General features: G+C 46.5%; 1 protein-coding gene and 1 long non-coding RNA gene across 2 annotated transcripts; one reads left to right on the plus strand and one right to left on the minus strand.

The window, feature by feature from the left end:
- Positions 1 to 11,752: 11,752 nt before the first annotated feature.
- Positions 11,753 to 43,078, minus strand: Slc2a1 (solute carrier family 2 member 1). The gene is made up of 10 exons (XM_042678345.1): positions 42,834 to 43,078; positions 30,036 to 30,131; positions 17,106 to 17,266; positions 16,687 to 16,927; positions 15,957 to 16,119; positions 15,678 to 15,865; positions 15,306 to 15,410; positions 14,780 to 14,881; positions 13,225 to 13,428; positions 11,753 to 12,840 (listed from the first exon to the last, which is right to left on the minus strand). The coding sequence occupies exons 1-10, from the start codon at positions 42,849 to 42,851 to the stop codon at positions 12,640 to 12,642; spliced, it is 1,479 nt and encodes a 492-aa protein (XP_042534279.1). The 5' UTR covers positions 42,852 to 43,078; the 3' UTR covers positions 11,753 to 12,639.
- LOC122106819 lies at positions 31,181 to 43,663 on the plus strand. Its single transcript, XR_006147242.1, has 5 exons — positions 31,181 to 31,577; positions 40,355 to 40,465; positions 41,297 to 41,397; positions 41,497 to 41,639; positions 43,250 to 43,663. It is a non-coding gene; the product is annotated as an uncharacterized LOC122106819 (long non-coding RNA).
- Positions 43,664 to 71,425: the final 27,762 nt, after the last annotated feature.

Genomic DNA, 71,425 nt, shown 5'->3' on the forward strand with positions numbered 1-71,425 from the left:
AAGTGGCACTGTGGCTCAAATGATAGAGTGTTAGCCTTGAGCAAAAGAAGCTCAGGGACAGTGCCCTGGCCTTGAGTTCAGGCCCCAGGACTGGCCAAAAAAAAAAAAAAGATAGTTTGCTGTATAACACTGTGCTTCTAGTTATCAATTGTGTGATTATATCCTTAAAAATTAAGAGGAAAGAATTATGTATTTTTAACCACAGTGTTATAGTTTGAATATGACATATCCCCACCAGCTCATGTGTTGAATACTTTATTCCTAGCTGATGGTGTTATTTTGGAAGGTTCTAGAAACTTTAGGAGGTTGAGCCTAACTGGAGAAAGTAGGTCACTGGAAGTATGCCTTTGAAACTTATACTTGGTCCCTCCCTCCCTCGCTCTCTTTCTCTCTCTCTCCAAACAAAATTTTGGTGAAAATTAATACTTCGCAAAAACTTCAGAAAAGTGTCCTTTAAACTTCTTAATAATTTAAAGGGAAATAAGTCTATGATGAAGATTAGAGCAAGGATGTTCCTTTCCAGTCAGGTCTGTAGTCCCAGTTGTGCACCACATAGTGGCTACTAAACTCAAGGAAAGAGGGAAAGGATGAAAGTTATGTAGAAAGGAGAAATGTATATAAACACCACTTTTAAAAGATAGATCCAAAGTAGGTCTGGTGGGGCACAACTATAATCTTTATGTTTAGAAGTTGGAGTCAACTTGGGTTATATAATAAGACTATCAGTTTATTGACTATAACTGATAAGCAAGGAAATGTATTTAAGCATGTAGTTTGATAGATTATGTCTGAATCTTAGAAAACAGATGGAAAAGTTTTTAAGAACTACATAAAGTATCTTAGGAGACTGGAGAATCCACTCAAATTCTAAAGAAATATACTTTTTTTCCATAAGATTCTTTTTTTTGGGGGGGGGGGGTGGTCCAGTCGTGGGGCCTAAACTCTGGGCCTGGGCGCTGTCCCTCAGCTGTTCAGCTCAAGGCTAGCGCTCTACCACTTGAGCCACAGCGCCACTTCCGGCTTTTTTCTTTTTGCTTATGTGGTGCTGAGGAATCAAACCCAGGGCCTCAGGCATGCAAGGCAAGCGCTCTACCACTGAGCCACCTTCCCAGCCCCAGAAATATACTTTTTTTACAACCTAGAAGAGGTTGAAAACTTTGATCAGATGAATTACAGAAGGGTGTAATTGGAATCCAGGAGGATGAGATGGACTATTATGTTGTCATGGTAACTACAAAAAGGGCTCACTGAACACACACACGTGCGCTCGCGCGCGCGCACACACACACACACACACACGGCTCAGGTGAATCGTCTTGGAAGCCTGCAAAGCTCAGCTTCTGCTCCCCAGTATTAAATTTCTGACTGATAATGACCTTATTGTGTTAATAAATTATCATCCCAATAGCTTCAACTTGTTTAAGGTGTCAACCTCAGCTTTCCTGAGAAAGAAACTCTATCACAGCCAGTAATTGTTGACCTGGTCATTTTGACGTGCCCTTCCCCGCCCAGATGGTAATTCTGTCATGGTTGTGAATTGTTGACCCAGTAATCTAAATTCCTTGCAATTGCTGGACCTTCTACCCCAGTGACTTTGAGGTGGGTTTGTTGTTGTTGTTTTGTTTTGTTCATTGCTTTTATTCTTTATTTAAATTGTTATTATAAAGGTGATGTACAGGCTGGCTGCGGGTGGCTTATGCCTGTAATCTTAGCTACTCAGGAGGCTGAGATTTGAGGACTGTGGTTTAAAGCCAGCCTGAGCAGGAAAGACCATGAGACTCTTATCTCCAAATAGCCATCTGAAAACTGCAAGTGGCACTGTGGCTCAAGTGGTAGAGTGCTAGCCTTGAGCTGAATTGCTGAGGGACAGTGCCCAGGCCCAGACTTCAAGCCCTACAGAAGGGTTTACAGTTATATGTTAGTTAAAAAGTACTTTTTTTCTTATTGTTGTTGATTGTGGGGCTTGCACTCAGCCTGGGTGCTGTCCCTGAGTTGTGCTCAAGGCTAGCTCTCTACCACTTTGAATCACAGCGCCGCTTCTGGCTTTCTGATGGTTAATTGGAGATAGAGTCTCATGGCCTTTCCTGCCCTGGCTGGCTTCAAACTGCAATCCTTAGATCTCAGCCTCCTGAGTAGCTAAGATTATAGGCATAAGCCACTGAAATCTGTCAAGAGTACATTTCTTTTTTTAAAAATTTTTTTTTATTGTGAAAATACTGTACAGAGGGGTTACAATTACATGGGCAAGATAATGAGTACATTTCTTATCAAGCATTGTAACCTCCTCCTTTGTTTCCCCTTCCCATACCTTCCCTGCCTCCCCCCGCCCCCCCTCAAGAGTACATTTCTTTTTTGACAGTGTTACCTCTTCCCTTGCTCTCTCTCAGTTTTTCCATTCTGTGCCCATACACAAGTGACTTTGAGGTTTTTAAATCCCAAAAAGCTTAGGAAGGGTTCGGGGCAGAAAATTAAAAATTGATGATGTGGCTAGATGAGCTAGTTCTCATCTCCTGCATTCCAGGCTGTCCTGGAGTTGGTGGAAAATTACTTCTGACATCTGGCGACTAGGTAGGGGAGAGCAGCAAGTAACAAAGGCAAGTATGTAAGTTCCTGTCCAGTTAGAAGGTAGACAGGTATGGGCATTAGATGGGCAGGCTTCTTACTTCTATTGACCTCCTGGCTCTGGCTAATTTTGAAAGGGCAGGCAGAAAGTGGCTGATGTGACATCATCTTCTTTTACTCCTCTCCATGGTCCTTTGTTTCCCAGACTGGCTGGGTCCCAGGGGTTCCTGGCTATTTCTTTATGAGACTTTTACAGAAGAGCAAGCCTGTCCCCTCCCTGGTTTCTCTCTAGCCTTTGGTCTCATCATGACATTTTCCCTTGTGCATGTGTTTCCACCATGATGCCATCTACTATGATAAGATGCCAAAGGGCCCTTACCAGCACCTCCAGAGACACCAACTTAATCATATGTAGCCCCAAAATATTTTATGAGAACTCTAGGAACTAGTTAAGTCACAGTATCTCAGGCAAACTCAAAGTCAGTAGCAGCTACATTGAACTAGGTAAGAAAATTCATTTTATAGGCCAGGCATGGTAGATACACCTGTAATCTTAGCACACAGGATACATAGGAGGACTACAAGTTTAAAGCCTGTTATACCATGAAACCCTATCTCAAACAAAAACAAAATCAACGTCATTTCATTTCACCTACCATAGCCCTATCCACCAGCCAGCACAACTTGGTGGTATCAGTATAAATGTTCACTTTAAGGCTCTTCCCTTGAGAAGGAAACAATGCAGCCACCTGGCTTTTCAGGAAGTTGCCCCAGGGAATGGCATGTCTTGTCTGTCTCTTGTTCTAAGTTGTGATGACACTGGCATACTTTGAATTCTTGGGTACGTCTGAAAATAACAGACATGAGAAGTTGGCTCCAGTGCCCAGAAACCATGGAGTGCTTTTAACAGACACAAGACTAAGCCAGAAATTAAAATCTTGTGAAAAGAAATTAGTACCTCTTGAATTTGGACACTATATGTACAAATCCCAACAAAAAAGGTTTAAGAAATACCCAAAATTGTTAGCCAGGCTGATTGGTTGTTTTGTTTGTTTTTGAAACATAGTCTTACAATGTTGCTTTGGCCAGCCTTGAACTCAGTTTATTCAAATTGGCTTCAAAATGCCAATTTTCCTGCCTCTGCTACTTGAGTGCTGGGATTAAAAGTGTGACCATTGAAGATATCCCTTGTATAAAGACAGTCCACAAAACAGAAAGATATTGCTGAATTGTGTGTGTGTGATGGGGGTGAGGGATACACTGACACACTATTGCTGGGTTTTGAACTCAGGACCCGAGTAATACTCTTAGCTTTTTTACTCAAGGCTGGCATACTGCCACTTGACCATACCTCTACTTCAAGCTTTTGGGTGATTATCTGGAGATAAGTCTCCCGAGACTCTTTGCCAAGGCGGACTTCTAACTATAATACTAAACATCTTAAATAGCTAGCTTACAGATGTGAACCATCAGTTCCTGGCTGGCTGATTTTTTAAATGCACAACTCCTAGCAAATATAACAAGCCCACGAGGAAAGAGATAAACATGACCCAATGTAAGCTCCAAATAAATTCCAGGAAATGAACCTTAAACAAAATAGAGACAAGATACAAAATAATGATTTTCAAGTAGTTCAGTGGGCTACAAGAAAATCCAGATAGATAATTAATTGAGATCAGGAAGTGATATATGACACAATGAGAATGTTATTTAAAAAAAGAACCATTCTGGTGCTGAAAGAACCCAATAACTGAATGAGGAATTTGCTAGAGGTTCACACCAGATATGATAAAGAGAGGGAGGATCAACACACTTGAGACAGGTCATTTGAAATTATTAAGTCAGAGGGAGAAAAAAAAGATGAAAAATGAAGAAAGCCTAAGAAACTTGCTATTAAGTGAAATAATATATGCATCTTATAAGTTCTAGAAGAAGAGAGAAAAAAGTTAACCTAAAGAAATAATGGTAAAAGAAAATCCCCAATATAAGAAAAGAAATGAGCATCCAAAGTCAAAAAGTTCAAGGTACCTCTACTATGATTATATGTATTTCAGACATAGAACCAAACTCCCAAAAGTAAAAACAAAACCAACAAGGAATAGTGGTACATGGCTGTAATCCAAACACTTTGTAGGTGGAGGCAGGAGGAGGCTGTGAGTTTTAAGGCTAGGCTGCAAAGTGTAGTGAGACCATGTCTCAAAAATCAGAGAAAATCAAGATGAGCGCCAGTGGCTCACACCTGTAATCCTAGCTACTCAGGAGGCTGAAATATGAGGATTGCACTAAAAAGCCAGCCTGGGCAGGAAAGTCCATAAGACTCATCTCTAATAAAGTACTAAGAAAAAGCCGAAAGTGGAGCTGAGGCTCAAGTGGTAGTGTGCTAGCCTTGAGCACAAAGAGGTTCGGGGACAGTTAGAAGAAAGAAAGAAAGAGAGAGAGAGAAAAGGAAAGGAAAGAAAAAAGAAAATCAAAGACAAGCCAAAGTGAAGACATACCTATAATCACAGTACTTGGGAAGCTGAGGCAAACTGGGCTACCCAGTAAGACTCTGTTTCCAGAATCCTTTTTTTTTTTTAATTGGCAATTTCAATTCAAACTTTCATTCTCACCTCGTGCTTAGTAGGTAGGTACTCCTAACAACTGAGCCATGTTTCCATTTCTGTTGTCTGCTGGTAATTTTTGAGGTAGTCTCACTTCCTGCCCTGGCAATGTTCCGGGACATGATTCACCTATGTTAGACTTTCCAGTAGCTAGGATATAACAGGTATGGACTACCCTACCAACTCTTCATTGAGAAGGAATCTTGTGCACTTTTTGTCCAGTCTGGTGTCAAAGTGCAATCATAATAATCTCAGACTCCCAAGTAGCTAGGATTGTAGGTGTAAGTAAGTCATTGGTGCCTGGCTCAGAAAATGTTCTTCTTTTCTTTTTTCCTTTTCCTTTTTTCTTTTTCTTTTTCTTTTTTCCTTTTCCTTTTTCTTTTTCTCTTTCTCTCTTTCTCTTTCTTTTCTTTCTTTCTTTCTTTCTTTCTTTCATTCTTTCTTTCTTTCTTTCTTTCTTTCTTTCTTTCTTTCTTTCTTTCTTTCTTTCTTTCTTTCTTTCTTTCTTTCTTTCTTTCTTTTTAGTATTTTGATACTATGGCTTGAATTCAAGGGCTCATGATTTCCTTTAGCTTATTTGCTCAAGGCTGGTGTTCTGCCACTGGAGCATTATCTGTACTTCTGGATTTTTGTTGGTTAATTGGAGAGAAGAGTCAGATTTGTCTTTCTGGGTTGGCTGTAAACAAAAATCCTCAGATCTCAGCCTTCTGAGTAGTTAGGATTACAGATGTGAGCCACCAGTGCCCAGCTTTGGAACAGTATTTTTTAAAAGCCAAATATAGAATCTTGAAGTCAAGCTTGGCTTGTTAAAACTCTTCACACAAAAAGAAATAGATTATCTAAATAGATCAGTTAAGGAAAATAACAATTTTAATAAACTCCCCAGACAGACACAGTACCATAGATGGGTTCACAGTGAATTCTCCCAGACATTTAAAGGATAAATCATGCCAAACTGCTGCAGTCTTTTCCAAGAAATAGGAGACAAAACACTTCCTAAGTCATTCTTTATCATAATACCAGAATCATGGACATTACAAGAAGAAAATAAATTACAAGGGAATAGAAACTTTTTTTTTTGGGTCCGGCTGTGGGACTTGAACTCTGAGCCTGGGTGCTGTCCCTCAGCTCTTCAGTTCAAGGCTAGCGCTCTACCACTTGAGCCACAGTGCCACTTCCGGCTTTTTTCTCTTTGCTTATGTGGTGCTGAGGAATCAAACTCAGGGCCTCAGGCATGCAAGGCAAGTGCTCTACCACTGAGCCACTTTCCCAGCCCCCGGAATAGAAACTTTATTAAGGAGAAATGTGGTTCTCTTGCTCATTGCTAGAAATTATACCAAAGAGAGCTCCAAGATTCAAATAGGTGAGGTCCTTACCTAACCAGCTGTTATTTCAAACGTAACTAGGTGAGGAGTAAGGTAAACTGGTTGGAGTTCATGCTTTGCCTGCTGCTGTTTTAGGCAGTCCAAGCTAGGCCTAGAGCCCTAAAGGCAAAAGACGTATGTATCAATATCAATGTTAGGGTATATTGTTGTGTTAAATCCCTTCTTCAAACTTTCCTTCCTTCCTTTCTTTCTTCCTTCCTTCCTTCCTTCCTTTTCTTTCAATGCTGAGGTCTGGACTCAGACCATGAGCACACTTCTTGACTTGTTTGCTTGGTTGATACTCCACCCATTGAGCCATGGCCTCTAACTCAGCATTTTGTTGACTTTTTTGGACTTGGAATCTTATGGAGTTTTCTGCCTGGATTAGCTTTGAACAGTGATCCTCCAGACCTAAGCCTCCTTAATACCTAGAATTATGAGTGTGAGCACCAGCAGCAGGCTTCCTTCTTCCTCAAACTATACATAAGACTGTACATGAACGTCAGACTATTATCCAACTGCCTTTATCCAATGTCTTTACTTGAATGTCTAGTAGACATCTATCTCAACACACCCCAAGCCAACAACTGATGCCATCTTCCTGAATGTTTCCATTCTCAGTTATTACTAATTTTCACTCCTCCAGTCAATCTGTCTGTCTTTTATTTTTTGTTTTTCTCAAACCTCACAGCCAATCTCATCAGTAAACTCATCCCCACTCTGATTATATCTTCTTGTAGCTACTATCACCTCTAACTTGAACAATAACTGTCTTGCGACTGGATTCATACCCGTTTACAACAGTCAGATGAGTCTTTAAAAATGTAAGTTACAGGGGCTGGGAAGGTAGCTCAGTGGTAGAGTGCTTGCCTTGCATGCATGAGGCCCTGGGTTCAATTCCTCAGCACCACATAAACAGAAAAGGACAGAAGTGGCACTGTGGCTCAAGTGGTAGAGTGCTAGCCTTGAGCTGAAGAGTGCCCATGCACAGAGTTCGCTCCCCCCCCCAATGTAAATTACATTGTGTCACTCCTCTGGTCAATATTCTCTAGTTGCTTTCTAAAGTTCCTATGTGATCTATGAAGTTCTCCATATACATAGCATACATTCTACATAGCCTCAAGCCACTTTTCTGAACTATCCACATTCTACCCAGGTTCAATAGCCCAGCTTCCTCCTTGTTCCTCTAATACACTAAACATGATTTTTGCCATAGGACACTTGAACTGGTCTTGTCATAGGTCATTTGAACAGGTCTTTGTTTAAATGTCATTTCCTCATAGTGGTATTCAAATAATCTCATTTAAAACTGACTTCTGCTGAGCATGGTGGGACACACCTATAATTACAGCACTCAGGAGGCTGAGGCAGGAGGATCTTGAGACCACCTTGAGTTGTATAGTAAAACCTTATCTCAAAAGTAAGTAAATAGCTCTTCAACTCTATGATGGCCATCATAATCTATCATTCCCTCTACCCTTAGGTTGTTTCTTTTTAATAACACAAATCACTTTCTGATACTTTGTACTGGTGCTAAGGCTAGAATTTGGGGCCTGGGTGCTGTCCCTGAGCTCTTTTGCCTTAGGGTACTGCTCTACCACTTGAGCCACAGCTCCACTTCTGGCTTTTTGTGGTTAATTGGACATTAGAGTCTCCTGGACTTCTGCCTCAGCTGGCTTCAAACTGTGATCCTCAGATCTCAGCCTCCTGAGTAGGTAGGATTATAGGCATGAGCCACTGGTGCCTGGAACTTTATAGCTTTTAATTGCTTATTGTAGTCAATAGAATGTAATTTCCATGACTATAAATCATGTTTTTCTTACTGCTACATCCTTGAAACCTGGAGAGGTGCTCAGTAAATGAATGAAGTGAAAGAATAGCTCTGAAACTGTAGATAAGGCCAGCAATGGCCAGAAACTAAACATAAGATGAAAGTCAGAGTCAGACAGGACCTTAAGAGTGAAAGAGACGCCTGGTAATTTATATAGTCTTTCCTAGTGAATATTAGCTTTCTAAAATGTGTAATGGGAAAGATGGTACAACTCCAGCTAACATTTTAATATCACAACAGATGAAGTAACTGAAGATCAGAACGGTGAAGTGACTTGTCTGAAGTTATTCAAAATAACAGCAGGAATCTGAAACCATCTGTTTCATCATTTCTAGAACACAGCATAGCATAGGAGGATTCTTGGCCAAGAGTATGTGCTCAGTTAAATGACTGTTATTACAAGAATGAACAATTGCTTCATAACTTCATAGTTAACTTGGTCTCTTGAGAACAGATCATTATGGGAAGACCAAAGGCACACAAGGATATAAAGCCTTGGACAGGTAAGACAGGAAGGAGGTGCCTAGTGAATACTGAGCATTCAAGTTAGCTGGACCTTAGGATATTGAAGAAACATTGTGACAGGCAGTCTGTGATGATCAGAATGTAGTTACAGATGTAGGTTTATCATGGAACAGGGTGGAGCATTATAAGCTGTAGAGTAACTGTGGTCAGAATATTGCTTTAGTAAAATCATTTGAAATACTAGGATCAGAGTTACCAAATTTATTTGTTGTAGAAGTCCCAGTCAAGGGTCTCCTCCAAAGCAATCTGTTCTCTGAATCTCTGGGAGGTTGACAATAAAACATACCAGATCTAAATGTTCACCTAACGGCCACAAGTTGGCAGCAGTGCGCCAACAAATTGATGAAGCAGGCCCCAATTAGGAGTAGTTTCCCTAGGGGTAGGAGAATGTGGAGGTCAGAGGACCAAGTGGCCCAATGGCTGAAGGATATGGATGCAATGGAGTAGGTATAGTGTTAAGAGACTAATCATGAATGACCTTGTATTGTAAGGCTAGAAAAAAATGGACATTATCCTAAGGGAAATAGGGATCCAGGGAAGGTTTATAAATAGGAGAGATGAGTAACTTTACATTTTATAAAGATCACTAAGACTTCCGCGTAGAAAGCACCCAGGGAAAGACCACAAGCAGGATAGCATAAGAAGGCTGTTGCAGTAATTTTGAGAGAGATTAAGTGGTCTGCACCACCCCCAGAATCTGCAATTGGATTAACAGTAAGACTCGGAAGGAACTCAAAAGCAGACTCATAGGATGAGCGAAAGGAATCACTAAAAATGTAGGGTTAATGTAAAAAGACGATGAATATATTGGCCCTGAATTGTGTTTTCTGCCTAAAACTGCACTGGAGGAACTCAGAAGTACTTTGAGTCTAATTCTAGTTCAGCCAACGGTCTTGCCCAGATTCGAGTGGAATGCCACTTTATCCTGCGCTTGTGGAGACCGCTTTCATGGAGAACGAACAGGCTGCCATAGAATTCAACAGCTTCCCGGGAGATAAGCACTGGTGGGAGAAGCTCTCCTTTCTGTCAGGAGCTGTAGAAGTCTCAAGAAGTGCGAACAACGAACGACCTGAGTTAACTCCATCAACCAGCGCTAAAGCAGTCACGTCCCTCACTTCCGGAGTAAACTGCGCCTCCCGGAAGACAGACGATTGGATTGGATCGTCTCCAGAGGCCAACGCCAGCGAGCCCGCCTCTCACTGACTCACTGCGGCTCCGATTGGTGGGGACCAGATGTAGCCCCGCCTCTCAATGAGTAACGGTCGGCTGGGCAATGTCTCCGTCCCCGTGTTTCGGCCGAGCTCCGAGGAAGGGCCAGGGGAAGGATGGACGGTAGTCTGTCTGCGGGCCGTCGAACCTGACCCCAGAGCTACGATGGGGCGCACTGCGGTGCGTATAGAAAGGGCGCCGGGCACCGGAAGCGGTTCCTTCCGGAGCCTTGTGGGCCGCGGCCAGGGCGGGGCCGGGCCGGGCTTCCCGGCGCCCGTGCGTCACCCCGCTGCGGGGAATGGCGGCGCGCGGGCCGTGCGTGGCGGATCCTCGGGCCTCTCCAGACCCGAGTTTGGCCCTGTGGGTCCCAGGGGGCGCACGGGTTTTCTGGCTTTCGGGCCTTAGGCGCCCGCTGGCGCCATCTGCCTTGCCACACATCCGCGTCACCCCTTTACCTTCCTGGCAAGGGCGGTTAAAAGCACCCTGGGGCAGTCCTGAGCGCACCCGTCCTCAGGCCCGCCTCCGTCAGCTAGCTAACCGCCCGGGCCGTCTCCGAAGGCACTCCTCAACCTCACCCCTCCTCGGTGAGGCGGGGAGGGCTGGTTCCTGCACGCCCTCGTACCCGTGATACAGGTACGCAGATTTACTGAGCCATCCTCCGTAGGCCAGTGGAATTTTGCCTGTGCGCAGTTATGAAGGCAAATTCCCCCCAGGTTTTGTCTGTTCAACCTCTAGAGACATAGCCCTGGTGCTTTAACTGTTATTTTTGAGTGTCTGCTTTATGTATGCCAAAAAGCCAGAGAAAGGAAATGTCTGGTTGGATGGCATTCAGTTGGGTGGAGAAATTCACCATTTGTGTAAAGGATGGAAAGGTAGTGACATGCTACCATTCTTGGAAGAAGTTCAAGTCTTTGGAGGCAGTTCCAAAAACAAAAGCCCTAGCTTTGTCTTTCTGGAGGTGCTGCTCTGATGTCCTGGGGTAGCTCTTGGGGATACCTCTCATCGGGTAAGGGATGGAGGGATGTTCACTGGGCCCAAAGAACGTGGTTCATTTTGTTTGGGGGAAGCAGGACCCCGGGAAAGGAATTGTGCAGTCTTAATTGTCAAAAGCAGAGGATTTAGTGTTTGTTGTGGGACTTCAGGCACATAGCCTCTTTGAGCCTGTCAAGTGAAGATCAACTTACTATGTATTCCAGACAGTGCTCTAGCCTGGCACGATCCTTTGGCAACTTACTGGGTTTTTTATTTTATTAATGCCAGTACTAGAAATTGAGCCACAGCTCCACTTCCTGCTTTTTGCCGGTTAATTGGCGATAAAAGTCTTACAGAAACCACCCCACCTCGACTTCAAGATTGATCTTCAGATCTCAGCCTCTTGAGTAGCTGGGAGTAACCAGCGCAAGCCACCAGCTCTGGGCTAGTTTTTTCAACACCAACTCTATATGCTGTTGGCCTTGGATGCCAAGTTGAAGACTTTGGGTTTTTCTCCAGGTAATAAGATGTCATGAGTTCTAAAGGAGTAGGTATAAACCAGAGGTGCTTGAAAGAACAGGATCCTGAACCAAAATCTCTAAAGCCATTACATTGGTTATAACTTGTTTTCCCCTCATTTCTTCCATCCAAACCTTCCTACCTTAATCCACAATCATTTCAAAACCATATTTCTAAAAACCAGCCATTTATATCTGTTTAAGTAAGTTACAGGAGTGTGTTGGTGTATTTACAAGTTGGTTTGTCCAGATAAGACTATAACTTAGTGTCTGTATTTAATATTGACAACCAAAAATATATATAAATATCTTCCATCTATACATAGCAGGGCAGGAGTGTCCATGTCTTCTTCAGCAGTGAGTTGTCAGCCTCCTACGGCCCTTCTCTCATGGTGATCCTCTGGCCCTCAGTGCACAGGAGACTAGAACCTGGTAGCCCAGTCTAGCCCTTCCCCTCTCCTCCCTGCACTCCAGTGCTTCCAACTGGTCTTAGGCGAGGAAAGATTAATTTGAGTGGTGGGGTAGGAAGAGATAGGAATGGGCAAATCCTAAAATGGAGCCTGACTCCTAGGGCAAGGAAATCCAGGCCTGCAGAAAGAGGTGACTGTTCCACCTCCAAGGGTAGAAGCTTTGTAGTTCATAGTTCTATTAGTGTGTCCTTGGTCATTGGTCCAGCCCTACAGATTATCTTGGCGAAGAAGGCATTGTGTCTGGATAGGGCTTGGTCCCCACCCTGAGGCACTGGGCTATTCAGGGTGAAGCCTGGGTTGTGGGAACAGGAGATTGGCTGATAAAAAAATAATAACAAAATCAGTAATAAAAAAATTATAAAACCTGTTGCTTCTCTGAATAGATCTGAGCAACAGTCTTGCTTTAGTTAAAATCCTGGAGCCATTAAAGTCCTGAATATTTTCTGGATATCATTGCTGGCTGATGAAATAAGCCCCAAGCCCGGCTCAGTTGACATCTGTAAGTTTGGAAGTCTCATCCAGCTGCCTGTGCTCCAGAAATATCCTTGGGGCCGCTGGGAATAGGCCGGGCAGGTGATATGGGGCACCTCACACTTGGGAATCAGCCCCCAGAGGGTGGAACAGCTCCTCAGGTGTCTTGTCACTTTGGCTGGCTCCCCCCTGCCGGAAGCCAGAAGCAATCTCATCAAAGGTGCGGCCTTTAGTCTCAGGAACTTTGAAGTAGGTGAAGATGAAGAACAGAATCAGGAGCACAGTGAAGATGATAAAGACGTAGGGACCACACAGTTGCTATAAACAAAACAAAACAGACATGATTGGAATCATGACCCTACACATATATCTTAGCTAAAGCACTTTGGATAAGTCACTTTATATATGGGCATTTGTTATGAAGCAGAATATCCAAGAGCCACTCAGGATGCTGTGATGATTAAGTGAAACTGGTTTACACCTGGCCTATGTCAGGCAGATTCCAGGAATGTCATACAAAGCTAAGGGAAGAACCTAGAGTTGAGGTCAGTGTTTTGAGCCAGGTAATCTGGCTTCTTTCTGAGCCTCAGTTTTCTTCTCAGCATGACTCCTAGTGAGAATGCTGAGAACACATTGCACAGCACAATGGAGTCCTGTATGCAGGTGAGAGACAGTGAGGATAGAGACAATGGGGATTCTCACCTCCACATATTGGAAGCACATGCCCACAATGAAATTTGAGGTCCAGTTGGAGAAGCCAGCGACCGCAAAAGCAGCTGGGCGGGGACCCTGACTGAAAAGCTCAGCCACAATGAACCACGGGATGGGGCCCGGGCCCACTTCAAAGAAGGCCACAAAGCCAAAGATGGCCACGATGCTTAGATAGGACATCCAGGGCAGCTGCTCCTGTAGAGGAAGATGAGGGGAGGGTTAGGCTGAAGTGTGGTAGCATGAGAGGAAAGAGACGCTGCAAGGGCCCCTCTACACTTTGGACAAGGAGGCAGTAGGCCTGGGGCGGGTCCTGCATTGGCTGTACACTATAGGTACACTGTGCTATGTATCAGTTTCTTCATAGGAATGATGTTCTTTAGGGTAGTTGCAAGCCTGAGCCCTCCTCTTTGAGAACAGCATGCATGAAGTGCTAAGAACCCCCCTGAGGTTTCCTACTTGTGGCTGCAGAGCAGTCTGCCTCCGGCAAGAGGTTATACAAGAACATTTGGGGAAGAATGGTGTGTATTTTTATGTTAGTAGGCTTGTAAGGTGTCCAGCTCAGTCTGACAAACAAACATGATTCTATGTATAAGCATTCTTGAGGACATTGTGGAAAGTCAAGGACTTTACTTTCAATCTCAGATCTACTCATCACTTGCCGCATGCCCACTGTCTAGGCAGCCAGAAGACTTTCCAAATAGATAGGTGGGTAGGTAGATAGATAAGCAGATAGATGTGTGCTTCTATGTGTGAGAGCATGGCATAATTCATGATGGTCAGTCACAGGCTTGGGGCCAGCAGACCCAAGCACAGTTAGTACTGGGCTTTGGCCTTTATGTGACAGGAAACTCAAGAGATTTCCTCCTCCCTGAAAGGCAAATACAGGATGAACACCCCTAATCTAATTTAAAATGCTCCTAAATGAATAAATACTCCAAAACTGTAGCCTTGAGTGCTGGTGACATGAATCCACAAGTGGAAAATTTCATTCCTCATGTAACAGGCTACAGTCCAAATATGTACATATGGAAGATACACATGAAACAAATGTATTTTATGTTCAGACTTGGGTCCTACCACTAAGATAATTTATGTACATGCAATTCAAAGTATCCTGGGGTCTGAGCATTTCAAAGTTATACCTACAGTAGCTCAACTGTACCTCCACATCTGAGAACAGCATTTAAGAGTAGCATGTTGACTTCTGTGGCGGGGGAGGGTAATATTTTATTTGGTTATTATAAAAAGGAAGATACAGCTAAATGCTCTGAAAGGTTGATATTGGCCAGGCTGTTCCCTGGAGAGATGAGATCCTTTAGGGTCTGAGTTTGCGATACTATGTCAGGAAACCATCACAAGTTCAAGATAGGATGTGAGAGGATAGAAGAGACAACCTCAAGAGCCCAGGTCTAGTGCCAGCCCAGGATGGCAGAATCAGGGACAGCCTTGCCCACAGGCTGGGGCTGACAAAGGATTTTGGGGATCCAAGCTGAAGTAGACTTTCCAGACCTCCACCCAGTCTCCTACTCTACAGAGTTGTACTTACCAGCAATGCCAGCGCAATGGTCATGAGCACAGCACAGCCTGCCATGCCAGCCAGGCCTATGAGGTGCAGGGTCCGACGGCCAGCTCTCTCCACCACAAAGAGCTGTGGGCAGGGAGAGTGTCATGTCAGTGTCAGAGGCATTCTGCCTAGCTCCTCACAGAACCCATCTACTCAGAGGCTAGCTTTAATGGCTTGGAAACAGCATTGCCTCCTCCCTTAGGCTCAGACAACTGAGGGGCCAGAGCTGACTCCAGAGCCCAACAGCAGTACAGGAGTTGAGAGCTGGGGGTGGCCTTGGAGACCAGACAGCTGAGCATCCTAGCTGCGGCCTAAGACAGCATTTACCATTTCACATCTGTATTAGCTGTGCAGTGTGAGAAATCAATCTCCCGAGTTGTTGAGAATGAAAGAACACTTAGGGAGCATGTGACACAAGCCTGGCTCCCTGCCAATGCTGTCGTTCTGTCATGAGGGCCTCGAGGCCTCAAGCTGGACGCTGGCTGCTGCCGGAAAAGCAGAGACTCACCGATACGACAGTGAAGGCCGTGTTCACGATGCCCGAGCCGATGGTGGCATATACAGGCTGCTGTACTCCCGCCTTCTCGAAAATGCTCGTGGAGTAATAGAACACCTGCCACACAGAGACATTGTTGAGACTTGGCTAGGTACGGTGGCCTTTTCCTGCCTCTGTACCAGTGTGGGTGGGACACAGGGTGAGGGAAGAAGAGGACACATGTTTCTCAGGTAGACAGATGGACACTGTACCATTCACCTTATGCACTTGGATTCAAAGGGGAAACCTCTCCTTTGGCTGAGGCTTGTTTGGGACCTGATCACAGTGGACACTTGAGCCTGAGCCTGGCTAGGGCCACAGGAAGGGGTGGGTGGGGGCACTCACAGCGTTGATGCCTGACAGCTGCTGGGACAGCTGCAGCACCACAGCGATGAGGATGGGCTGGCGGTAGGCGGGCGAGCGGAACAGCTCCAGGATGGTGACCTTCTTCTCCCGCATCATTTGTCGGCTCTCCTCCTTCATCTCCTGCAGGTCACGGGTCACATCAGCTGTCCCTCGCAGCTTCTTCAGCACTGGTGAGACCAAAGAGAACGTGGGTTGGCTCAGAGTGGGAAGAAGGCCAGGGCTCAGGGTACAGGGAGGAGGGCAGGGCCTGGCCCGTACCACTCTTGGCCCGGTTCTCCTCGTTGCGATTGATGAGCAGGAAGCGGGGACTCTCGGGGCAGAAGGGCAGCAGGATGCACTGCAGCAGGGCTGGGATGAAGATGACACTCAGCAGCAGGGGCCACAGATCCTCGTTACCCATGATGGAGTCCAGGCCGAACACCTGGGGGAACCAGGGGCTGTGAGCGCCCCTGCCCCGGCCCCTCCTCCCAGGCCATCCCACCTTTCCCATAGGGAAAGAGCACCGGTCATAAAGGCTCTTCTACTAACATGAGGCTTGGTCTCTTTGAACCATCGTTTCCTTATCTGTAACATGGGGGAAATAGGACCTCCTACATTACTCCAAGAACAAATGACAAGGCTACAGATGTGTCCAGCACAGAGTAGGGGGGGCTGTTATTCTTAGGAGGATTTTAGAGATAGGGATGGAGGAAACTGCTGGAGAGAGGTATAGTATATGTGAAAACCTGGAAGCAGGAAGAGAGACTGGCATTTTGATGCAACAGTGGAGCTGTTTGTTGCTAGAGACCCAGAGTGAGATGAAAGGGAATGAAAAGGACTAGGGGATCTTGCTCTTTGGCTGGGATGGCCTGTATGTTCTCTTGGACCTGTCTGCCATTCCCTTGTCTTGAAGGGGCTTCAGATGACTGATTAAGAGCTCTGCTGAACTACAGATGAAGGCCACTGAGACAGAGTAAGGACCATGCCAGGCAGGTAGATCTAAACTTACCTGGGCAATGAGGATGCCAACGACGATGCCCAGCTGATGCAGGGTTCCCAGGGCCCCACGAAGAGCTGTAGGTGACACCTCCCCGACATACATGGGCACGAAGCCTGTGGTCAGGCCACAGTATACACCAATGATGAAACGGCCCAAGATCAGCATCTCAAAGGACTTGCCCAGTTTCGAGAAGCCCATGAGCACAGCAGACAGGAAGGCTAGCAGGTTCATCATGAGCATGGAGTTCCGCCTAGGGGTGAGTCACAGGTCAGATGGGTCCCTGGATCCCCTGATTCTCTAAGGGTTGGGTCATAGTAAATATCCTGCAACAAGCAGGGAAATGGCCCCCACTTTCCACCCCCATCCAGAACCTTTGGGACAGGAGGATACAGATGCCCCTAGGGCACAGCCAGCATGCTCTGGCTTACCGGCCAAAACGGTTAACGAAGAGGCCCACAGAGAAAGAGCCGATCATGCCTCCAACAGAGAAGATGGCCACAGAAAGGGACCAGAGTGTGGTGAGTGTGGCCGGCAAGATGGGCTCCCCGTAGCGATGGACCCACGTCAGGTTGTAGAACTCTTCGATCACCTGAAGGAGAGAAACAGCCTGTGTGAGTCTGCAAGACCAAGGCCCACATGCTTCTGCCTCAGAAGATCATTTTAGCATAAGATGCACAGCTGTGCAGAAACCTTTTCCCATCTTCCCTTTTTTGTTGGATCTCACTATGTAGCTCAGCCTGGCCTTGAACTTGAGAGCTTGTTTGTCGGTTCTAGTAGGGGAGCGCAGCTACTTGTATATTGACCAAAGACGGGTCCTCCCTTCGACCAAGTGCACAGCTTTGGGAGGGACACACATGGAGCAGTGAGGGAGGAGGGAGACACCTGCCTAGCCAGCCAGATCAGCCGAATCAACCCTGGTGATCAATGGGGTGACAGATGTCGCAGCCAGATCACCCTCACATCCCTGGCCTTGAACTTGAGATCCGTCTTTGCCTCAGCCCGCTGAGTGCTGGGATTACACTTGTCCACTACCACACCTGACTGGCTTTCCTCCTTTTTGTGGCCTCAGTTTCCTTAGGTAAGAAATAAGAGTTGGACGTGAGCCAGCTCTCATTCTTCCCCTAGGTATTTCACATTTAAAAACACAACTTTCTGCAGAGGAGGTAACAAATGACAATGGAACAAGTTTAGTAGCACAGTACACAGTAAGAGGTACTGGGAGAAAATGTTTCTCTCCACTTGTCCCTTTTCTGATAGTGGTGCCCTGAGGCCCCAGCTCCTGCCTCTGGGCCCTCTCTGTCCTCTGCCCCTTGTGGGAGGAAGCACAGCTGGACAGACAGCCTGCCATTCTGTGGGAAATGCATACTCTCACTTTGCACTTAAGAGCCTGGTACAATCAACTCACACAATTTCTTATGGCTGGATATGATGCTGAAGGACCTATGGCTACCTCCCCTCTCCAGGTGTCCAGCTGGGAGGCTTGGGGACAGGCTCTGGACAAGGAAGCAGTTCCAGGAACTGAAAATAACCTATCCTGGTCTCGACCCGCCCACTTGCCCTGCCCCCAGCCCAGGGAGAGCTTGGCTCGTTGCCTAGGATGTGGTCAGGACAGGCAGCACTGGTTCTCTGCATACTCACCACACTCTCTGGTATCACCGACACACACCCCGAGCCACAGGACTAGCTAGACCCACCCAGCACACATGGAGCCAGTCCCGGCCCCACAGGCAGAGAAACAGCTTTCTGTGCACACATCCCATCTCACACAAACACATGGATGTGCTCACTAGCCTGAGTTCTTGTTGTGCCCTCCACCCTTATAGTTCACAACCCATCTGGGTATCCCCACTGCACATTGCAAGCTCATGCACACCAGGCAGCACACATCTTTCTTATCATCCTTCCCCTTCCCCTCCCATCTTCTCCCAAGCCAAAAGGGCCTTGCAGGAGAAAATCTAATGGGGAGCCACATTTGCCAAAGGGGAAATCAAAGGAAGTCCCTAAAATGCTCAGTGATTATGCTGGGTCCTTGGGCCTCTAAGCATTTTTATTCTTGCCCTGCTGCCATGCACATGACTTGTTCCAAATCTAGAGACACCTCAGGCCAGGATCTAGGGGGTTAAGTAAGACTGCCTGGAGATGGGCATCCTTAAGCATTCTATTAAAGGAAGCTAGATAGAGCAGTGATCAGAAACCTGGGTTCTGAATCTGAATACGGTCAAATTTAGATCCCAGCTTTGTTCCTTATTTCCAGTGTTACCATAGGTGAGTTATTTCATCTCTGTGTTTCAACTCCCTCATCTCTAAAATGCAGATATTATTAACAGGCATGCATCACTTAACAATGGGGATACATCCTGGGGGTTATTAGCTGATTCCATTGTGCAAACATCAGAGTGCACTTTAAATACAAACCTACACAGTTTATGCCTGTTGATGCAATCAAGAGACATGGTAAACACAAGAAGTGTAGGGCTGCTGCTGGTGGAGCACAGCAGACTTGTTTTATAATAGAAGGAATGAAGTCTAAAATAATGGTAACCATGCACTGAGGACGCTCATGCCTGTAATCTACTCAGGAGTCTGAAATCTGAGGATTGTGGGTGGAAGACAGCCTAGGCAGGAAAATCTGTGAGACTTATCTCCAATTAACCACCAAAAGCCAGAAGTAGAGGTATGGCTCAAGTGGTAGGGTGCCAGCTCAGGTACAGCACCCAGGCCCTGAATATGATTAAAAAAACAAACAAACACTATAGTACATCTACAAACGGTCAGTCAGTCACTATTACAAACAATCATTGTTATTATTACTATTTTTTTTTTTGGGTCCGGTTGTGGGGCCTGAACTCCGGGCCTGGGCGCTGTTCCTCAGCTTTTCAGCTCAAGGCTAGCGCTCTTCCACTTGAGCCACAGCGCCACTTCCAGCTTTTTACCTTTTGCTTATGTGGTGCTGAGGAATCGAACCCAGGGCCTCAGGCATGCAAGGCAAGCGCTTTACCACTGAGCCACCTTCCCAGCCCAAACAATCATTATTATTATCATACTTAAGAGTACTAGAGGGGCTGGGAAGGTGGCTCAGTGGCAGAGGGCTTGCCTTGCATGCCTGAGGCCCTGGGTTCGATTCCCCAGCACCACATAAGCAAAAAGAAAAAAAGCCGGAAGTAGCGCTGTGGCTCAAGTGGTAGAGTGGTAGCCTTGAGCTGAAAAGCTGAGGGACAATGCCCATGCCCAGAGTTCAGGCCCCACAACTGGACCCAAAAAAAACCAAGAGTACTGGATATTGTACGCTTATATGAGTAAAACTTTTTTTTTTTTTGTTGGTTGTGGGGCTTGAACTCTGGGCCTGAATGCTGTCCCTCAGCTCTTCAGCTCAAGGTGAGCACTCTACCACTTGAGCTACAGCGCCACTTCTGGTTTTCTGGTGGTTTATCAGAGATAAAGAGTTTCACGGACTTTCCTGCTTAGGCTGGCTTTGAACCTCGATCCTCAGATCTCAGCCTCCTGAGTAGCTAGGATTACAGGCATGAGCCACGGGTGCCTGGCTATGAGTAAAAGTTTTATATAACTGGTAACACAGTAGGTTTGGTTATACCAGCATCATCAGACATGAATATAGATTGTGCCATGAGGTTATGTTGTTGCTAGGTCATAGGTAGTTGTTTTGTTTGTGGTGCTGGAGATGGAACCCAGGGGACCCTGACATATGCTAGCCCAATGTTCTATACCCCAGCTCCATTAAATTATATTAAGGGACCAGAACTGTGTATTTGTTAATCTACCATAAACTGATGGAATGTCAACATGTGGCACATGACAGGACCCACTTCAGTGATTGCTTATGGGAAATTTAAGAAATGCCCTTACAGTGCTTCTACAGTTTGGGGTACACTAAAGTCACCCCATTATACTGATACCAGCCCCACAAGGCAGTACACACTATTGACAAAGACGAACCAAGCCTTTGTGCCATGATAGGAAGTTTAAGCTCCTGTGGATTGTGGATTAATCCTGTCTCCCCTACCTGCTGTTTTCTTCTATCTACCCTCAGTGCATGGGCTGAACCTTTGCTCTGTATCCTCACCCTCCCTGCTTTGGATGCTATTATTCCTGCCTCTGTTATCCAGCCCCAAGGTTCCATGAGTACCAGGAACTAGACAGGGTCTAGAACCAGTGCTGACACACTTGTGAAAGGGTGAGTTGATGAACAAAGGATCTTAGGCTCTTCTAGATGTACTTGGTTTTGCCGAAGGCAGAGACCAGACATGATTTTGACAAACAAAATAAAGTACTTACGTTATTCAAGGGACAAAACTAACTCCACAGAAGGGCTGCTGGGAAGCAAAATGCCATATTTATCAGGCTCCACAGAACAAGCTGTTCTGGATAAGGGAGCTGCATAGATAAGTGTCTCCCAATCCTCTGAAGGCCCAAACTTCCCTGATCCACCATCAATAACCAGACTTACAAGCCTGGTTCTAGGGTGATGGCATCCTTAGGATTCTCTTTGGGGACAAGGAGAGATACTTGTCTGTGGGATGATTGCTCCTGATGGCTTTGCTTTAATTTTTCGTTGAGACTAGAGTTTAAATTCAGAGGCTTGAGCTTGTTTGGTTGGCACTCTACTACTTGAGCTACTCCTCCAGCCCTGCTTTTTGCTGGTTACTTTGGAGATCGAATCTTAAGAACTTTCTGCCTTGGTTGACTCAAAACTGCTATCCTGGTTCTCAGCCTCCTGAGATTATAGGTGGGTGGGCCACCAGCACCCAGCTTTGTTTTTGTTTTGGTCTGGCTATGTTGTAACCCAGGCTGGCCTTGAACTTAATATCCTCCTGCCTTAACCTCCTGGAGTGCTAGGATTACAAGTGTGTGTCAGCCACCATGTTCGTTCACTTTTGCCTTGTGTGTTCCACAGGCCTCAGGGTTTCCCCTATTTTCTGAGGTTCAGAGACTCTACCCCTTTGAAATGGTGCCAATGGGGCTTGTTGGTAAGGCTGTGGCTGAGGTTTCTGTTTTGACAGCTCAGGTCTTAACTCTCCTTGAGATGTAAAAACAGCTGATAAGAACTCAGAGGAAGTGGTGCTGTGGCTCAAGTGGTAGAGTGCCAGCCTTGAGCTGAAGAGCTGAGGGATAGCGCCCAGGCCCAGAGTCCAAGCCCCATGACTGACCAAAGAAAGAAACAATAACAAAAACTCTCAGGGACCCATCCTCAGGTATGTGGGTTCCTCTGTCTTGGGATTAAGTCAGGGGAACCAAATCTCACCCAGGGCTAGCTCCTGTATACTTAACCAGCACTCTGATGCTCAGACTTGTTTATTAGAGATAAGAAAGGGCCTCGGGTGAGTAGTACTTGTTGGGGAAAGGGAGGGCCCTGGTCTGCTCAAGGAGGAACTTGTCACATTGTTGGCCTGCTAACAACTGACAGGCTACCAGAGATCTCATACAAGTTAAGACCCTCACAGAGTAAGAGGGAAGATACTCCCTTGATAACATGGGGGTGGGAGGTGCTCTGTGCAAGGAGGTCCCCAGGTGGAGCTGGCTTGTGGGTGGCTATTTGTCACTCAAAAGCCCTCCTATAAGAACAGGAAGTCTACATTATGGCTAAGGGCATCTTGAGAATCCCTGTGCCACCCTTTACCAGGCCCAGGGACTGTGGTGAGGACCACGTGTTTGACCACCCATGGAGGAAGTCCTCACTTCCTCTCCATTTCTGAGCAGTATCTATAGATGGAGAAGAGGCATAACCCGCCACTGGGCTCATAGAATGAGCTGTTACTATTATCAGAGAGAGAAGCCATTGCCTTCTGGGGAACAAGAAAGAATTTCCACTTTTATATAGCCAGGAGAAAAATCAGTACACTGAGGACTATTGTGTAAGGAAGAACCTGAAAGAACCAGGGTCTTCTCTGGGGACCCCAACAGGTCTGTAGTCACAGAGAGTAGAGGCCAACTTTCTAGGTTTCTAGGATGACACTGTCCATCTTACAGGTGGTGAGTGCCTTATCTGTGGGAAGCATGAAAGTCAGTGATCCAGTACAGAGGCAGGCAACATTTCCAATAAAAGGTTAGTTAAGACCTATTAGGGAGGATGTGAGGCTAGCTACATACAGCTTCTGTCACTTATTTTTCCTAAAACCCTTTTAAATTGTGAAACCATACTGAACACACACAAATACTTGCTGGATTTGGCTACCCAGCTGACCTTTGACCTATTCTGTACTATTGCCAAGTGGCTTGTCTAATAACCTGATTGATCCTACCATCTTTCCCTGGACCCTCTACCCAGGAGGCTCAGTTCTTCTATGTAATCCTTAACAAGATTCCCTGGGCCAGATAACCAAGGCAGTACTTTGTCTGCCCTCCTTCCATTTTCCTTGATGTTCTATAGGGATGCAAAGGTTCAACAGTTAGTTTCCCTTTCCTTCCTCAGTTAGGAAGAAAGGTCCAGCTTGTCTAGCTCATTCCCTCAGCCTGGCCTTGACCCCCATTCCCAGCATCTCCTCCCTTCCAGTTGGAGCTGGTCCTGTGTCTTCCTTCCCCTGGTTCAGCCCAGAGTTTATGTCTCCATGGCAATCAGCCATACCCCCAGGGTCAGCTGGGGGTTCAGAAACAGATGTTCCAGGTAGGGTTGGACAGATAGTCCCACCTACTGTGTCCTCTGGGGCCTTTCTCTGGGACATGGGGTAAGAGGCCCAGGATGGAGCTAGAAGCTGGACCCTAACCCACAACAGAGGACCAGACCACCCAGGCTGTTTCCCTAGAGGAACCCTGACATGGCCCATGCCAAAGCCAAGCCTCTGCTCTGGCCGCAGCAGCCTCCTCCCTGGTCCATAGCCTCCAGGGTCTCCTGTGCAGAGGCAGGAGTTTTCATCTCACAGTGGCAGCCTTGTGCAGAGCCCTTCCCAGCCCTTAGGATGAAGTGTCTCCTCCCCCACGCTGTGACTCATGTGCTCTTCCTCTGGCAGACACAGTGACACTCCCACAGGACCTGGACACCCGAAGCCTCCATGCTTTTTGCTTGAACTTTTTTCCTTACACATAGTCACCCTGCAGTGAATGCAGGTCCTCCTCTAGAAAGCCCTCCTTTCTATCACAGTGCTTCCTTCTCACATGGGGGCTACTCACACTGCCTCTCCCAAGAGGACAACTGCTCATAGGCAGACTTTTTTTGGGGCTTGAACTCTGGGCCTGGGTGCTGTCTCTCAGCTCTTTAACTCAAGGCTAGTGCTCTACTGCTTGAGCCACAGTGCCACTTCCAGTTTTCTGAGTGGTTTATTGGAGGTAAGAGTCTCATGGACTTTCCTGCTCAGGTTGGCTTTGAACTGTGATCCTCAGATCTCAGCCTCCGGAGTAGCTAGGATTACAGGCATGAGTCAGGGGTGCCTGGCCAGACACATTTTTTTTTTTTTTTTTTTGCTGTTACATTGGCATCTAGTGGGTAGAGGCTGAGGTTGCTTTTCCACACCCTACAGAGTATACAATTCAGTACCAAAGAATTCTACAGTTAAAACAAACAACAACAATAACAAAGAACAGTGCAAAAGTAGAGAAACCTTGCTATATGGGGCCAACGACCTTCCCTGGTCCAGGCATCCTCACTGTCTACAGACAGCTGAGGTTCCATGCACTTGCTCTAGACTGAACTTGAACACAGAGGGCTTGAGTCATCTGTGTCATTGGTGCCCAGATCAGGGCTGGAGAAAGGATTATCGTTAGTTGAAGAACAAGCCATGAATCTTAACCACGGGGCTTAATAAGTGATGGGACTGTGACAGGATGTGATGGTGGAACAGGATTATGAAACTGCAGGAAATGTTGAGACACTGGTAAATGACTGAGCCTGAGTCAGCTCTGAACTCAGAGCATAAAGGATGCAGCTGGGTGACAGTTTAGGTATGTGAATGGCTGCTTAGGTGCCCAGCTTCTTTAGAGGTCAAAGGCCAGATAAGCCTGACTCCCTACATTCAGGTCCCAGCTCTGCCACTTTACTACCTGTGTCATTGGTTTAGCTGCTTAACACCTCTATACCCTAGTTTCTTATAAAACATGGTTTATGGTACCTCCTAATGGAGTTATTATGAGGGACAATTGAATTACCATTTTGAAAGCTTTTAGATCCATGTCTGGTATGAAGATAAGAGTCTGTGGCAATGGGAAAGAGAGAAGCCAGGACTCTTTAGATCCTGGCAGAGTTCAAGGAGAGGCTGTCTGCCTGGAGACCAGCTCAGCTGAGAGCTTGGGTTGGAAGGCAGGTCTTGCCTTTAGCTCTGTCCAGTTCATTTCTTGCCAGTTCATGTCTGGCAAGCCTCACCTCTACGGACTGGGGTCCTCTCTTGTCAAACAAGGAGGGCTGTGCCGGTTGCCTTATTCTGAGACATGCTGGTCACTGCCCCTTGGTGAGGACTTCATTTCCCAACCACCTGTAGTTATTTCTGGTGGAGACTGTCCCACTGGGAGAGAGGCAGTATGGAGGTACCCCAGAAGAGGGGCCAGAATGCCCTTCTCTCTACTTGGGAAGATAGTTTCAGCCTGCCCGCTTTTTAGGGCTGCTGAGAAGAGGTAATTTAAGGGTAGGTTCTGTGTAAACATTTAAGATAATATCATTATTAATTAACCACTTCCAAGAGGAAGCCCTTCAGGCAGTCCTGTTTTATGGCAGAGAACAAGCTTCTGGTAATGAGCAAAAGAACCAGCCTCTTCACCATAGGTAGGCAAAGTTTCTTTCCAGAGAGCCATAGCCAGCCCAAAGCTGCTTCCTAGGAGAAGCCCTTTGGAGCAGAGCTGGGAAATTGGGGTGCCCAGTACAGAATGCCAGCCAACTCCATAGCAGTATAACACTTCACACTACTGCATCTTTGCCCATGCTGTCCCTTTTGCCTGGATACCTGGCCTTCCTCCCTGTGGAACTCTCCCCCTTGCAAGGTCTAACTGTGCAGCCAAATCTTCACAAAGACCTTCCTGTCTCTCCCTCACCCCCACCCCAGCATCACTCATTTCCTCCTATTTGCTCTCAGCTTTAAAAGCCTCCATGAATTATACAGTTGCCCTACAGTGTCTGTAGGGCATCATAAATATTTGAAAAACAACTGCACCTGTACTGAACCTTTTCCCTTGTCACTCCCTAAACAATAGACAAACTAGTGACACGAGATTTACATAGTATTAGTATTACAAGTAATATAGAAGTGATTCATGATTCAAAGTACATGGGAGGATGTGTGTAAGTTACGTACAAGTACTTTATGATTATTTTGGTATGCGGGGGTTCTGGAACTAGTCCTCCAGATACTTAGGGACTCCCTCATCTACTCCTCTAAAGGGAGTCCTTGGAGGGCAGGTACGGTTCAGATCATGCAGGAGGGCAGCTCTGAGGGATGGGATATGTCCTGTATGTTCTCTGCTATGTCCCTCTGCTGTTGAGGACAGTACCTCACATAGAGTGGCTCTTGTTGAATGACAGTGTTGGCAGAATCAAATCATTGTGCCTTTGTAGAACAACTTAGTTCCTACCTAGGAATGGTGGTCCCTGTCTTGTTCTATAGGCTCGAGCTGTATGTTCATTTCCTACTTTTACATGTCCACACTTATAATCTGCTCCTGATTGGAAAAACTCTGGCCTGCCTGTATGATATAGGTGTCTGTAAATTACAAACAGACCCTTTATGCTTGGTCCGGAAACACCACTAGATTTCAGTGTGTTCCCAAGGCTGTTTCTGAAGTGACCTTTGGATAGATGTCCTCATATGTTCCCATAAACCCAGCTTACAGCCTCAGTTGGGTCCTCTGTGCAAATCACCTCTCTCCCTGTGACACCCTGCTCAGCTCTTCTGACCTTAGGAAGCTCTAAGGTTTGACTGGAGAACTTCCTTCTAGATTTGTTCTCATCTTCAGAAGGGTCATAACCCTGCTGGCCAAATGCCCCTCTTTGTTCCTGCTTCAACACCCTGGAGTCTGCAGGACTCCTGTTCTCACTTCTGAATCTTCTCCATTTTCCTCCTGCTGATTTTTTTTACAACATATTTACAAAGAAATCTGCAATAAAATGTGTGTGTGTGTCCCTGTACTAGGGCTTGAACTCAGGGCCTGGGTGCTGTCGCTTAGTTTTCTCATTCAAGCCTGGCTCTCTACCACCCTCTCCAGTTCTGTTTTTTCTGCCCAGGTTGACTTTGAACTGTAATCCTCAGATCTTAGCCTCCTGAGTAGCTAGGATTGCAGGTGTGAGCCACTGGCACCCAGACATGCACTAAAAGAAAGAAAGGAAGGAAAAGGGAAGGAGGGAAGAAAGAACAAATAAGACAAGGAAAGCAAGCAAGCAAGACACTATGGACTCTTTTCTCCTCTCCACGAAGTCTCTAGAGAAGGGCCACTTCAACTCTATATATCCTCCTCATTCTTTATCCCACTCCAGAGAGACTTCTCCATGTGCTGCTTGGCCTAAGCATTGGCATCTAGGGACTCTTCCTCATTCAGCAACAGTCCACTTCAAGCTCTGGACATCTGACAGCATTCTTTCACTTGCATTCATCAGGCCCATTACTATGGGTGTTGTTCTAGGTACCAAGGACCTATCAGTGAATAATCCAGACAAATACCCTTGCCCTTCAAGACTTCACATCCTGCCTTTGTTTTATGAGATTCTGTCTCTGGGAGTTAGGTATCAGCTCCTCTTCTATGGTATCCTTTGGCAATGTTCTTGGGGGCTGGCCCTGCAGTCTCCCTGGGTGATCTTCCATACCCATTTGGATACAAATGCCAATCTGTGCCCAGCCTATGTGTGTCTAAGAAGCAGACCCAGATGTGTAAGTGCGTCTGCTCATGCCCAGTGCTGCTGCACCACATCTCAAATCCTGCCATCCTGTAACACCTACCAACTCCTCTCCTGCCAGCTTCCTCCTCACTTCCCACACCTCTACAACCAGAAAACTAGAAGCTGATTTTGAACTGTTCTCTCTTGTCTGCATGGTGAACTAGTGAGCAAATCCTTCCACTCCTCCTTCCCAGGCCATGAGTGCAACAGTGGTCTTCTTACTAGTGCCCCTGCTCCAGATCCATCATATCACACACAAGGAGCCTCAACTGGTTTCCTAAGATGCAAATCTGCTCCTGCCTGTCCTCCACAGACTCCTCCCCCAACTATGAAGTCTGCCCTTACATGCCCATTCTGACTGGGCCACAGCATGCTGGTGGTTGGCCATTCTGCAGATTGAACCTACTCACAAGGTCTATAGTAGTCTAACTTTGGCTTGCCATGGCCTCAAGACTCTCCCTCTCTCCTCTGGTCCCACTTACTGACATATAAAAGTGTTCATCCTTACTCAATATGTGTTTCTTTCCTCTGGGCATTTTATTTCCCTCCTCTGCAAATCTCCTGCTTATCCTGCCCTGTTCCAGGAACAGGAAATACCTCCTCTATCCTGTCTTAAGAGTGTTAGTTCTGTTACTAACTCATGATGCCACCAACAAGACACTAATTAATCTAGTAGTTCTTGACCTAGGCTGTACATCAGAATCAGTTCTAAAGCCTCGAGATTTGAACAGCATCCGAGACCAATTAGATATGAATTTGGGGGTTTCCAGGGGACTTGAGTATGCAGAACTCAGTTTCTTCATCTTGCAGACTTTCCATCCAGATTCTAGAAGGAGCTAGGCATGAGTGACTCATGCCTATAATCTTAGCTATTCAAGAGGTGGAGATCTGAGGATCATGGTTTGAAATCAGCCTGGGCAGCAATGTCCATGAGACTCTTATCTCCAATTAACCACTAGAAAACAGGAAATGGTGTTGTAGTTCGGCATAGTAGAGCACTAGCCTTGAGCAAAAGAGCTCAGGGACAGCTCCCAGGCCCTGAGTTCAAGCCCCATGACCATCAACAATAAAAAAATATTCCAGAAGGGAGCACATATCTTGACAAACACAGTGCATTTAGTAAAAGCAGGGCTTGGGCCTGTTCCAAGCTTAGGTCCATAGCCACTATGTCAGACAAGCCTGGAAAAGTCCCATGAGATCTGCTGTAGCTCAGTATGACTCAGCAGGGCAAGCCTTCCTGATGACCTGCTCTATAGCAGTGGGTGTGGTCCCCACAACCATCCTCCACCTACTTGGAAGAAGCCGTTCTGACTCTACATGTTGTCCAGTTCTTCCATAACAGACCCCTCATCCCTGAAAGCTAGGCACACTGTCTGGTCTCACCCATATGGACAGCAGACATGGTCTGCTACTCTCATGTGCCTTCCCTAAGAATATATAAAATTTTTCTTAATGGCAAGGCAGTTTGTTAGGAAGACAGCCTGAGGCCATAGAAACAAGAGCTTCCACTACTCACTAGCTATGTGACCTGGGCCTCTGTTTTCCTATTTATAAAAGAAAGTCACCACCCAACCTCATAAACACATGCCAATGACTGGTACAGGAGAGACTGCTACAACCTCCTTTCCCTGCTGACCTCCTTTTCCTTGTCTTTTCCCTAAGCAAGAGGCCAGGCTGGAGGTGACCACTAGGGTCTCTTCCAGGCCTGACATCCCAGTGATTCCACTCCCTTTGGTTCCCTAGTGTGAGATGCCATTTTTGGCTTTGATTGGCACAGGGCCTCTAGAGGTAGTTCAGCCTGGAACTGGATGCCTTATAAGGGAATATGCTCTGTGTGTGTGTGTGTGTGCTCTGTGGTGGTAACACTGACCAGGTTTCTCCTCTGGCCAGTGTGTGTGTGTGTATGTGTGTGCGCGCGTGCTCTGTGGTGGTAACACTGACCAGGTTTCTCCTCTGTGTGTGTGCTCTGTGGTGGTAACACTGTGTGTGTGTGTGTGTGTGTGTGTGTGTGTGTGTGTGTGTGTGTGTGTGTGTGCGCGCTCTGTGGTGGTAACGCTGACCAGGTTTCTCCTCTGTGTGTGTGCTCTGTGGTGGTAACTCTGTGTGTGTGTGTGTGTGTGTGTGTGTGTGTGTGTGTGTGTGTGTGTGTTGTGTGTGTGTGCACGCGCTTCTGTGGTGGTAACGCTGACCAGGTTTCTCTTCTGGCCATTTTCTCCACCTGCAGGGTTGATGGTTGCCAGCCTACCTTGCTCACAACAGTGAATCTCAAGGAAGCTAAGCTCTATAAAAGCCCTTGGGAGGCCCATGTTACCAGATTAATGCAGCCTCACTGTACTGAGTGCTGCTTTGGTCATGATGAATGGCTGCGCTGGACGGGAAATTGGTCCACATGATCTGTAGAGAACCCAGTATTCCATGGGCCCTGCCTGGGGAGGCAGATGGCAAGTTGGATATCCAGGTGCCATGAGTATGTGTGTTGTGGATGGGGGTGGGGGAGTGTATGGTATGCAGAGCAAGTTGGTATCTGTAGGCTGGGATGGTATACAGCACTTACCTTCTGGGGTGCATTGATGACTCCAGTATTGTAGCCAAACTGCAGGGATCCAAGCACCGCCCCTCCCACGGCCAGCATGAGGCGGCCAGTCACTTTCTGCAGAGAAAGAAACCACATGGTTACAGACATGTCTAGGCTCAGGTTACTGCAGCAGAGCCTAGGCTGGCAGGCTCCCATGTGCACATACATATCTTGCCTGACTCCTGGTAACACACTGCCCTTCTTCCAGGAAACTCAGCCACTTCCTGACTCCAGGTGCCCAAACCTGCCCTGCTGACTTCCACCACTTTACAGGGACAGAAGAAAAGAATCAGTCTTCTCTCTACAGGCAGGTTTGATTCTTTGGGGTCTCATTTCTCTAGTGGGAATCATACTTGGAGTCTAGATCCTCTTGGAGATCCAAAAACCAGCCCTCCATGCACAGGGAGAAGCATATTATATAAAAGTAGCAGCACAGATGGGAGGAAGAGCTGTGAATCTGGGCTCAAAGGTGCTGCCCTCTGATTCTAGCCCATTTGCCCATTTCCTCAGAATGCTAGCAGGATGGATCACCTTTCCCACTGCCTCCCCATCTTCTACATTTGTCTATGAAATGGCAAGTCACATTAGTTAGCATTGGAGACGTGGTCCACCCTGTCCTGGGCTCTGAGAAGGAAAAATCAGTTTGTATCACTCAGGGCTCCACAGCAAACACGGGTTGGGAACTCAAGGCTCTAGATCCCACATTTTAGGCCCCTCATAGCAATGCCACTCAAACCAAGAGCTTCCAGGGTTACTTTTACACAGCTGACATACCAGCTAAAACAGTACAGGACACAGGTGAATTAACAGTTGTCAGGCAAAGTGTTTCTTAGGGCAAAGGGCTAGAGGAAGGTTAGAGCAGGTGAAAGGGCCTTGCTTACACACAGGCAAAAGGCCAGAGAGGTGTCTGCTGGCTAGACAAAGGTGAGTACTCTTTTTCAACAAGACAGGTCCTGAACTGGTTGTGGGAGAAGGGAGCCAAGATTGCCAAAGTGCTAACTTCAAGACTGGCACATACAATGCTAGAGACTGGTGCAGATAGTGCTTGGCGGGCCAAAAATCAGACTTGTTCTAAGTAGATCTTAAGAACAAGGATTACCAAAGTCATGGTTCTCATATTCCAGGCTGAGAAAGAGGAAGGGAGACTTTGGCTACTCCCAGTGCACAACTGAAAGCCTGTTCTATGTCAGAGCAACAAGGCCTTCCTTCCACTGACCTGTCTTGTCTCTCCTTTTCTGGCTAATCTCTGGACACTTACCCTACACATCTGGGTTTTCCATCTGCCACAAAGTGTCCATTAGTGCTAGATCCTCAAAAAGGCTCTATCTACCCAAAGTCTTCCTTCTCTCAACTCTTTTTCAGGGCTCTGTATTGAAAATACGGTGAACTTGTGACAAGCCTCTGAACAAGTCCAGACTTCAAGTGACCACTGGGATTGAAGAAGAGCCTCTAGTAAGGTGTTAACCATTAGCAGAAAGACTCAATGGTAGCAGCTAAAACCTTCATGTGCTGGGCTGTCTGGTGAGTCGCATGCATTATATATATCAGGGATATTCTGGTGTGATGTTTATGTATGCAAAGTAAGCATCCTTCTAGTAAAGTACATATTAGAAGAGAAATATAACTAGCAATGCAGTCAATGACTGAATGTGATAGGCACAGGTACATAATGGAATACAGTAGGTTCTTTTTTATTTAAGTTTTAGCAAGAATTTATTTTCATATAATAGAGTTAAAGTAGGGAGAAACAGAAAATAATTTCCTGCTCCCTTTGTAGGAAATAGTCATTAAAGACTCTGAATATGGTTCATTTCTTTATGTATTGATTTGGTACAGTCTCCAAGTGACAGAGTTAAGAGCAAGCTCCAGAGCAGTATGATCTGCAACCTTCTGCATAAAAACAAAACACATCAAAATTGGAAGGAATGGGGAATAAGCATGCCTACTTAAAAGAATGCAGAAGAGCTGGGCTCACACTTATAACCCTAGCTACTCAGGGGTCTAAGTGTAAGATTTGAGAGGTACAATTCAAAGACAGCCAGGACAGAAAAGTCTGTGAAACTCTTATCTCCAATTAGGCACCAAAAAGCCAGAAGTAGAGCTGTGGCTTATGTAGTAGAATGCCAGCCTCAAGTGAAAAAGCTTTGGTGCCTAGGCTCTGAGTTCAAGCCTCAGTACTGGTACACACACACACACACACACACACACACACACACACACACACACACACACACACACACACACACACACACACACACACACACACACACACACACACACACACACACACACACACACACACGAGAATAGGAAAGGTAGTAATGTAGCTTGGAGAGATGGGTGGCAAGGTAAAAGATTTCACTTTGTACTCTAGCACGTTTTTAAATTTTTGATCCATGTAAATATATCACCTACCCCAAATAATTTTTCACAAGCCCTGTAATTTCATACTGTTTACGTCAAAGCAATTTATAAGAAAATATTAAGAGAAAATTGATGAGACAATTCATAGACCTTGAAAAATTTATGCGGAAACTTGTGTGAGACAAGCACTCTACTACAGGCCCTGCTTTATTTAAGTCTGACTTCTCAGATGCCAGAAGCTGAGGATCCACTGAGCAGCAGCTAGACTGGGAGTGGGGGCTGTTGGGAGCTAAGGACAAACTCTGCAAGACTTGGTCATTGGCAGGTCAAGGTCAAACGTCACTTTAGAAAACCTGCCTCATAAATCCTGAGTTATATCCACACCTACCGGGGCAGGCTACTGTAGTAGAATTCAGTAGACTTAATGACCCATGCTCCCCCCCAACACACACACACACGCATACCCCATGTGGTCTCTGTTGAGACTCAGGAAGGAGTAACCCTATACCTGTCAGGAAGCATGGGGTCAGAGGGTCCTGGTGAGGAGGCAAAAGATAATGTAGGCCAATTTGGTCCAGGCTGTGGCAGGGGTGGTACAGGGAACTGAGGGAACCCTGGAGGGAAACTTCTATTTTTGCCTGGGGACAATCAAAGATGAGTTCCCAGGAGGTGACATTGGAATTGGGGTGTGAAGGACAAACAGAGTCTGCCAAGTGGGAAACTAGAGGCAAGACTACATTCCAGGTAGACAGAACAGTATGTGCAGTGTGTGGGGGGGGAGGAGGGGAAGGGTGGAGAACGAGGGACTGAAACAGACTTAAGAAACTGGTGTTCCACAAAACTCATCAAGGCTTGTAAGCTATAGGAAAGAAGCAGGGCCCATCCCAGCCCTTGGATCAACTCTTGCACTGAGACTCGCCACAGGCCCCTGACTCCCCCTCTCATTGGCGATCATAACCTGCTGGACTTGGAATCAGGACACCAAGGTTTAAATGCATCAAACTACTTCCTTTAACCTTAGAGTTGGGATCCAGGTAGTCCTGCCTGTGGTCCTCTGTTCCCTTACCTAAGAAATGGGGATTAAGTGCCTCCCTAGCTACCCTTGAAGCTGAGATCTGAGGATCAAGGTTCAAAGCCAACCAGAGCAGGAAAGTCCATGAGATCCTCATGTCCAAAAAAGCTGGAAGTGGAGGTGTGGCTCGAGTGGTAGAGCACAAGAGCTTAGGGACAATGCCTAGGCCCAGAGTTCAAGCCCAGAACTGTCCCCCTACCAAAGAAAGGTTATTGTCCAGTTATATATTGGTACATATCATGGAGCCTGGCAGAGTTCAACAGTGTATGTTCAAGCAGGTTATGATGCGAAGGTATACTCAATTGGGCCATGGTTATCTTTCTGTCACAACCAGCCTGTGGCTGAATCTGAAATCAGAAGTAAAATTCATTCACTTAACATGCATTTATTTAAGTAGCAAGCTAGACACCAGCCTCATAGCTTGTGGATTTCTTGTGGAAGCCTTTTTAAAGGATGGAGGAGCAGAGTCTGTTTCTCCAACAGCCCTGTCATCACCCTCTGAGAATGAAGCTACCCTCTAGAACATTCTATGGTTTTTCAGGCCCAAGTGCTTGCTACCTCTGAAGTCTCCAACTTAACTGCCATCTGCCACTCCCAAGGGGGAACTCTTAACTATGGAACCTTGATTGAGCGTCTCTGCAGCCAGAGTGCCCCCAGACAGGGAAAAGCAGAGGGCAATTGTAAAACAAAAACCTCACCATTTATCAATTTAATTAAGAGCAAAACATGTTCTGTGCACGGTGTATGTGTGCATGCATGCATGTGTATGTGTGTGAGCGTGTGAGCATGTGTGTGTGTGCATTCATTACATGCTGGAACAGAGCTCATTCTGAGCCAATTAAACTATGATGAGCACTGGCACTTCAGAGCTCTAAGAGGTGGGAACAGGCTATGTGCACACCTTCTGCCTCCATACCCCCTCCACCCCCAAACCGATCCCAAGCCCACAGGGCTGCAGTGAAGACACTTTGAGTCAGGCCAGTTCTCCCAATCCTCAGAGCACCAAGGGCTAGGCTCAGCCTCTGGTATACAGGGGGTTATCTTGTCCCCATCTTACCATCTCTTTTCTAATTTATCCTAATTCAGAGGGTGCACTGAGAGCTCTCCCTCTCTCCAGGAGCCATTGGTGAGGTGTTACCTTTGAAACCTCTCATCCACACACTTGGGAATATAGATGGCCTAGCTGTGGCCTTTTGACCCCTGTCTGTGTGTTCTTCCTCTGACAGCACTCTCTCTCCACCAGGGTTTGGCCTGCAGCAGGTTCTCAGTCAATACTGACTGAGGGAGAGCGGTGGTACTGCCACTGGGAGGCAGGGTGTTTCCTGTGGGAGGGACTGAGCTGGCTGTATCCAGCCAGCCATCTATTGTTTCCTCCTTGTCCTGTTCCCACTGCTTCCTGCATGGTTGTCAAGGGTGTGCTGGAGCTTGGGTCAAGAGGCTTTGCAGGAGCCATGACAGCTCCCCCACTTGCCTTTAATTTGATTTAATTTAAACAAAGCTCTAATGATTTAAGAGAGAGAGAGAGAGAGAAAAGCACTTCCCCCTCCCATATTGCAGATTGCTTTGCAACCCTCATTTGTTAGACAGTTTATTCAGCAAATAAAAGGCAGCGCTGGCATTTGAGTTCTTTGGATCTCTAGCCTGGTGTTTTAGCCTCTTACCTAGCCCAGAAAGCCTGGCCTTCAGATTAAGAACTGATTCTACTTGAAGCCATTTCCTTCAAGAATTCTTGCATGACTGAGCCTAGGCACTGGGCGATGGCCCTGAAGGCAGAAGTTGCTAGTCAATCTTGAAAGGGGGAAGAGAGGAGGGAGCTGGGCCCTTATCAGCACTACCAGCAAGGTGGTAGGCGCGCTGCCAGGGACTGCTTCACACACATCCTGATTTAGCCACCATGCTCTGGGGAGAGATTGCTCCCACTTCAAGGGAGAAATCAGGAGGTTTCTCATACCCACAGCCTCCTAAGGCTCTGTTCAGCTTCAAATCAGGAATAGAGGTGCCACTGATGCCAGGTTCTATATCCTTCCTGGTCAGGTCCGTCCCCATCCCCCCCATTTCTGAGTACTGGTCTCTGAAGGAAACAAGGTTTCTACCTGTTTTCTATGTAGGTCAAATTCCATTCCAGCAACTCTCTGGGCCTTGTCCATTCTGCACTGGGGCAGACAGCCTAGGCTCCAGCTCTGGAACCTTTTGGACACTTTGCTGAATTTTGCTCTAAGCCAAGGTTGGCCAAACTACACCCCCCCCCCCCAACCTAGTCTAGGGGTCAAATACAGCTAAGAATGGGCTTTCCATTTCTAGGTGACTGGTGGGGGAAGGGGAGAAGAGGGGAGGCATGGACCAGATTTTGTGATCCATGAAAACAATTTCAACTCAAATTTCAGGGACCATAACTAGTTTTGTTGGAACATAGCTATACTCTTTTATTTACCTAACATATAAAAAACAGTTTGGGCTGGGCACTGGTGGCTCACGCCTGTAATCCTAGCTACTCAGAAGGCTGAGATCTGAGGATCGCGGTTCAAAGCCAGCCCAGGCAGGAGAGACCGTGAGACTCCTATCTCTAATAAACCACCAGAAAACCGGAAGTGGCGCTGTAGCTCAAGTGGTAGAGTGCTCACCTTGAGCTGAAGAGCTGAGGGACAGCACCCAGGCCCAGAGTTCAAGCCCCACAACCGACCAAAAAAAAAAAAAAAAACAGTCCGGCTTATTGGTTGAAGCAGAACCTGGGACCACAAAGCCAACAATATTCTCTAGCCCTTAATAGAAAATTTGTCAATTTCTTTTTTACACTCCTAATTCCTGAACTACTATAGATGCAAACCTAATTCACAAACTGTGCATGATTTTTGAAGCCTATCAGGCATAACCACATTACTCTCCCTAAATAACTGAAAAAGGTATTCATCCTAGGATGAGATGTTAAATACAAACGATTTCCTCCTTGGACTGTGTGCATGAACTGGGCTGTGGACATCTAAGGAGGTATTTATTCAGTGGTAAAATGGGCCCCAGCTCAGCTCAAATAAAGTAATTGTGACAACACCAGACATAGGCAAAGATCACTGCTCCTCCCCTATTATATGACCTTATGAAAGTCCTTTATCCTAAGAATTTTCCTGTTCTCCAAAACTGAAGCTTTCCTATGATATTACTAAGTAAGATTATGCCCAAGTGCATGTTCCTCCCACAATCCTAGTCAATGGGGTTTTGCAATAAACTAAACCAAATCCCTGCCTGTGCAACTTGATACTTTTGAGGGCCAGACAGAGAAAAGAAATACATGTTAATCTATCAGTAGAAAGAGGTCTGAAGAAAGTAAGTGTAGGGGTGTGGTTTACTAATCATGGTGGGACATGCCTAAGTATTATGTAGCTGCTCAAAAGAATGCAACACATCTTTATGGACTTGAGTCCAAGGGTGAATTGTTAAAAGGAAAAAGATTGAGGTACAATACATATAGAACGTACTTTTTCCTGTAAAGAAAAGCAAATCGCTTTGTGTGTGGAAACTGGCTCAAGTACCTGAAAGACTAAGGTTGGTGAACAGAATAAGCTGCAGAGACCCTGTAGAAAGTATGAACCAGTTACACAAATACTTCATTTATGGGCATATTTCTACACATACACACAAAAAAAATCTCTACAGGTGAGCACTGAGCTTTGACAACTGGAAGAAAGCATTTACTCTCTTACTTTTATGTTTCTTTAAATGGCTCCATTTCTTGAAAGGTTTTGTTTTGTTTTTTAGTGTTTTGGGTTTAAAATTTTTATCCAGTTTCTTTTCCAGTCACATCTGAGTGTTATTGGACACAGCTCCAATGCCAGGGCTTGAAAGGCCCATACACTGGCTCCAGAAATGTTGGAGTAAATGGTGATCCACAATCGAGTATTCTACCTAAGGTTTTATCCCACTGGGAGGTAAAGGCTGCTTCATAGACATGTCAAGTCTTTAATGAATGTCGAATGATAGATAGCACTGTAGGGGTAACCTCACTGGTCAGGAGATGGATGGTGAGAGGTGCGTCCAGCTGTATGTGGCATGAGATGGCAGGGGAAACAGGAGTGCTGAGGTGTGTGTGTGTGTGTGTGTGTCTGTCTTATAGTTCTGGAGTGGGGAAGGGGCATGGTCTTTACAACCTTTTTGTGTGGAGTAGGCTCAGAGGATTGTGACCATGCCCCCAAACAGCATCCAGGGTCACTGGGGAGTGTCGTCTACATGCTGATGCCACCCACAACACTGATGAAGACGGCTGGCTGCCAGGCCGCCCGGGCTCGGGCCTGTGCTCAGGCCAGCACCCAGCCGTGTGCAGGAAACACCTACAGAGACCGGAGCCACCATTCAGGGAGCTCAGCTCATGCTGAGGATTGCCACCACCAGGCTATAGATGGACATTACCTAACTTCATGGCTACTTCATGTGAATAACACGGCCACCACACATCATTCATAGCCATGCCATAGTGAGTGATGGGGTGAGCTCAGAGAAGTACAGACATACATCTGGGGCCAGGACCCTGGGGGGTAGCCTTGGCATACTGTAAGAGCCACCCCAAGCCAGCACATGCCCATGTTAATGGGGAGCTGAGGAAGACACAGGCCAAGTGCAGGAGGAGATGCTCAGGCCAGACAGAGCAGGAGGTACTCAACAAAGACAGAGTAAGGAAGTGCTCAGGGAAGGTGGATGCTGTGGGGGTGCTAAGGAAGCTCTTTCTTTCCTCTAGCTGCCCCCATTCCAATTAAGTCCCACCCTTCCACCAGCAGAGGGCCTTAAGCCAATCACTGCCTTGAAAATTACTTTGACTCCCCAGCACCCCTCCCCAAGACTGCTGCACAGATCCTGTGCTCCTAGCAAGCCTTCGTGCACCTGACCCAGAGGGGAGCATTATCCTTACCAGGGTGGGGGACACCACTCCCACAGACTTGTGGCTGGCCTAAGGTCAAATAAATGCAGAGCTGTTTCTGATGTATCCCTTCCGTTTCCTTCACACTCCCAAATTCCAGGCTAGGGGAGATGTAATTTGGGCAGACGTGCTATCTAGCAGAGGCCTCTGTAGCCAAAGCCTCTATCATCTGAGGTTCAGCAAGAGCTCTCTCCTCTTTCAAGGTATAAAGGCTCTGGAGAGGCCAAAGCCAGCAAAATGGTTTAGGGAATGAACCCTCCTACATTTTCCCTTTCCCAAGTTTGAAATCTTGGGAGCCCCGGCTCCCTTACCACAAAACCCCAATGTTTATGCATCCACTACTGCCAGGCCTGGTGGCTGGATGACAGAGCCTCAGGCTTCACTCCACCCCTCTCACTCAATCCCTCCCCTGGAGGGTGGTAACAATTGGAGGTCTGTTTTGGTAGCCAGGGTTGGGTCTGCCAGCCTGGACACAGCCTCTGAGCCCAGGAGTCTAGCCAGGAGCCTTCCTGGCCTCCACCATCTTGGGGACACTGGTTACCAGACTGAGTGGCTTTGTAATTTCTATGTTCAAAAGTGAGGTGAGGGGTGAGGTTGCAGACCCCAACTGCTGCAGTTTCCTGTTTTTGTCCCAGGCCTTGTCATTTCTGCCAGTCATGGAGGGGAGGGGGCCCTTGGAGCTGGAGTTCTGGTCCCTGACACCCTGTGATCATCAGGACTGGACTGAGCTGAGCTCCCTGCTGAAGCCACAAGCTGATTATCAGGGGATTTAGCTCTGGGGCAATTAGGGTGGAATCCCTGGATGGCTCAGAATAGGACAAGGATCATCTTGAGGCTGTTTACGTTGTTTGTATAGCCAGCCTAGCCGTGCAAAGGTTTACCACTTAAAATAGCCACCAGCACAAGTCCAGTCTCACCACATCCACACAGAAGGAAACTGAGGACACCAGAAAAGCTAGGACACAGCTCTACTTGTTTCCATTAACAGAAATGTTGTATCTAACACAGCCTTCATACTTCTACTGTAGCCAGAAAAGGCTTGGGAAATCCTGGGCTTATGAATTTCTATCGTCTGAGGAGGGTGGACAATGTCACAGAACTCTGGGAACGGAGAAGCCTTTCTCTTTTAACACGGTAGAACACCTCAACTCTTCTCTGGCAGATCTGAGTTGTCTTTCCCTTTCACTGGCCTCAGATTCCCCATCTGTCAAATGGCTGGAAGGTCTTCATGCTAGTCTCCTTTATCCTTTCAATATCATCCTGTGAAAGGTAGTTTTAGTGTGAGAGGTTCAGTATGTGACCTTGGCAAGGTCATTTTTTTTTTTTCACTGAACCTTGAAGCTATGAGGAGCACAGGAAGATGATGAACATGAAATGTTTTCACTTTTCCTCTTTATTTTTGTAATGCTAGCGATGGGACCCAGGGCCTCACATACTAGGTTAACTGTCGTACCACCGAGCTACAACCCTAGTTCTGTGAAAAGACCTTTTTAAACTCTCTTAGAGTAGACTTACTAGGCAGGTAGCTGGGAACAAAGAAGCCGAAAGCCAGGTAGGCAGCCATACTAGCTGATCTCATTTTTGAGTCTGACTCTCATTGCATACCAGCTTCCTGACAAAACCCTGCTGGGAAGAACTGACCAGTGGGAGCTTTCATGATTTATCTGATTATAGTACTAATAGTTTAGAGCCTTCCCTCTCCTCTCCCCCCCCAAAAAAAAACCCACCCCACACTGCCAGACTTCTGAAAAGAGGCCGAGGCCCATGTGAACTCAATGTATCACGAGAGTTCAAGAAGCAAGGAGCATCTGTGAGGAAAGACACCCACACTTTTACCCCCTGAATTCTTACATTCTAATGATAGAAACAATATTGGTCAGCAGATGAAGCAACTAAGCTAAATTGGGATTTAAAACCACACTGCAGGATTACCAACACCTATGCTCTTTGTACCAGCAGGTGCTGAGAAACCTTGAAGTTTTCCACGTTCTCCTTTTCCTGGATGACAGAAACTAATTGTTAAAGTAGAGGGTATCCTGGACTACATAAAATTCAGCACAAAATGGTGAGGTGAGTGAGACAGCCCGAGGCAGGGCTCACTCTTCCTTGCTGCCCAGGAGAAATGATGGACAAAAGCCTGGCTGGCCAGGACATTCCACCTGTTCCCTCTATACCTTCTACTCCATTAAGCTCATTACTGCTGGGAGCACACTAGGAAGGCTGCAGAGTCAGTTCCGTTCCAAGGAGATGAAAGGAAACATGGCAGAATCACCAGACCAAATGAGACAAGCTCTCCAGCAATTTCCTAGGCAGGGGGCTTTATTCCAGAATGTGTACACAATAGAGAACTTTTAGGGGTGAAAATATGACCATAACTGCTACCTTATATTTTAAGATTTCCATTTGATACAGGCACATACTCTCATAGGTAAGAGTCCATACATATGAATTTAGAAATACAGTTCAGCTCCGGGAAGGAAGCACTCCAACACAATTTACTGGAGAAGCAGTGCAAAGTTTCAAAAACCACTGCGAAAATCACCCACCTGCTGTAGCACTCCCACCCGATGGCACAGGTGTCTCGAAGTTAGGCAAACTTTCTCCCCTCAGCTCAAAATTCAAGACATGGCGGTGAAAAGGGACAGTGAACGCAGGATGAAAGCCCTTTCTCCTTGGGTTCAAATCCAGCTCTGCCCATTAGTAACTGTAGACTTCAAGAAAGTTACTTCCCTTCTCTGAGCGCCCCTGGGGGTGATGAAGCACATCAGGGCTATGTGGTCAATGATAACTGAGAGACATTTTAGCCACAAGTTGGGTAAACTGTTAAGTGACAGGTAATTTTCTCCTCTCTTCTGTCTGCAGTCAAAATATTCATTTATCCACTCACTCTTAACTACGCAGGTCTGGTATATATACCACGTGCACAGTTCTTTCTCCTTAAAGAAACGAAAACAAGTTCCTTGGAGAAAGTGTGGCCCGCCAGAGGTCAGAAGACAACACAAGTAAGCATTTAGTTGGGCTTTTTTTGAAGTCTCAGCCTTGTCACTGTGCTGATTACTTTTCTTGTATTTTCACTGTTACACACCACTACTTTGGCTTAGCCATGAAGGCACTTGAGGAGTTTCCTCCAGAGGTGCCTCAAGCCCGAGAACCAAGAGGCAGAAAGGACCCCAAGTCATCAGAGTTCAACGGGTATGGAGGAGACTTTTTCCTCTGACAACCTGGAGTCACCAACAGCTCACAGGTAGGGCAATTCAGACTTCAGTGCTGGACCTGCTGGAATCCCGGGTTAAAAAAGGGGGGTGGGGGGGGTGGTGTGTGGGGGGGGGGGGGGTGTGCGCGCGCCGCGCGTGCAGGAGGGCACATCCTTGTGTCGTCTTCCCAGCCCAGGAGACTGAAAAATCCAAAGAGGTTCTTAACTACTTGGAATATTTTTAAATTAAGAAATACCCTGGAAAATGTTCTAGGCAAGGACCCACGGGGGTAAAAACAATGCCCTGCATAGCAGAGGAGGCTCAAAAATACTTGTTGAAAAGCAACCGCTCTGGGGGCAGAGTCACAAATATCCCTTGCTGGAACAGCCGATTCACAGACGAAGAGGGGGGTGGGAGGAGAGGAGAGAGAGTTAAGAGAGGAGAGAGGAGAGATCAGAAAGAAGAGAGGAGAGAGAGGAGAGATCAGATCCGGGCCCCATCGAAAGAGGACGAAGTCCCTCGCTCCTGGCCCGCTGCTGGGCGCTCCGGGAGCTCAACTCCAGCCCGGGGACCCCTTCCCAGCCCCGAATTCGCGCCGGCAGCCCCCGGTGCCCGGCCCACGTGCCTCCTCGCAGCCCGTCTCCCCGGGTTACTCGGAAAGAGGAGTCAGGGGAGCGTGCCCGGCACCCTCGCCCCCTCGGCCGGCTCGCAGGAAGTTCCCTCCGCCTGGGCATCTCGGGAGGCCGGCGCGAGCACCGCGCGGGGCCGGGGACGCGCCGCGGGGGTCCCGGCGAGGGGAGCGGCCGCCCGGACACCCGCGGGACGCGCGGGCGGGTCCCGCCTCCTCCGCGCCGGGGCCGGGGCCGGGCCGGGGGCTCGGCTCGCTCAGCCAATGGGCGCCGCGCTCGGGCCCCCCTCCCCCGCGCCGGGAGGAGCCGGCGCAGCGCTGCCGCAGCCGAGGTCGTGCGCGACGTGCCGCGCTGGGGCCCAGTGTCCCCGGCTCCCGCCGGGCCGCGTGGATGGCGCGGCGCCTCCGGAAGGAAGCCGGGGACTCGGTGCTGGCGCCAAGTACGCACGCGGCGCCCTCGGGCTCGCGGACGCCGAGCCCCCGGCCAGCGCGCTCCCGGGGCGGCTGGGAGCGGGGCTCGGAGAGGCGCGCCGCCGGCCCCGGCCCCCGGCGCGGGCGGGGAGGTGGCCCCGGCCCCCGCTTTGTTCCGGCGGGCGGCCCGCGGCGCGCCACTCACCTTGCTGCTGGGCTCCATGGCCGCGCGGCGCCGGTGGCTCTGGCAGCGCCGAGTGCGCGGGCGGCTTCGAGCGGTGCGCTCCGGCTCCGGTTCCGCTCGGCTCCCGAGACTCCGACTCCGACTCCCGCCGTCGCTGGGCCTCCCGCTCTCTGGTGGGCTCGCTCCGGCACTCGCAGCCCCCGACCTACCCCACTCGGGCGCTACCTCTTGCCAATCGCACGGAGCTCGCAAAGCGAGCGTTTATAGGACCCCGGCTATTGGCTGGCCTGTGGGCAGAGCCTTGGGGCGGGGCCTGGGTCCCCACACGTCCGGGGCGTGGCTCTGAGGGAAGGGGGGGCCGAGGGGTGGGGGTGAGGGGGCGAGGGGTGGAGGATTTCTGACGGCCTCTTTTGCGCTGGCTGGCTGTCTACTTGCAGTACTCCGGGACCCGTGGGGGCGCTCGCTGTGTGACCCTGGGCAAGTGTGCACACCTCTCTGAGCCTCCGTGGCCTCCTAGCAAAACGCAGGAGCTGGTGCTTTGGCCGGAAAGCAAACTGGAAGCCGCGTAGGGTAGCGCTTGAAGACTCTAGATTCCTCACGGTGCCACGGAGTAACGTCTGTTAAACTGGAGATCGTCGTAGTACGACCTTCTAGGGTTGTTAGGGAGATTAAGTGAGTCAACATTTACCAAGTATTTACAGCTGTCTCTTACGTGGGAAGCGGCATTAAGTAGTATTTTAGAGCGACTGCGGGAGGTCCCGCTCTGTGATGGAGTTCTCCCTTCCCTCTTCCTACCCTCCACATTCCTGTTCCCCGGTGAAGCGCCTCCCTGCTTTTGCCCTAGCTGGGCCCTCTGCCAAAAATAAAAATAAACCTCTGTCTCCCTATGTCCTGCTGTAAAATCACCTCCTCCTCGAGGTCTTCCTGTACTTCTGACCGTCCAGGTAATCAGCCCACGGTGACACCCAAGTGTGAGGACATGAGAGGCTGAATGGTTAAGGACAGGAAGGCCTGGCCTTGAGCCACCTTACCTGTAAACCAGCCCCAGCCAGGTCCATGTGTTTTTTCTGAGTGACATGAAATTTACAACACAGCCTAAGTGCTAAAAAAAATTACAACTTGCAGGTGAATTCATGAAGTTTTTAGCATGTGCTGACACAAGGTAAGTCCACAGTTCCTGGGAATGGAGTTGTGTTGTGGTCACCTGATTTAACCTAATTTCCTCTTCTAGAGCAGTGAGATGTCATGAAGGGAAAGACCACAGTCTCAACATCTGGGCAGAATCCTAGATTAAAGCTGAGGGTCCCTTTCCTGTGGCAGGGATCATGGTGGGGCCGGTTTCAATCAGAAACTCTGGTTTATCTTGGAAGAGAGCAGGCCCTTTTGAGCACAGCCCTGCCCAGGGCTGCAGTGTCTGCAGTCTGTCAGTGCTAAGCCTGGAAAGTTGAGAATCCTCACCAGGCTGTCAGAGCATCACATCTTCCTAACTGCACCTTCCATTACTCCCTCATCCAAATTTCCCTTCTCCGTTGTCTCCTCTGGTTTTCCATTCTTGACTATATTAGTTTCCTGCTCAACTGTGTATCTGGTGTTGTGGCAGGAGTGAAGCCCGAGCCTAGGCATCAAGGTCCTTCCTTAGGGCCCAGTTCACAGGTTCGACCTCACCTCTCACAGCAGATCTCGGGCTCACAGCACAACTAGGTGGGCCTACCTCCCCATGCCAAAATCAGCCCAGGAGTAGGTGTTCCTCCAGAAGCGCTACTGACTCCATCAAGTGGATCTTTAGCTCCCTTTATCCCTTGATGATCCTGAGTTCACCACTGTCCTCTGACTGTCCCCCCCAGAATGAGAGCAATATTGGCAGCCTGGACAGAAGGTGAATGAGTAGAGCAAGGGAAGGGTGACCAGAGGAGTGAGTGGCTGCTCAGCTTCACTCTGGGGTCCCTCCCACCACCATCTGTCTGGATAGCTCAGACATTTTAGTCTTTCATCGCTCTTTCAGGTTTGGCTACCTCCCTGCTTAGTGTCTCTCCCTGGCCTCCCCAAGTTCTCACACGTGCAGTCAGTAGGCTGCAGCTTCCCAGGTGTGGGTATGCCCCACTCAGCCCATGGGTCACACAGCTTTGTACTGACCGCTTTCTCAGACACGAGGGCATAAAACTCTATGGTTAGCCTAAAGGCACAGCAAGAGAGAGGATGGGCATCCCTGTCCCCAGGTCAAGTGCACAGGATAAGTCTTTGTAGAGAAACAGGATTTGTACTGAAGGGGAAGGGGGGGGAGAGCTTCAGAAAGTGGGAGGCCATGTGAAAATGGTTTGGAAGGCTGAATAGGAGTTCACTAAGTAGTTGAAAGGGAAGGCTATTTTTTTGTCCATGAGAAGAGGAGGTACAAAGGTAGCAGAAAGTTAGAGAATAATTCTGGATTGCATCCTGAGATCAAGGATGGGACCCCAGATTTAGACTTGTGAAGTCTCTGTCTTGAAATGTATAGTAAGACTACTTTATTTGTAGATTTAATTATTGCTTTTTTTGGTGCCCATTTGGAGGCTTGAACTCAGGGCCAAGGCTTGTCCCTTAGCTTTTTCACTCAAGGCTGGTACTCTACCACTTGAGCTACGCCTCCACTTCTGGCTTCTTGATGGTTTATTGCAGATAAGGGTCTCCCGGAGTTTCCTGCATGGGCTGGTTTTGAACCTCGATTGATTGTCAGCTTCCTGAGTAGCTAGGGTTACAGGTATGTGCCACTGGCACCTGGCTGGCTTTTTCACGGATTTATTGTACATAGCTTTAACCAAGCATGGTCAAATAAACATCAAAAGAAATGTCAAAAAACAAAATATTTACCTTCCTATGTGCATCCAGCAGCTTAGTTGGTATGAAGCCTTAATCAGTTCTATGGTCTTGGCAGTTGTGTTTTTCTATCTATTGAAAGGCTGAATGTTTTTGGTAGAAATTGAGCAGTGTTACTGAAAGTGAACCCACCCTGTGTTGGACATTATGCATCCTGAGTACTCGTGGTTTTTCTTCTCAACTGCTGTTTCCTTTGGAACCTCCTACCACAGGGTCTGCCAGATGTCCCTGAATACAACTCTGCTCTCCTCTGAGCCTCAAGACTCAGATCTATAAAATGGACATTACAGTCCCCTCCTAGGTCAGCCTGGGGATAAAGGTTTATCCCAATAACGCTACTAATTCTCGATATCAGGAGTTCAGGCAAATCCCCATCCCGTGGCCAGGGCGGCACTTGAGGACAAAGCAGAGTTAGCCAGCAAAGCAGCTTTACCTTTGCCCCACCTGACCATACCTGCCCAGACACAGACCCCTCATTGCCTGCTTGAAATTCCACTTTTTGGCATCTTCTCTCTGTGTTTTATGATCCCTGGAGGCTATTGCTTAAAGGCCAGGTCATCAGAAGCTATTGGATACTGGATCAGAGGTTAGATTCTCCAGGGGACTGGTTTGTTATTTTGGTATCTGAGTCCTTGGAAACAGAATTTAAAGGGGAGGGGAATGGGGTGGGGGGGCTGAAGAGAAGTATCTGAGCTGGCCTGAGGCAAAAGAGGGACTACAGAAGTCTAGAAAGGAAACAAAAATTAGCAGCTTAAGCCAGTGTCCATTAAGTGGCTCCAGGGGGTGTGGTTGGCTCCAGGGAGGTTGAAGAGAAGAGGGAGAGGGAGAAGGGGCTGAAGAGGTAGGATCGTGAAGGCTTCCAAATGCCAGGTACAGGAGTCAGGAGTTTACTCAGTAGGTAATGGGGAGCCACGGAGAGTTGTTGAGCAGAAACGGGAGCAGAAGAAATCCCCGTTTCCCCAAAGCTTTCCCTACCTGAGACTCTAAAGGGAGTGTGAAGACATGGTGGAGCCCAGCATTCATCTTGAAGCTGCCTAATGCATCCCCTCTCCAAGGCCCACACTGGCAGCTTTGTTTCCTGGAGGCTGACTTTAGCCATGGAAGGAACTCAGAATGTCTGAGTTGCTGTCAAGCTACTTGAGCCCCAGACAGTCAGGGGAAAAAGAAAAAATCTCCTGGGGACTGGCTGGGAGGTGCCAGGTGCACTGGCTGATGCCTGATGCGGGCTCCTGCTTAGTGCGTGTCTGAGAGCATGAAAATGGGCCCTGGGCCTGAGGGATGGGGCGGTGCTATGCCGGGCGGGTCCTATGTAGCCCGGGAGTCTGGAGTGAGTAAGTGGAGCCCGGAAAAGGTTCTTTTGCCTTTAAAGGCAAGTGTCCCTGGCAGGCTGGAGAAAAGGCTTTGCTGAGTAAGCTGCAGCTGACTGGGGGGGGGGGGGGGGGTGTAAGAGGGGGAAAGAACCATTGGCTGAGCTGACTGACAGAGACAGGGATAGGAGAGCCCCTAATCCTCAGGATGTTTTGCAACTCAAATCCTCCTGGACTGCTGGTACACCTGGTTTTGGACTCCAGGAGGGCCCTGCTGAACCAGACAGGACAGTTTTATGTGTTTGATATTTTCATTCTGATTTGCATGCTTGCTTGGTGCCCGCCCTTGGCCCTCGGTGCGTGCTCTTAGAGATGCCACACCCCCTGCCTGCTGAGTGCTGGGAGATACTGCGGGGGTCAGTGCTCTGTAGGTCCCACAGCTACCTCCCCTGGCTGTGCTTCAATCTAAATTCATCATGTTCCCTCCCTCACCCCTGGTAGATTCCACCCTAAAGATGCCTCCTCCAAACTACCCTAGCCAGAGAACTGGCATCTTTCTGACTTTCCTCTCTCTCTCTCTCTCTCTCTCTGTGTCTCTCTCTGTCTCTGTCTCTCTGTCTCTCCCTCTCATACCCCTGAAAAGAGCCAGCCAATACTGTAGATTCTGCCCTGCTAAAATGCCAGGCACCAGTGGCTCATATCTGTAATCCTAGTTCCTCAGGAGGCTGATATTTGAGGACCATGATTCAAATTTAACCTGGGTGGGACAGTCTGTGAGACTTTTCGAATAAACACCAAAATTCTAGAAGTGGAGCTATGGCTCAAGCCTTTTTTTTGGGGGGGGGGCCTAGTTGTGGGGCCTGAACTCTGGGTCTGGGCGCTGTCTCTCAGCTCTTCAGCTCAAGGCTAGTGCTCTACCACTTGAGCCACAGCGCCACTTCTGGCTTTTTTTTCTTTTTTTGCTTATGTGGTGCTGAGGAATCGAACCCAGGGCCTCATGCATGCAAGGCAAGCACTCTACCACTGAGCCACCTTCCCAGCCCTGGCTCAAGCCTTGAATGAAAAAAGCTACCAGACAGCACCCAGGCTCTGAGTTCAAGCCCCAGGACCACCCCACAACACATAGAACAATGCTATTGGGCTCCTCACCTTTCTCTCCATCCCCATAGCCTCTCGTTACTGCAGGCCACAGTTGCTGCCATTGCCATGTACCCTCCCACCTGCTGCCACCTTGCTCTGTCCAAATGGGCACCTGAGCACCTCTCTCCTTTTTGAAAAATTATTATAAAGGTGATGTACACAGGGGTAACAGAGTACTTTTCTTGTTGGACACTGTTACTATTTTTTTCACTCTCTTCTATTCTCCTCCTCTAACCCTCTTTCCATGATGTGCAACAACACGACCAAATCTCTTGGACATTATGGTGAAGCCACATACAAACGAATGTGATTGCATACATCTAAAGTATTAAAACAGGCAAAGCACGTGTGGGTCTAAGAAGTCTAGAGAAGGGGCTAGGTATGTGGCTTAGTGGTAGAGTGCTTGCCTAGCATGCATGAAGCCCTGAGTTCAATTCTTTAGTACCACATAAACAGAAAAAGCCAGAAATGGCACTGTGGCTTAAGTGGTAGAGTGCTAGCCTTGAGCAAAAGAAGTTCAGGGATAGTGCCTGGGCCTTGAGTTCAAGCCCCAGGACTGGCTAAAAAAATAAAGTCTGGAGAAGCATGTCCACCACCAGGGGAAGACCTCTGCTATGAAGGTTGTTTATTAGTAGTCAGGGCAAGGCAGCTGGAGACTAGATCAACAGTTCTGCTTTTTGTTTTGTAAAGCCGGATTCGGAAATCCTTACCCAAAAGACCACCAGAGACCATCACCAATGTAAAAGCAAAGGAGTCTTTATTGCAAGCTCGAGCTTGGTTCCCCCCCCCCCCCCCCCCCCCCCCCCCCCCCCGCGTACATGGCAGCAGCCCTTGATGCTGAGAGGCCCCGAGCCCGGGGTTACAGCACTTTTTATACATTTTTTAGGGAAGGCAGGGCTTTGCATACATCATAACTTCTTGTAACAAATGACTACAAACCACGGGAAAATCATAAAACAACTCTGTAGTATGATTGGCGCACAACAAAGCGGGAAAGGACCAGAAACAAGTTGTTGCTAAGATCAAGGGGGCTGATGTACTTTAAACTGGTTGGCTTGCACCACAGGGGAGTCTCAGGAGGATAGGTGCTAAACTGCAGGGTGTCTGGTTTAGATAATGGTCACCCAACCCCAGGAGGGGCAGTTCTGGAATTTCAGATACCTTGACATACTGTCTTAAAAACACCACCATCTGTGGTTCCGAGAATAGTTTGTGCAAGGCTTGCTGTCCTAATTCCTAGCATTGGGACTGAAGTGGGTCAAGAGTTAAGTTGCAGAACTGAGATGGGGGTCTTAAGTGAAATGGAGTTGCTTAGGTTCCTCATTCCCTCCTCTTCTAGAACATCAGGGACCAATCATGGTCCCCTAATTGGCATAGTCTTTTATATTTACAGTTTGGTATTGGGATCTCAGAACTAATAGATGGATTGCGCTGATCTTTTTCTTTTACAAGGGACACTGGTCTGTTGAGTGTACAAGGTCCGATTGTTAGTAACAAAATAAACAGTACCAAAGGCCCTTACATTCTTTTCTACCAGTCCTGACTCCATATATCACAGCTAACTTAATTTTATACCAGCTGTACTTGTAAGCTCCAATTTTAAGACATACTCATACCATTTGCTACATACTTAAACTTTCTGAGGTTTGTCATTTAAGACAATTTAAACATTTAAACATTTAAGACAATCCTTTTTTATCCAGAGGATACCAATTTTTCCCCAATTCCTTTCCCAAGGTTTTCTTTACTACCCTCCTCTTCTTTACAATTCCTTGAGCTTCTTTGTGGCTAGAGTTCAAAACTGCCCAATTTTCCTTTGGCTTGTGGAACCAAGTTATCTCAGAACAGCCTTAAGACACCACTGGGATGTAGAAGCTTGCTAGATTTTAAGGCTAAGAGTAGGGCTGGGTCTCATTTACTACCTCCATTGATTAAAAAAATCTCTCCTTTATCTTTAACCCGCACTGGGGAGGAAGCAGATTATTACCAAACCAGAGCCAAACTAGGCTGTGACCCTGAAGTGCCTAAGGCTGGCCAGTGATATCCTTGCCCCCAATATCCACTGTGGGAGGAGAGAGGGTTTCTGGATATCACCAAAAGAATGTCCCACAAGATCTTAGTTTTAGCAGCTTTCAACTGGGAAGCAGTCTCAGGTGATGGAATCTGGCAGTTTAGTCTACTTTTACCATGGTGAAAGTGATGATGTAGATTTCCTCCAGGTGACTGTCTGGCTGTCGTTGAGCTTTACCCATTAGGGTGTGCAGCTGCAGCAGCAGCAGTAGGGTCTTCTCTCAGTGGCTCCAAGGGACTGTCACACCTCATGCTGGGCTGCAAATTCCTACACAGACTGGTTAAGGATACAAGTAATACATAGGCTTGGCAGTCTGTGATCCCACTAGTTTTTAAGACTATTTAGACAATAGCCCAGGACAATTTACCAAGATGACAACTTTTTAAACTAGATAGTTCTTTTAATAAGGCTAGGATTTTTCAGGCAGGTACAGAAGGCTCAGGCCTGTACTACTATTTTCCATGCCTTTTCCTTCTATTTTGCCACTTTTTTTTTTTTAAGTGACTCTGATCCCTTGTTCTTAAAAGGGGAAGATGGGCAAAGATTCATCTTGTAACTTCTTCAAGCTGGCTTGGGGTGTTGATCCTACCTAGCCAGGAACCTATAACCCCAGCCTATTTTACAAAGAGAGGTTACCAGGGTTAAATTCATTAAGAACAATATTTTAACTTTTGACAAATGTATAAACCTTTTCTCCAGCTACAGCAGTATAGCTTGTTTAGCACTCTGGTTTGCAAAAGCATCTTTCTAGATGGCTTAGGAAAGTGATCTCTAATGATTCTAACAATGCCTAAGTTACCTACGTAGGCCTTCAGGCAGATATCAGTAGAAACACACTCTCAGGCTTACAAACTTTTTTCTGAGCAGATGAATTTCATGTAGCTGGTGTCAGCTCAAAAGTTACTGCCAATTAGAATTTTTGGCACATATAGGGGTTGGGATTTAAACTATCCCCTACATTTTATAACTTTAGCTTTTTACCACTATGACAGAGGATGGCAAGTCCCTGTCCCTTACAAGGTAGATAGTCATGGACATTAGGCATGCTTACAAACTATCTTCCCATGACTTCCTGGCTCTAACCAATGAAAGGCCAGCACAAATGACTCTAGGATCTGACATTTCTGCCATCCAAGCAGTGGCTTACTGCCTCTGATGTGCCTCCATTGCTCTTGTCCCAGGATTGTCTTCTCTACACTGGATAAATGCCTCATTGGCATTTCCCTTAGCTGATCACTGGACTTGAACTCAGGGCCTGAGTGCTGTCCCTTAGCCTACAGCTCAAGGCTAGCACTCTGCCACTTTGAGTCCCAAAGTAATTCTGCTTGCTCTTTCAGCACTCTGCTGGCTGATTAGAGGTGACAATCTCACAGGGACCTTTTTCTGCCCGGGCTGACTTTGAACCAGTTTGCAGATCAATGAGTCTTATAAAAGCCCACTTTACTCCAATTAAAAGCAACAAAATGGTCAAGATAGAAGTAGCTTTTAAGCATGCTCTTACCTGAAACTTATTAAGAGCCAAAGTTACATCTGACAAACTTGTAAGAATCCTCTGTGCTGTGCTCTGGGCTTGCTGGAAACTGTTAAAAAACCTATAAGAGCAAACTGGAATAGCAATTATTTTTGTAATCCTAATTTTTTCTTTGTGCACTTTGAGGCAAATGTTAAGAACAATTTTACTTTTAAACTTTATATCCAAAAAGCCATTCCTAATTTTTTAAAGCCTCTTATTAATCTCTTTTAATACTTTATACTTTAGTTTTTATTTGTGTTTTGAAAAGATCCCTTGAAATCTTGAGGACAAGTGTCACTCATTGTCTCTTGGCTGCTTGTTTTAAAACAGATATACATTAAAACTTTTAAATGCAAATGACAATTTTTTCTTAATGCAAGAATTACAATCACCATCACTGTACCAAAAAGCTAGGCTTAACACCTTTATTACTTTTAAAAACATATCCTACTTGTAGAACAGCATTGAAAGCAAGTCACATTATACAAATAAACTTTTTAACCCTCTTTTTAAGGCCTTTTTAATTTTAATTTTAACACATCCAAGGGGCAGTTTTAGCAATACTACTTGGATCATCACATCACTCATTTTAACCATCATGTTTCCAATGTATATCTGCAGGGAAAAGGGACAGAACAACGATGGGCCACTCGGCCCCTCCTATGGAATGGGCACGCACCCAATCTGACTCTTTAGGGTTAGATGAACTGCGTTTGTGCCAGCTTGCCCTCTTTCACCATGCGTGGACTCCTCCCAGGGCCTGTCCCACCATCTGTGGACGCCCCCAGGGCCTGTCCCACCATGCATGGCCAGCTGAACTGCACTTCTGCCTGCTCACCCCTCACCCCTCAAGATAGTCCTTCTGTTGGCTGGCTTCTAAGTTTTTTTTCCCTTTCTTTTCTCATGGTTCTTGAGTGAAATACACAGTTTTAGACAGAACAGGTAACATCTTTGACAGTGTTAAACTAACCTTTACACTTAAATTTCTAATATTTATCCCCAAATTTTAGCCAAGGGAACTAAATCCCAAACAGCCAATGCATTTTTGTTAAGCCAGATAACCTGATTACAGTATAAACAGCCTTATGCATTTTAAAATACTAGATTTTAAAATACCAGATTTTCTAATTTTTAAGTTAAAGAATCCTTAAAATGCCTTTTAAAACAATGTGAAAATTCTTTAAAAATTTTTGGTCATGTCCAAACCTCAGAACCTTTTAAATTTGACACTTAAACTCACCCCATTGTTACAGCATGCTGACAATTCTTATCTCGAACATGGTCACAAACACATACAAAACACTCGTACAGATCTTAAAGCGTGCAAAAATCAAAATCAGTTGTACATACATTTCCTAAAGCTTTTAAACAAAAATTTAAGACAGTATTTCTTTTAAACTAAGTACCTTTGTTGAGCTTCATTTTCCCTTGCTTGTTTAGCAAGGCAATTCACCAATGGGTCTTTTGAATTCCTTCTGTTGGAGGAGGGCTGGGGGAGGAGGTCACCTGAAACTAACCTGGCCTGATTTTTTTTTTTTAATCCAATTTTAGACAAGAGCACTTTTCAAATTGTTACATTGTCAGGACCAGTTGAAAAGTCCAAACCAGGCACACAGCCTTCTACACCCTCACCACTGGCAGCCTCCACAAGGAGAAAATGCAGCCTGAGGCTTGAAGGGGACCAAACTAGTCCAGCAACCTTCCATGCCTCACAGGGAGGGTGGGCATAGCAGGTCTGTGATCGAGCCTAGCCGGAGGCTGGAACTTTTATTCCCCCAGAGATGTTCAAATAAATAACAAAAACACAAATAAACACAAAAACCAAGGATCCACATTTAAAACTGGTACCAGTTCTAAACTAGAACTAGACAACAACCAAAGGCTGAGTTGGGGACTAATGGGCCCCCAGTTTATCTCTACCAGAACTCTGTGCTGTTTTCACTCAGCAAGTTGAATCCAGAGTCTGCTGAGTGAGCCTGCCACTCTCACTCAGACCTTCCCTACCCCAGGAAACACAGAACAGAAAACACACGGAAGTAAACAAGACAGACAAGCGGCCACAAAGACAAAATCAGGTCTCAGTGAATGGGGCAACATCTCAAATCGACTTACCAGGGGATTCAAACCCCTCTACTCATTCCAGAGGATTTTTCCTTTAGATTTCTGCAAATCTTGACCCAGGGGCCTTCCAAGGCGGAGGAGAATTCCCAGTCATCTTGGGGCAAGGGAAAGAAGTCCCTAGCGGCCGTCCCCTCAGACTGGCAGGTTCTCCCCAATGCTCAGACCCCCTGGGCCAAGGCCTGAGGCTAAGATCTTTCTGGGGCCACTTGCAGGTGGTCAGTGACAGTTTCATAATTGACAAAGTTAAGCAAGTTACAAGAGCAGAACCAGCAGGGTTTTAGAAGAATTTCACCAAGTCTCCCCAGCCCTTCTTTACATGCACTTGCAGTCAGGCCAACTAAAATGTCCAGCACTAATCTAGCAAACAAACAGGAATAAGCAACTTATAAACAAAAACACGGATTTTCCGAGAGGTGACAGGTCTGGTCAGCTTCCTGTGGAAAACCAAGATTAGATTTCAATAGTCCCAGGATAAGGAGAGAAACATAATTACAACAAACACGAATGATAGGAGGAAAAAAGCGCTGCACAGTGTGGAAAGTCAAGCAGGTGCCAGAGAAAATCTCCCACAGACAACAGTCCACTCAGATGTGGCCACTCAGGTGTGGAAAGTAAAACAGGTGCCAGAGAAAATCTCCAGCAGACAACAATCCACTCAGATGGGGGAATGGGGACATCTCCCACAGACCCCTGTCGGCGGCCTTATAGTGCGTCCACCAAGACCCTTTGCCAACCATACAGACGCCTAGGTTTTCAGATTCAGACAAAGACAGAATGGCAATGCCTCAGACTTACCAGCCAGGTTTCTCATGACTCCTTGGTTAAGGCGTCTCAGTGGGCTTGGGGGGGATTCCTGGCCCATGCACCAAATGTAAAGCCAAATTCGGAAATCCTTACCCAAAAGACCACCAGAGACAGTCACCAATGTAAAAGCAAAGGAGTCTTTATTGCAAACTGGAGCTTGGTCTCCCCTGCCCCCCCCCCCGCCCCCCCCCCCCCCCCCCCCCGCAGCAGCCCATGATGCTGAGAGGCCCCGAGCCCAGGGTTACAGCACTTTTTATACATTTTTTAGGGAAGGCAGGGGCTTTGCATATATCATAACTTGTTGTAACAAATGACTACAAACCGCGGGAAAAATCATAAAACAACTCTATAGTATGATTGGCACACTACAAAGCAGGAAACGATCAGAAACAAGTTGTTGCTTACTGGTTGGCTTGCACCACAGGGAAGTCTCTATAGGACACATGCTAACCTGCAGGGTGTCTAGTTTAGATAATGGTCACCCAACCCCAGGAGGGGCAGTTCTGGAATTTCAGATACTTTGACATACTGTCTTAAAAACCAACAAGAATTGTTTGTGCAAGGCTTGCTGTCCTAATTCTTAGCATTGGGACTGAAGTGGGTCAAGGGTTAAGTTGCAGAACTGAGAAGGGGGTCTTAAGTGAAATGGAGTTGCTTAGGTTTCTCAGTTTTCCTTTGCCCTAAACTTTAATGTGACTCAGCACTGCATAGTAACTAAACCTGTTTTAATTTAGGGTGCATGTGCGTGCATGCATGCATGCGTACGTCAGTATTACATCTTGAACTCAGCACCTCATGCTTTGCTTTTTTGCTCAACGTTAGCATTCTACCACTTGAGCCACACTTCTCTTTTGGGCTTTTGCCTGGTTAATTGGAGATAGAATCTCATGGACTTTCCTGCCTGGACTGGCTTCTAATGAGCCATCAGCACCTCTTTATCTTTTTTTCCCAGCTCTCTCTCTCTCCCAGCTCTCCCAGCTCTCTTTCCCAGGCCTTTCCTCACCGTGTGGAGGACCAAGATGGCCTGGTGCCAGCCAGAACGATAAATAAGCCTACCCCTTACCTGAATACCACGTGCGTGGTGCTGTTCTTACTCGGCTATCTCTTTTTAAAAACCTAACAAAGGCTAACAGGCTTTCCTGACCAGTCTGGCTTCAAACCATGATCCTCAGATCTAAGCTAGGATTACAGGCATGAACCACTAGCATTCAGCTCTTAAATATTTGATACTTCCTCATTATAGATTTCTTTATATTAATTTTGATTTTTCAAAAATATTACATTAGATTATTATTTATCTGGACCACCAGGTTTAGGACACTCCCTCTAGCTTCTTAAATTTTACTGGAAGGGAGTGTCTGTCTCCACACACCCTGTTCCTGACCCTAATGATAAACTTCTTCATCAGGGTGCTAGAGTCTACACAGTTGTGACAATATTAGGCTGTGCACACTTACAATTTTTTTTGCAGTTTGCTATATGCATATTATGTTCCTATTTATTTGTTTATTTATACTTTAAAATCTTTCTGAGATTCTGTCTTCTGGTGTTGCAAGCACCCAAATCAGTAGCTGGCACAGGCTGAGTTTTGGTTCATATTTGTTGAATGAGTAAATGAATGAGTGAATATAATGTTTCAGTTATTCTAGTCCCCTCAAGAACCCCATGAAATAGGTGTTTTTCTTCCCATTTTTCTAAAGGAGAAGAGGAAAGGTCAGGGAAGGAATTTGCCCCATGTCCCAGTACAAGCAAATTTTAACATCTCAATTTAAAAAATAAAGACTGACTGACCAGTGGTGCCTGTTCAGGCCCCTGACTCAACACAGGCCACCAAGCAGTTTACAATAGCCTGCCTGTTATCACTTAGATTATAATTATCTAGCCTTATCTTTTCCTTAGATAAAGAACTCTTCTGCATGGAGGTTCTGGCATTCCTGCTTTCCCTGGGCAGGTTATCTGGCCTAGGAAATATGTTACAAATGTTTAAGAAGTGAGTGAACTAAAAAATGAAAGGAGGAGGTAACCGAGGCATGTGGTGGGTATAAGACAGATTTAGAGACAGATCTGCTAGCTGTGTGCATGTGAGCTAACCTGCTTTAGTTTCCTTAATTTTACATGGAAATAATACCAGTGTTCACCTCAAATACTGATTGCAAATGTGGAATGAGAAACTGACTGTTGGATGACTACCATATGGTAAATACTTGAAAAAGCAATAACTGTGACTATTTCCAGGCTTTTATATCCTCCAAGCACGATTTACTCCAGGTGGGAAACACTTCCATTTCCATGTGTTGTTTTTCTTTAAGGGTCTGGGACCTGCTGCAGGCCCAAGAACTTTTCCACAAGCCCCCAGGAAGGAAAAAGGCTCTGCCATCTAGCATGTGGCTCTGCTCTATCTGGTGTCTCTGCCATCTTTGTTGAGTTACTTATTCCTTTGGGCCTCAGTTTTCTCCCTGTAAAATGTACCCACAATAATCTGGATCTAGAAAGGATTCAGTGCTGTCACCCTGAGTCTACTGCACAGCAGGCCCTCCATAAAAACTGAATGTGAACTCTAAAGGCTGAGGCAGAAGGATCCTATATTCAAAGTCAGTGTGAGTTACAGAACAAGAGACCTTGTCTCAAAAGACAAGAAACATACCCTAAATGTATCATGTGCAACAACAAGCACATTCAAAAATGTAAATTACGTCCAATTTCTCTGGTCTTGTCATATCACATTAGACCCAAAATAGCAAAATCTTAAGGTACTGTTGTGAAGAAAGCATGTTGCTTACTCTTGGGTGAGTATGCAGGGAATGCAGCTCCTTTTGTAGTTTTTATTTTCACTATTTAAGTTTGGAAATTATGCCAAAAAAATTGTTTTTTGGTTGGTTGTGGGGCTTGAACTCTGGTCTTGGGTGCTGTCCCTGCACTCTACAGCTCAAGGCAACTTGAGCCACAGCACCACTTCTGGTTTTCTAGTGGTTTATTGGAGATAAGAGTCTCGTGGAGTTTCCTGCCTGGGCTGGCTTTGAACTTTAATCCTCAGATCTCAGCCTCCTGAGTAGCTAGGATTATAGGCATGAGCCACTGGTGCCTGGCAAATTTTTGTATTTTTTTTTAAGCAATGTGTTCTCTTTGGTGATATGTATTGCATTATATGTTGATGTGTGTATCAATACATACTGATATGTATTACACATACACATACAAACACATAAATAAGAGGGGATGAAAATCACAGCCTTTGCTTCCTCTTGCCTCTGCAGAAAGATCGTAAGCAGCAAAATCTTGTTGTGATGTACAGAAATAGAGAAGAGTATTACACCACATTTAAGTGTGTATATATATTTATATATATATATATATATAGAGAGAGAGAGAGAGAGAGAGAGACAAGAAATAAGCTGAGTGCCAGTGGCTCAGACCTTGTAATCCAAGTAACTCAGAAGGCTGAGATATGAAGATCATGGTTCAAAGCCAGCATAGGCAGGAACTTATCCCCAGGAATTGTAGGTAAATACCTATGAGACAGCTATTTCCAATTAACCAGCAAAAAGCCAAAAATAGAGCTGTGATTCAAATGCCAGCGCCAGTGGCTCACGCCTGTAATCCTAGCTACTCAGGAGGCTGAGATTTGAGGATCACAGTTCAAAGCCAGCCTGGGCAGGAAAGTCCGTGAGACTCTTATCTCCAATAAACCACTAGAAAACCGGAAGTGGCACTGTGGCTCAAGTGGTATAGCGCTCACCTTGAGCTGAAGAGCTGAGGGACAGCGCCCAAGCCCAGAGTTCAAGCTCCACAACGGACAAAAAAAAAAAAAAAAGAGTGCTTGCTTTGAGCAAAAAAACTCAGAGCCAGTACCCAGATCCTGAATTCTCACCTCAGGACCAGCACCAAAAAGAAAAGAAAATCTAACTACTAACCATCAAGTTTTGGAAATAGAAATGATAAATTATTATGTATTATTTATAAAACAAAATGTACCTTTTGTTTTATATATATGTCATGTTGACTATCTTTTCTTTTATATATGTTATATGAGTGATACATGTATTTTATTATAGAACAAAATGATTATTACACAACTTAAAATCCATAACAAAGAAAAGAAAGATTAAGGATGAGGACTGACGCTGGGGCCCTCAGAACAAACTGCACAGCCTGGAGGGATTGGAGAACCAGAGATATCTAAGGAATTATGGAAAAGCAAATGCCCAGCTTGGCTGGTGTGTTCTCAGAACCATAATCCCCTAGAGAGGTGAATAGGAGCACTCTTTCTGCTGATGTAACTTTCTACCTGTATGAAACACCTTCCCACACATCCTCCCTTGGGTCTCCCCTCTACCTTGTATGGAAGGTAGAGGAAACTGAGGCACAGAAAAATTAAACCCCTTGCTTGAGATACAGTGAGAGATGAATTTCTGAAACCTGGACCTCTTCACTTTTAGAATTCACCATACAGCAAATTCAGATCAGAAAGAAAGCTCATCCCATAATCCGGAAGCTATCACCTTGCCAATGTCCTATGATGGTGTCCCCGCCCAGCCCCCACCTGGATGCCACCTGGTAGTCACATGCGCATTCATCAGGGGGAGCTGGCTGGCTCTGACTCACTCGTTACGCTGAAGCTGACTCACGCTTTATAAGAGGAGAAATGTTGAGAGCCGTGGATCTGTTCCTTTCCACACGAGGCTTGAAACAAGTACACTAGGTTAACATCTAAGAAAGGGAAAACGCTGGGAGCTGGGGAACTCAGAGAAAGAAGGTTTGCTCCCTTCTGAGCTCTCTTACAAGTCTGCTGGGTGATCTCAAGCAAGTCATTGCTCCAGGAACTCTTCAGCTTTGTAATGAAGGAGTTGCCACAGGAAACCTCCCAGGCTCGCCACCAACAAGGCTGGCAGTGTCCCTGTGTGAGGGGATGGACAGAGGGGGAGATACTCATGATGCTGTCACAGGACACACATATTCAGTAAAAAATGATGAATACAGATGTACATTCTTTGGCACAGAAAGGATATTTTTATTTGTTTGTTTTTTTCTTTGTGTGTGTGTGTGTGCGCACGCGTGTGCACACACATACAGGTACTGGGGCTTGGACTAGGGCCTGAGTACTATTCCTTAGCTTTTTGTGTTCAAAGCTGATACTCCCGTCAGTTAGCCATAGCTCCACTCTCGGCTTTTTTTTGCTGGTTGATTGGAGATAGAAATCTTACACGTTTTCCTGCCTGTGCTAGCTTGGAGTGAAATTCCTCAGATTGCAGCCTCCTGATTAAGCTAGGATTATAGGTATGAGCCACCATCACCCAGCTTAGAACACCAGCGTATTCTTGAGTGGAAAAAGTAGCTGACAAAACTGTATGTCATCTTTTTCAAAAGTAAATATGTATTTGGATTTCTGTAGATGTATCTATGGGTAATGAAATTAAGAATGGTTATTTTGCTGGGCGCTGGTGGCTCACACCTGTAATCTTAACTACTCAGGAAGTTGAAATCTGAGAATCACGGTTCAAAGCTAGCCCTAGCAGGAAAGTCCATGAGACTCATATCTCCACCAGAAGTGGAGCTGTGGCTCAAAGTGGTAAGCGCTAACTTGGAACAAAAAAACTCAGAGACAGTGCCCAGGCCCTGAGTTCAAGCCCCGTAATAACCAAAAGAATAGAAAAAAGAATGATTATTATTTTCTTATTTTGTGATATTTTCATTTTTCTGTCATGAATGTGTGTTAGCTGAGGAAAAATTCTTTCCTCGCAGGGAAATCATGTGAGTTAAGCTACTTATTGACTTATTTAATAAATATTTACTGAGCAGCTAGTACATAATGGTATTGGAATGATTGACCAGTAAACTATATGCATCCTGGAAACTAGCACATAGAAACAAGTGTGTTTTAGTGGATTTCTATTCACTGTTCTACAATAATCACCTCAAACTTAATAGGTTTAAATATCAAGGATTTATTATTTCTCAGGACTTTGGATTGACTAGATAATGTCATCTGGCATCACTCCACTCATGCAGCTGGACTCAACAGACTCATGGCTGGTCCAGTGTCTCCACACGCTGTTACGTCTTCCTCTCTCTCTCCTGAAGGATAGCATGGGCTTCCGTACAGCATGGCGGCTGGCTTTCAGGAGAGATTGTCCTGAGAGGGTAGGCCCTCAGTGAGAGAGGTTTATCAAGCCTGGATGCATCAATATAAATCATTCCAAACATGAATTGCTTTGACAATGACCTATAATTTACTTTTATTTTTTTGGTCGGTCATGGTGCCTGAACTCTGGGCCTGGGTTCTGTCCTTCAGCTCTTCAGCTCAGGGCTGGCACTCTACCACTTGAGCCAAGTGCTACTTCTGGCTTTTTCTACATATGTGGTGCTGAGGAATCGAACCCAGGGCCTCATGTATGCAAGGCAAGCATTCTACCACTGAGCCACCTTCCCAGCCCCAACCTATAATATTTCTTTGTAAGTAAGTATATTTCCCAACACGGTGTGTGTGTGTGTGTGTGTGTGTGTGTGTGTGTGTGTGTGTGTGTGTGCACTTGCACACCAATACTGGGACTTAAATTCATGGCCTCAACTTCTTTCTTGCTTGGCTTTTTCACTCAAGGCTGGTGTGATACTACATGAGCCACATCTCCATTTCTGACTTTTTGCTGGTTAATTGGACATAAGAGACTCTTGTACTTTTCTGTATGGGCTGGCTTTGAATCGTGATCCTTACTTCTCAGCCTCCTGAGTATTTAGGATACAGGCATAAGCCCAGCACAATTTTTTTTCTTGGTCATCGGCTTGAATTCAGGGTCTAGACACTGACCTTTTTGATCAAGGCTACGGCTCAACCACTTTGAGCCACAGCTCCACTTCCAGTTTTTGAGTGTTTAATTGGAGATAAGAATCTTAAGAAACTTTTCTGCCCTAGCTGGCTTTGAACTGCAATCGTCAGATCTTAGCCTCCTGAGTAGCTAGGATTACAGGTGTGAGCCATTGGCACCTGGCTCACATTTTTAAAAAGTTGTTTTTATTCCCTTCAAATTGTTGTACAAATGGGTTTCAATTCAACATGTCAGTTTATGAGTACACTGCATCTTGATCAGTGTCATGCCTTTCATTCTTTCTCATCTCTCCCAACCACACCCTTTCCTTCAATTTACCTGGTTCTTTTTTTTTTCCCCATAGGTACAGTACATATTATGACTGCATTCTTCTGTCCTTTTCTCTCCATTTGTCTGCCTCCTTCCCCTTGACCTCCACTCCCCTAACAACACATGTTCTTGCTTCCTGCTATTCATTTGGTTAAATCCAACACAATTTGTAATGGCTAAAAGATAGCCTGTCATTGACTGTGCCAATCCTTTACTGATGACTACTTCAAGTGGTTTTCATCTTGGAATAATTACAAACAATCTTATGAATGAAAACTGTGTACCAAGAACTTGGTATACATCCTTGTATGAGAAGGTTTACTGGGCCAAAAGGCTTTACCAAACTGCCCTCCAAAGTAATTACACATCTTGTGTTTTTGCCAGCTGTAAAGGGACCTGTCCTTTGCAATTCTTGTCAGTACTGACTGTGGTTGCCTTTTTAATCTTTACTGGTTGGATCCCTGAGGAATGATGTCATATTGTCTTTGAGGGAGAAAAGAATCAAAGTTTTTCAGAGCCAGATGTATAAAATAATGTTATCGAATGATGTCATATTGTCTTTGAGGGAGAAAAGAATCAAAGTTTTTCAGAGCCAGATGTATAAAAATAATGTTATCTATCTTTTACTTGAAGGCATCCCCAATACAGCAGTGAGGCCAAGGCAGTATGACATTCATGGATTCAGACTGCAACACTGGTACCATCACTGGCAGGGGCAGAAGGTCACTGACTTTATTGTGCAGTCTTTGGGGACAACCTACTGCTTTCCTGTCCTGTGTCTTTGGGCTCCCTAATGGGCACAAGGCCATGTCTGCTATATTCCTCTTGCTCTCACCTGCTCCCTCTGGCACACTGTGGAAGACGTGAGGCTGTGTCCAGGATTGGCTATCCAGGACCCATGAGAGCAAAACAAGAAGCATAGAAAGCAAGACTCTGAAATGGTCCTTGTCCACATGGCCAGAATACTCATGAATTCAGTGGGGGGTGGGCGGCGTAGCTTAGTATCTAAGTCCCTGTTTTTGATCCCTAGTACCATTAAACAAGCAAACAAAAACCCTCATGAACTGGGGGATGCCTTCCATCTTCTTGTGTGTCAGTAGGGCTTCCGGACTCCAAATTAGCCTGCTTCTTGCTGTCTGTGGGACAGTACTGGAACTTTTCTGAACCTCAGACTCTTCATCTTGAACATGAGGACCATGGAGAGCTTTAAGGACTATTCTATACTTTCTCTGTGCTTGATAATAGTGATCCTCACCCTCAAAGGTTGGGTATACTCTGCCCCCTTTACAGAGGAGGCAAAGTAAGGCCCAGACAAGGGAGATGACTTCCCTGAGATCACCTTGCAAAGAAGTTATGTGCTGGAGATAAGTTCAGGCTCAGTTCGCTTTGGCAGGCTTTGGAAGGAATGAGAGAGTATGGAGGTAAAGGGCTTCTGTACTTTCTCTGAGTTAAGGAGTATCTATGATTCAATGGAAATTTGAAAACTGGCCATCCCCATGGTAGGTGATGGGGACCCAGCTTGGAGCATTGAGTTTCCAAAGGAGTCTCTGAAAAGCTGCCTGATTGCACAGATGTGGCTCTCCAGAGGGAGGCAGGGCCATTCACTGACCCCTGGCCACCATTCTCTTGTGGACAGCCTAGTCTGTATATAGCCCCTTCCAGCACTGGGTCCCCATAGTAACATGCACAACATACTATTCTGATTCTCTTCCTTAGAAGCAGCTCCTGGAGCATGGAGGAGCATGGTAACCCTACTAGGGTAACCTGTCCGACTTGGTACCCCAGCTTCCTAACCATAGCCCAAGAGTGAGATGCTCAGGAGGCTCCAATGGCATTTACAGTTATGTCCTATCATCCTCCCAGGGCCTCCTCTAGCACAGCCCGGGATACTGGAGAAGCTGAAGCTGAGGGGGGCTCAGCCTGCTCAGTCTGGGATGCTGGATGGAGAAGCTCACAAATGCAGCTGGATCCATGCCTGCCAGGGAGGCTGTGACCTCAGACAAGGCCTGGCTGGTGTGGCTTCCTCAGAATCAAGGTGGAGCAGGATGGATAGGGAATGAGGTCAGAGGGGAAGCTGGGCCAGGAAGAGGAGGAGGTAAGTCTCTGGGGGCTTGTGGGAAGAGAAAAAGGGAAGAGAACCTGGACAGGTCAGGAATAGAGGCTTGGCCAGGGACTACATAGCAGAAGGTTGAACCGGGCCATGTGGGAGTATGCAGCCTTGGGAGTCAGAGATTCTTAGATGAAAATTGGACTGCTACTTAAGAGAATGATGGATTTGAACTAATGATTCCCCTGAGCCTGGAGGTCTTCATTTGTAAAAGGGTCTAAGCCTGGTGAGTACGATGAGAAGCATTGCCCGAGTTAGCTTACCACTTGTCAGTGTAACCTAGGGCAAGTGAATTTGCCTCTCTAGGCTTCAGAGTCATCTGTAAGATAATAACTGCAGTGACCTTGCAGGGGAATAATGAAGATGAAGTGGTCTAGTGGCAGGTGGCGAAGCCTTCGAGCAGGCTTTTCACTACCATTCTCCCCCTCACCACCACTTGCCATCATTGTTGTCATCATCATTACCATCACCACTGTCTATCTCAAAAGACTAAAGAGGCTTATACATAGCAGCTTATACAAACTGTCTGGCACAGTATTAATTAAATAATTATGAGGCAGTGACAGATGTGGTATAGGGTGATGAGAAGTGCCGGGAGACTTACAGACAAGAGACCTCTACCTAATTGAATGGAAAAAGGTGTCAGGAGCCAGTGGCTCATGCCTGCAATGCTAGCTACTAAGGAGGCTGAGACTTGAAGATCGCAACTCAAAGCCAGCATAGACAGGAAAGTTTGTGAGATTCTTATCACCAATTAACCACTAAAAAGCTGGAAGTAGAGCTGTGTTGCAAATAGTAGAGAGCTAGCCTTGAGCACAAAAGCTCAGGGACAGCACACAGGTTGTGAATTTAAGCCCCAGACTGGAACCAAGAAAGAAAGAAAGGAAAGGTAGAAAGGAAAGAAAAGGTAGGAAGGGAGGGAAGGAGGAAGGAAGGAAGGAAGGAAGGAAGGAAGGAAGGAAGGAAGGAAGGACGGAAGGAAGGAAGGAAGGATGGAAGGAAGGAAGGAAGGAAGGAAGGAATGCAGGCATGCAGGCAGGCTTTCCAGAGGAAGCAAACTTTAGTTGGGCCTTGAAGGGTCTATTGATGCTTCTGGAAGAGAAGAGAAAGAAGAATCATTCATATGATAAATTGGTAAGAAAAAAAATCTGAGGAACTCAGAGAAATTTCCTGCTGTTGTGTATTTGAGGGGAGGGGCCAGGTGCAAGGCTACACAGAGGTACTGGGACCAGACGTCAAAGAGCTGGGGATGTCTTGTTGAGGATAAAGTGGGTGTTTCTACCTACTACCTATCAATAAGGCAGAATCACTAGGGGCATGTCTCAAATTCAACCCAGCAATATATATATATATATATATTTAACTTTTTGTCGATCGTGGGGCCTGAACTCTGGGCCTAGACGCTGTCCCTCAGCTCTTCAGCTTAAGGATAGTGCTCTACTACTTGAGCCACAGCGCCACTTCTGGCTTTTTCTGCTTATGTGGTGTTTAGGAATCGAACCCAGGACCTCATGCATGCAAGGCAACACTCTACCACTGAGCCACCTTCCCAGCTCCCAACCCAGCAATATTTTGATCCAGTAGTTCTCAAGTGAGACTCAGGAATCTTCATTGTTTAAAGCTTCCGAGGAAAATCTGCTGCCCACCAGAGACAGAAACCCTGCCATGGAGAATGGGGTGTCTAAGAAGGAATGGGCCTCATTGAGGTGCTTGGCTCAGGCCTCCAAGGCATGACAGATAGCTCAACAACTGAAGAGTGGGGTACTAATCCTTCTTCTCTGGGAAGTCTCATACTTCAATGGCCACATTCATCACCAAACCAGGCCTTTAAGACATTTCTTTTCTGTAGCCCTCTGTTTCCAATAAAGAACAGCCTGCCTCCCTCCCTCCCTCCCTCCCTCCCTCCCTCCCTCCCCCTTCCTTCCTTCCTTCCTTCCTTCCTTCCTTCCTTCCTTCCTTCCTTCCTTCCTTCCTTCCTTCCTTCCTTCCTTCCTTCCTTCCTTCCTTCCTTTGATCTGCTTCTGAGCTCCTCCACCATGTGTTCAGCTCCCTCCTGGCCACAGAGAAACACTGGTGAGGAAAGTCACAGTTCCTTCCCATCCCCCAAAGCTTTCAGTCAGTCCTGGCTCCCTCAGATTCCCTGAGCCTGAAGTGCTTTGTCATCAGGAATGTGGCTAAGTACAAGAGGGCTGGGACAGGAAACCCACCCAGGGGGCTCAAGCAGCAGCATGAGGGCCTCTGGTCCAACTTCTAGAGCTTCCTGTTCCTTCACCCCCAAAAGACCCCATCTCTTGCTATAGCCCAGGGCCTTACCTGCCTAGCTGCTAGGCCCTGAAGGTCCTGATGCCTAAGGGGGAGTTGGCAGTCCACAGTCCATCCCCTAGCCCCCCGAGAAGATGTCGGTCTTGGATAAGGCCTGATGACTCTTCCCAAAGGCAGGGTCAAGCATCATTTCCTCACAGGGGAAGCAGAAACAACAAACACGAGGAAATGACAAGGATTCCGGGGATTGCAGAGCACAGAGCTCAGGTACAGGATGGACCCCGCAGAGAGCTGGGGTTGGACACCGGAGCAGCTTCCTTGCTTCCCTCTTGGAGCTGGCCCCATGTCTTCATGCCTGTTCTGTTGTTTTCTTCTTCTTTTCTTTTCTTTTTCTCTCTCTCTGTGTGTGTGTGTGTGTGTGTGTGTGTGTGTGCGCGCACGCGTGCGCGTGCTTAAAGTCAGGACCTGGGCATGTTCCTGACCATTTTTGCTCAAGGCTAGTACTCTACCACAGCCACAGGTCCACTCTTGGCTTTTTGATGGTTAATGATAAGAATTTCATCAACTTCCCTACCCAGGCTGGCTTTGGACCCTAATCCTCAGTTCACAGCCTCCCTAGTAGGGGAGGATTACAGCCATCAGTCCCTGCAGCCTGGAAAAATTGTTTCCTTTCATGATGTTCCTTTGCCCACTCCAACCCCACCCACATCATCACCAGATGCCATGATCTCTTTCACCCACTCATTATCTTTCATTCATCTCTTCCTTTCTTCAGACAGGTAGGGACTCTAAGCCAGCCATGGAATAAGGCTGAAGGCAAAATAAATCCTTCCATAGAGCTCATAGTTAGCTGGGAAACTAACACAGCCAAATAACTCCAACACTGCATCAGGATGTTCTGGAAAGGTGACTGGAAGAATGAGTAGGAAATTAAAGAAAGCATGCCACAGAGAAAATAGCAAGGGCAAAGGCCTGATGAGCTGGTGGTTTGCAGTGAATGAAGCACAGGTGAAGGACGAGGGTGCAGAGGGAAGGGAGGCTGAAGAGGTTAATAGGGCAGTTCATGAAGGGCCTGTGTACTGGAGAAAGGGACTAGAACTTTCTGCTTGAGGCACTAGAATGCAAGTGGCTATTGCTATAAGAGAGAGCACACTAAGATTTGCATTTTGTTTTATTATCTATTCATCTATTTACTTGCTTATTTATTCATTCATCCACCCATTAATTAATTAATTAATTATTCTATATTATCTATCGATTACTTGAACTCAGAGCTTTGGCTCAGCTTTCTAGCTCATAACTGGCACTCTACTACTTGATTTATGCTTCCAGCCCAAGATTTGTGTTTTAGAATAATCGTGAGGAAGTTGGTAAGGGAAAGTTGAGAAGGAAAGGTTGGGCAGAGCAGCTAGCTAACAGGACCACTTCTCAATGGGGGAGCTGTGGCGGAGGTGGCAGCTGGGCTGTGGGATGGCTCCACTGGGTAGCTTGATGGCTACCCAGCCTCCAAAGGGAATCTGAGGCAGGCAGGAACTAGTGGGCTTTGGTTTAAAACAAGCTCAAAGACAATTGCAGCTGGATCTAGGTGTAAGGTTCTAGAAGGAACATAACAGGACTCTTGCCCACATATAGGAAGCAGGATAAAGGCCAACCTGAGGGACAGCTCCCACAGACATGCAGGATTTCAGATGAGCCGCTGGACCTGAAAGGTAAAAAGGCTACAAGGTAGAGGACTGAGGGTGGCTGACTAATGCCTGTAAGTCCATGACTACCTCCCTTTTATGGCTCCTTGTAAACATGAATCAGACACCCAGGGACATCTAGGGCTATTTTCTTGCTGTGCCTTGTCCTCTCTCATGGGAGGTTCTCCTCAGGCTCTTCATTGTGATCCTGTTTCCAGTCTGCTCCAGCCACTTTTCTGCTCCTGGTTTCTGAGCTCCTGGCAAGAATGAACTCTGGCTTGGTTCCACATGCTGGGATATCTACCTTCAGGAATATGCCCACCTTGCCAATCCTCAAAAGGACACAATCTCAGGATGGCAATCTATGCACGGATAGTCTAGCTCATTTCCTACAACTCATTTGGCCAATCCATAAAACCAGCATTTCTTTAAGGATGGTGATACATCAGTACTTGAATGGAGAGCTAGATTTATAGAGTTGAATCAGGTTCAGTCAGTCTTTGTGCTAGAAGAGTTCACAGTGTCCAGGTGCTAGTGGCTCACACCTGTAATCCTAGCTACTCAGGAAGCTGAGATCTGAGGATCATGGTTTGAAGCCAGCTTGGGCAGGAAAGTCTGTGAGAGTTTTGTTTGTCTGTTTTTTGGGGGGGTCCGGTCGTGAGCCTGAACTCTGGGCCTGGGCGCTGTCCCTCAGCTCTTCACCTCAAGGCTAGCGCTCTACCACTTGAGCCAAAGCGCCACTTCTGGTTTTTTTTTGTTTTTCTGCTTATGTGGTGCTGAGGAATCGAACCCAGGGCCTTATGCATGCAAGGCAAGCGCTCTACCACTGAGCCACCTTCCCAGCCCTGTGAGAGTTTTATCTACAATTAAGCACCACAAAAACTATAACTGGGGCTGGGCACCGGAGGCTCATGCCTGTAATCCTAGGTACTCAGGAGGCTGAGATCTGAGGATCAAGGTTCAAAGCCAGCCTGGGCAGGAAAGTCCATGAGACTCTTATCTCCAATAAACCACTAGAAAACCAGAATTGGTGCTGTGGCTCAAGCAGTAGAGTGCTCGCCTTGAGCTGAAGAGCACAGGGACAGCACCCAACCCCAGAGTTCAAGCCCCATGACCAATCCCCCCCCCCCAAAAAAAAAACTATAACGGGCTGTGGCTCAAGTGGTAGAGTGCTAGCCTTGAATATAAGAAGCTCAGGGTGGAAGTGGTCCTTTGGCTCAAGTGGTAGAGCGCTGGCCTTGAGCTGAAGAGCTGAGGGACGGTGCCCAGGCCCAGAGTTCGGGCCCACGACCAACCAAAATGAACAACAACAACAACAACAAAAAAAAAGAAGCTCAGGGACAGTGCCCAGGCTCTGAGTTCAAGTCCTAGGACCAACACCAAAAAAAATGTTCATAGTTTTATGGCGATAAACACATTCAACACAACACATAAAGTACTGCCTAATACAACACAGCACAGCACGACTCATATGATTCAACACAATATGAAGTCTCAGCTCTTCCCTCCGCTTCTGGTTGTGAGAACCTAGTCGGGAGGGCAATGCGTATTGAAATGAGAGCATTACAGGGAAGAGGTGAGATGCTACTGTCAGCCAATCAGCTTCTGTCCTGTCACTCTGATCCTGGGATCATGACTGACTTTTTGGTAACCTGTTTCCATATTTGCAGCATGGAGAGAATAATGGTGTCTGAAGTGCCTGGCACACTGCCTAAAATGTAGTAAAAAGCAGTGGCCATATGGCTGTTAACTTAGAATTATCAAATCTTATTATGCACCTTGATTCCTGGAATCAGAGAACCATAGAATCACAGAATCCTGGGATCTTACCAACTTAAACATAGTACCTAAACAAAACAGACCCTAAATGTTAGTTAGAGGAAGAAGTGGGTGGGGGTGGGTGGGGGTTTGTGCCTGTCCCTTCAGATCAAAGTGAAATTTCCTTTAATATGTCAGGGGCCAGAGCTGATGAATTCAGTTGCTCATCTTGTATTTTATATGCCTCCAGGAAAACCATTCACACAGATTCCAATGTGAATGGGGTCCTTAGCTACCATATGACTTGTATCACCACACGGGCATACACCATTTTCTTCCAGAGACATCTGCTAAATCTCAGGGGACTCACACTTATTCCCATAATCCCTGATTCCAGCCAAGCAAGCATATTGCCTCTGTCCTAAGTTTACACTGAAGGTGTACAATCACTTGAAGGTGATACAATCAGCTCTTGGATTTCATGTAAAAATAAAATAAAGCCAGGTGTTGGAGGCTCATGCCTATAATCCTAGCTACTCAGGAGGCTGAGATCTGAGGATTGTGATTTGAAGTCAACCAGAGGAAGACAAATCCGTGAGATGCTTATCTCCAATGAACTAGCAAAAAACCAGAAGTGGAACTGTGGCTCAAGTAGTAGAGAATCAGGCTTGAACAACAAAGCTCAAGATGTCACCCAGGCCCTGAGTTCAAGCCCTAGTATTGGCCCTAAATAAATAAATAATAAAATTGCGCTCTCATGTAATCCTGAGAGTAGCCTGTGTAGAGGTTTTGGAATGCTCCTGAGGATTGCATCTTGTGAACACAGCTTACTGCAATCCAGATAATACAAAGGGATGTGTGCTACCCTCCCTCACCTTTATCTCTCTCTCCTTCCTTCTCTCCTAATTTGCTCCTTAGAGCCCAAGTTTTGGCTATCCCAAACTTATGGTGGGGTCTCAACTCAGAGCTCTTATCAAAGCATTGTTCATAACAAAGGTAGTTCCTGCTCTGCTTAGGAATAATTCTGGGCCATATATCCAGGCAGTCATTTTTGTATACCTCATCACATTTAGTACCACTTATAAAACCCACAGTTTACTGGGCCTGGTAGAGCATACTTGTAATCACAATACTGGAGGGAGATCCTGAGGCAGGAGGATCAAGAGTTAGAGGCTGGCCTGGGCTATATAAAGAGAATTCATCTTAAAAAAAAAAAAAAAACAACCCAGAAAACCAAAAAGCCTGAGGCTGACAGAACATTAAAATAAAATAAATAGCTGGGCACTGGTGGCTCACACCTTTAATCCTAGCTGCTCAGGAGGCTGAGATCTGAGGATTACAGTTCAAAGCCAGCCCGGGCAGAAAAGTCCTCATGAGACTCGTATCTCCAATTAGCCACCTGAAAACCAGAAGTGGAGCTGTGGCTCAAAGTGGTAGCACACCAGCCTTGAGCAAAAAGATCAGGGATAGCCATCCACACCCTGAGTTCAAACTCTATCACCACTACCACCACCACCACCAACACTAATTTAAAAAATAAACTTAGAACTAGGAATTTTGGAATCATTTCATCTAAGGAAACTTAGTCCTAAGATTTTGGAGAATTTTAGAATCTCCTCAATCTCAACATCTGAAACAATCCTTGAGGGATCACTGAGTCTTCATCTGGTTGCCCAGAGATATCTCCCTAACAACTTTGCTGGCTGCTAGCTCCTACTGCTTTTGTTTAAAAGTGACTACACTTATAGGTGATTGGTTCCACTGTGGGATTATGAAATCAGCTCCTTGTGGAAATGCTTGAGATAAGAAGGTCCTTAACTTTCTTCGGCACCTATGATAACTCAGGTTGACGGACTCCAGCCTGAGGT

Source organism: Dipodomys spectabilis, unplaced genomic scaffold, assembly GCF_019054845.1.
Source record: "Dipodomys spectabilis isolate Male_0828 unplaced genomic scaffold, ASM1905484v1 ptg000002l, whole genome shotgun sequence".
In the NCBI taxonomy this organism is placed as follows: domain Eukaryota; kingdom Metazoa; phylum Chordata; class Mammalia; order Rodentia; family Heteromyidae; genus Dipodomys; species Dipodomys spectabilis.

What these genes read in the sequence shown, in the direction of transcription:
- Slc2a1 (XM_042678345.1), bottom strand. An exon ending in GGAGAACCGGGCCAAGAGTG is followed by an intron (nt 15,866 to 15,956) that starts GTACGGGCCAGG and finishes TGGTCTCACCAG; the next exon opens with TGCTGAAGAAGCTGCGAGGG. An exon ending in CCATTGCGCTGGCATTGCTG is followed by an intron (nt 13,429 to 14,779) that starts GTAAGTACAACT and finishes CTTCCTCTACAG; the next exon opens with GAGCAGCTGCCCTGGATGTC.